This window comes from Cibotium barometz, chromosome 12, assembly GCF_041138505.1.
Source record: "Cibotium barometz isolate CiBa-2024 chromosome 12, ASM4113850v1, whole genome shotgun sequence".
Lineage (NCBI taxonomy): Eukaryota > Viridiplantae > Streptophyta > Polypodiopsida > Cyatheales > Cibotiaceae > Cibotium > Cibotium barometz.
Window position 1 is genome coordinate 29,274,453 of NC_141057.1, and position 72,089 is coordinate 29,346,541.

Below are 72,089 nucleotides of genomic sequence, written 5' to 3' on the forward strand. Positions count from 1 at the left end.
CTGGGGGATAGGCCCCACACTTACACCACTGGCATGGTTGGTGAGATCTTGGGTGATATGCGGCCAGTGGGATGACAAGCTGTTTGACAGCCATTCTAGAGACTGGCATAGTTATAGCGCGAGCTCATTTAGTCGGGTTCACACTATAGAGAACCCGTGTATGTATTTGGTTGAGTATCTTTCATATAGTGTGTACTCTTATTCTTGTATATTGTGTGTTGAGTGTTGAGTAGAGAAGAAGAAGATTTTCAGCCTCTCACCTTGTGTGTTCTCTATTAGGGTTTTGTGAGTGTGTGTGTGTGCTTGCAAGAGCTCAAGCTCTCCTCCCCCCTGCATCTTTTCAAAAAGAGGGTTCGAGTTTGAGAATAAGCTTCCTAAACCTAGAGTAGACTAAAGAGGGATAGAGTTTTTGCAGCAATGGAGAGGGAGGGAGCTTGAGAGAGAGAGAGAGAGAGGGAGATTGAGAGGGAGAGGGAGGGAGCTTGAGAAGGAGGGAGAGCTTGAGAGGGATGGAGTTTCTGCAGTAATGGAGAGCTTAGAAAGAGGAAGAAAGAGGTTCAAAATGAGCTTTCCAAACTTAGAGTATGTTGGGGGAAAGTTTGAGAGGGAAAACACACTTTTGGGAAAAAATTAAAAATTATCAATTTTTCGGGTTTTTAATCTGCGCGATTCTAGGTGGGAGGGACCTCTAAGTTTGGGCCCAAGAGGTAGGGGGACAAGAGTAGTAATTAGGCCCCATTAGCAAACCAAAGCCTAGGCCCCCAAACTAGGGTCAAAGAAGTCAAAAATGTGCACCGAGCCCTCTTCCTATTGGTCCATTCCTAATCAAAAGTTAAGCCAAGAGGCCCTCTTTGGGTCCAAAAAATTCCTAATGGAGAGATTAATCTCTTTAAGCTTACCCTTCAATATACAATCTATAGTTCTACTTAATTGACCCAACTTATTTTTAAAAAAAGAGACATTAACCTCCTTAAACTTAAGGACTAAAGCATACTATAAGAGTAATTCTTAGGCTATCATTACCCTAATCTCATGTTGGAAAGAGATAGGGTAAGCTCCCATCAACTAATTCTCTCTCCTTCAAAAAAGGAGGAACTCAAGATCCAATACTTATTTGAAAACAATTATGACTAAGCTTCTTAATTTTAATGGTTTATGAAAACTTTTAAACAAAGGAGGCCTAGGTGAGCTTTACCCTAGTCTAGAGACAAGGTAGGCTCCACTATTTGGCATGCTTTCTTATTTGAAAACGATATCACTAAGCTTTCTGAGTTTAATGGTTTATGAAAACTCTCAAACAAGGGAGGCCTAGGTTAGCTTTACCCTAGTGTCATGGAAAAGAGAAAAGGTAGGCTCCCCTATTTGGTAACCTTTCTTATTTTGAAAATTTTTACCATAACTTAGTTATACTATGCCATATTATCTTTTAAAAAAGAGTGAACTTTCATTACTTAAACTATAAAAAGAAGGGATAGGAATCCCTTGATTAGAGAGAGAAGAATTTCTAAATTTCCTTAAAAAGTAAGATTAAACAGCTACCTATCTTTTTTAAAGAATTAATCAAATAACTCATTAACTACCATGACATGCTTAAGAACTAGAATCATTTTTACCTCCCTAGAGTGAGGAAGAATATAATGAGAGTTTTTGGAAGAGTAACGGTCTCCTTTGGGAAATGATATATTTTGCTTTACCGTTCCCTTTGTTTTATAGATCAGGAGGGATCCCCCTTTGGAGGAACTAGATAAGACTTTTACTTTGGTAAAAAATTGACAAGAAAAGGGAACCAAAATGGCCAGTTTGTGGTCCAATTGGCTCACATGCTTAGAACTTTACAAATATCCCATAATTTAAGCCACTTCTTATTTTTTAAATGCAAAAAAGTTATAAAATACTCCTTCTTTCAGATGCTCTCTTTTTGGGCTCTCCCCCTCCTATTTTTTTACTATTATTTAATTCCCTTGGTCAACCCTTATGTCAAATCAGGTGTCATAAGAGCCATTTTTAAGTAATTTATTGGTGTATTTTGTACCAAAACTTATTTATATTCACGGGGGTTGAATTATCCATTGGGAGCCTTGAAATGGATGGTCTTTGCATAGGGGGTAGCACCCCTCTAGCTTTTCTTGCCCGATGGATTTTTCATTTGAATTCTGACTGGACACTTAAGTTCTTAAGATCAAGAAGAATAATCTTTCTTAGGCGTAGTGCGAAAACTAAAATTCTCTCCCTAGAATATATTTCTCTCTCTAGATTTTTTATAAGGTAATACAATATTTGCTGGCGAGAAGGCTTCAAACATTTCTTAATTACATTGGTAAAGAGTGTAATAACTTAGAAAACTTTAAAAGGGATTTCAAAGTAGTCTAATAAAAAAACCCCACTCCTTATAGGCGGTACTACAGAACACACTCTTCAAGATTTTATTAATTCAGTTCAAATGTGGATTTTGATGCTTTTTATTCAAATAGGATGTAGGATGCTTTAATAAAACGTATGCTTCTGTTGTCAATTGTTCTTTGACTACCTATTCGCTTACTAGTCATCTTTTTTCTTAGAAGGCAAATCAGGTATATTTTGTCCTGTAAGGGAGACTTATCTGTATTATCGCTTAATATTTGTTCTTTGCCAACTAACTGTTCAAATAATTACCATATAAGGATTTCTAACGTGCCGCAACTGTTCAATAAGACGCATGGGAAAATCCATTTCAATTGTGTGGATTGGGGTATTTGTTTTCCGTTGAGGGAAAGGTTGGTGATTACTACATGTAATACTTATTCTGTGCTGACACCTAGTATTTGTTCTAAGCTGAGTTTTGCACAAATTTTTTACGTAATTGATGCGCATAATTACGGGAGATCCGAGAGCCGTGGGGCCACTAGTAGTTGTGCTAAGCCGAGTTTTGCACAGAAGTTTTACTTAATTCATGCACATGATCCCAGAGCCTGGGCGTTACTATAGTAGTCACGTATGGCTCTTACTGAGATCGTTGTTTTCCCATGCTCTAGCTATTTGTCTCCCTAGACTCTTCACCCTACGTGTAGTTACGCAACATAATTTTATATTCTGGAGGAAAGGTAGAGGACTAGAATTTTCCTTCCTTTAGCATATTGTGACCTTCATTAAAGATGCCACCATGCCTTTATTCATTTCGACATGTCGTGAACAAAACGAACCCTATACCTTTATTCATTTCGACATGCCTTGTGAGCAAAACGAACCCTATAGTGAACCCTATATTGGGACTCATCATTAACTTATGTTCTTCCTAGCACTACACATACTCCGATCTTTACGCCCCTACAGTCACTTCTTGGGCTCGTAGACTCCAGTTTACCATTTACCCACCACAAAGCTTAAGGGGCCAACAGGTCGTGACAAGTGGACGGACTTGCATCGCTTACGCCGCACTCCCGCTGCTGTTATGGTCACTGAGACGAGTCTCACACTTGAAGGTAAAGCCTACAAGTGGTGGATGAGTCTACCTATTGAAACTCGCCCTAAGACTTGGGAGGAGTTTGCGGCAGCTTTTAAAAAGGAGTTCTTATCGCAAAATGAGAAAGCTCGGAGTTGGACAGCCTGGGACAAGTGCAAGATGGAAGGTCTTACACTTAATCAGTATGTGTCCAAATACCGTGAAGTCATTCTCAAGCTAGACGGTTTGGACGACTTTCAAAAGGTTCGTGGGTTTGTTAGAGGCCTTGATAAAGAATATCAGGCAAAGGTTAAAACCCAGTATCCTAAAACTTTGGAAGCGGCTATCCAAAGTGCCCTTATCTTTGATGACACCATGGATAAGAAGGGCATGGATAGATCGGCCAAATTCAATGGCTCGCAATTTAATGCTAATAAGCGTAAACTTGCCAGCAATTCTACTGAAAACACAAAGAAGTCTAAAGGGTCAAGTGGTCCGTTGTCTCCACAAGACTATGAACGGGCCAAGAAGGAGAAACTATGTTATCATTGCTTAGGTAGTGATCATGAGAAGAAAAATTGTCCACAGTTGCCTCGCAAGAATAAGGATAAGGTCAAGGAGAAGGCTGTACACATGGTGCAAACGCTTCCCTTGGATGCTGATCCTAAGTATTCTGCGGTAGAGGTTTCGCACACTACCGAGTTGCATGAGTGTAATCTCACTGCATCTATGTGGCAAGAGACAGTTGGACCACACGATTTGGTCCGTATGCATGGCTCCATTTATGGTCATCGAGTACGTATTCTCATTGATGATGGTGCCACGCACAATTTCTTGAACTATGCATTAGTTAAGAAATTAAAGTTGCCAGAGACAAAGAGTTCTCATCGTTATGTGGTGTCCACCATTCAGGGGGATGATCACGATGTGTGGGATACTCTAGTACGGCAAGTGCCTGTGTTTGTGCAAGAACACACTATGGTTCTTGACTTCCAAGTGATGAATATGTCTCGTGCGGATGTCATCTTAGGACGGGAGTGGTTGTATGGGTTAGGGTCATCACTCAAAAGGAGTTATGAACATAATACGTTTACGTTTGAGGCCAATGGTAAGCATGTTTTACTTATTGGGGAACGTGATGTACCCCCAACACCACTCATATGTAATGCCGAACTCTCTTTTTTGGAGCATAGTAATCAAATAGAAGAAGTCTATTTTTGTTATTGTGTGTCTCAAACTAGTGGGTTTGATGTGCTTGATGTTTCTTCTTCAAATGAATCTTCCTCAGCGATGCCTTCTTTCTCTTTACCTTCTTCTAAAATCTCTTTAAATAATCTTAAGCAACCAGTTAATGCTTTGTCTTTGCAACAACTGTTACAAGAATTTGATTTACCAGAGGGTTTGCCACCCGAACGAGCTTTGCCTCATCGCATTGATGTCGTTCCGGGCACCAAACCAATTAGTAAGCCGTCGTACAGGCTTAGTGCGACTGAAGCAGCTGAGGTGGAACGTCAGCTTGCTGATTACCTTAGTAAGGGCTTCATTCGCCATAGTTCTTCACCATGGGCATCGCCCATTCTTTTGGTGAAGAAAAAGGATGGATCCATGCGCATGTGCATGGATTATCGCTCCTTGAATGCGGTAACAATTAAGAACAAATACCCGCTACCTAGGATAGATGAGTTGTTTGATCAACTCAAAGGTGCGAAGTATTTTTCTAAAATTGATTTACGTTCAGGATATCATCAAGTGCGTATTAATGCTGATGATATAACCAAGACTGCGTTCCGGACTCACTTTGGACACTATGAGTTTTTGGTTATGCCGTTTGGGCTTACTAATGCCCCGGCAATGTTTATGACGCTTATGGATAGCGTACTAAGGCCGTACTTAGGCAAATTTGTCATTGTCTTTCTTGATGACATTTTGGTCTATAGTTCGACTTTAGAAGAGCATTTGGAACACTTACGAAAAGTTTTTCAGTTACTACGCGAGAATGCACTTTACGCGAAAGAAAGTAAGTGCGAATTTCTCAAGGATAGCATACAATACCTAGATCATGTAATTTCTGCAGACGGAATTGCTATGGATGCTAGTAAGGTTGATGCTATTATGCGATGGCCAACACCTCGAAGTAAGGAAGAACTTCAAATCTTCTTGGGAATGGCAGGATTTTATCGCAAATATGTGAACGGTTATGCAAAGATTGCCGCTCCCATGACTGATTAATTGAAAGGTGCGGCAATTACCTTTCAATGGTGTGAGGAGCAACAACGTAGCTTTGATAAGCTTAAAGTTGCTTTGGCTACAGCTCCCATCTTGGCAATTGTGGATCCTCAAAAACCATTTGTGATTGAAACGGATGCCAGTGCGAAGGCAGTGGGTGCGGTTCTCATTCAAGATGGTCATCCTGTTGCCTATGAGAGCAAGAAGCTCAATCGTGCTCAACAAAACTACTCAGCTTACGAGCGTGAGCTCTTTGCCATCATATATGCCTTACAAAAATGGCGACATTACTTATATGGTGCGCAATTCGAGATTGTTTTTGATCACGAAAGCATAAAGTGGTTTATGAACCAAACAGATTTGCAGGGTCGAAAGGCAAGATGGGCTGAGATCCTTCAGGAGTATGATTGCAAGCTACGCTATCGCAAAGGACGTTACAATATTGTAGCTGATGCTTTGAGTCGTATGCCAGAGATTAATTCGCTGTTATTCACAGAGTTGAAAAGCGAATTGTTAGAATCGTTACGAGGCAAATGCAAGCAGGATTCAACATACTCAAAGGTGTGGAATCATGTTCAAATGAGGGGTCCCTCTCACTCAAACGGTAGTGTTCCCAGTTCTTCCACACATGGTTCTTCTTTATCACAAGATGAACTACAGCGATGGAAAAACTTTTCCATCGATGATGGATACTTACTCCACAAGGGGAGAGTTTGTGTTCCATTGGACTTAGACACTAGGCGCCAAATTCTTTTTGAGTGTCATGATAGTCCAAGTGCAGGTCATGCAGGAATTCGCAAAACGCATGCTCTCGTAAGAAAGCATTTCTATTGGCCTGGACTTCACAAGGATGTTACTGACTATGTTCTGCAGTGTCAGAAGTGTCAAGTGAACAAAGCAGAACGTCTTAAAGCTGGCGGGTTACTGCATCCATTAGAGATTCCTGACGGAAAGTGGGAAAGTATCTCTATGGATTTTATAACGGGCTTGCCCACAACGAATCGTGGACATGATGCCATTTGGGTAATCGTGGATCGATTAACCAAGCTTTGTCGGTTTGTGCCTACTAAGAAAACAATTACAACTCCAGAATTGGGACGCCTTTTCGTGGAGAATGTTTACCGACTTTATGGCTTACCATCCAATATTGTCAGTGATCGCGATCGCAAGTTTAACAGCCATTTTTGGCGAGCAGTATTCAGTAAGCTAGGTACTATGTTGAATCTTAGTATAGCTGATCATCCGCAGACAGATGGTCAGACTGAACGGGTTAATCAAGTGCTGGAAGATATGCTTAGGGCATATGTCAGCAAAAAACAATCTGATTGGGAGTCTTATTTGCCTATTCTTGAGTTTGCTTACAATAGTGCAAAGCATGTCTCGACAGGCTTTAGCCCTTTCATGTTGATGTATGGTTTTCAGCCACGTTCACCAGTGTCGGTGGGACTGGCGAATGAGAAAATCAGTCAGGTTAAGGATTTTATCCAAGACCATATGGATATGTTGCGCCTTGCATGATTAAATGTTCGTCAAGCGCAAGATCGTTACAAGAAGTTTGCGGACCAGAAACGTAGGCCACTTCACTTTCATGAAGGTGATTGGGTGTTTCTGAAGGTACCAAAAAACTCCACCAGTTTAAAAACGGGTCTCGTACCAAAATTGTCGCCCGATTTTGTGGACCGTTTAAGATACTCAAGAAGGTGGGCCCAGTAGCCTATAAACTTGAGTTACCAGCACATTCCAAGGTTCATCCCATCTTTCATGTAAGCCGTTTGAGGAAACGCCTTATGGGTCATGAAAGGCCGGTGGATGATTCTTTCTTGGTAGAATATGTGGAACCCCCAATACTGCTTCATGAACCAGAAAGAGTATTGGATTACCACATGTTACGTACTCGCCACCAAGTTCGGAAACAAGCTCTTATCAAGTGGAAGGACCGTCCAGAGGAAGGCTCCACTTGGGAAAACATTAGTGTGATGAGGAAACGTTTCCCCACTTTTGTTTTCGAGGACGAAAACTCTTTTCGAAGGGCGGAGTAATGTCAGGACTATGGTCCTACGGAAGTCGAACCCTAGCATAAGTTAATAGCTTTCGGAGTCTCGAGAGTATTATTAGTGCTAGTGGGGTTCAGGGGTTAATGGGCGTTAGGGTTTGGTCGATGTGTGTACACTTCTAAGTTAGCACGGCTCTTAAGTAAGATGGGCAGCCAGGCTAGGAGGTGTGGACACAGGCCAGGGTTTTGGTATAAAACCCAACGAGAAACCCTAACTCGTCATTATATGGTTGGGAGGTGAACCGACTTCCACCCTCTCTTCTTCTCCACGCCTAGGCTATGGTGGCTTGAGGAAGACACAGCCGTAGCGGAGGCGTTACACACACAGTTGGCTGATTTAAGTTTTAAATTAGTTCTTACTATTGGCGAGTGATTTCTAGATTCTTAGAGGATTTAGTAGAAGGTATTTCTATTTGAAGACGATGTAAGACATATACCAACGGAGTATGCCAAGTTCTTAAGCTCTAGAAGTATATTCGTTATCCCTAGTGGTAGCTACCTCTTAGGTATGGGCTAGGTGCTATGATAAACAAAAATTTACGAAACACATACCCTAAAAAATATATAGAAGTGACTTGAGACATGACGTGTCTACGGCCATGTGGAATGCTTGGTAGGACCTTGGGTTGTTTTAGCACCTTGGGGCCGATGCCTTGGTTTCCATGGGGTGTACACTGATGTCTAAAAAATTAAGAAGAAGACCTACAAGGACTCTATCACCTTGATAGATGCTGGTAGGACTCTTGGGTACATTATGGGCCCTCGAGACCGATGCCCTCATCTTCATGGGGTACTCCTTATGTCAAAAAGAAAGAAAAGGGTCTGTCGCCCTTGAGATACTTAGCGGCCTTTAGATTCTCTTGGCGAAGGTCTCTTCGCCATTGCTTGGGTCTCATTGGGATGGAACATTCCTCTTTATCAAGCTAAAAATAATAATTCTCTATAATCTTCTGCTCTTTACACCAAAAAAGAAAGAAAGAAAGAAAGAAAGAAAAAAAAGAAAGGTCCAATCACCATGGCTTATATTTAGGAGTAGGTTTGCCACTTAGGAATAACTTAAAAACTTGTAGGACATTGAGACTGCGGTCATAAAACCTGTGGTGTACAAACACACTTGCCTTTGCATAGCACTATCTACCACTTAGTCTCACTTTGACTAGTCTTTACTCGCTTCTTTTAGCACTCTTTAAAACTCTAATCGGCCTTTCAATTGCATGCTCACTTGTGAGATTGTCATTGCTATTTTTTTTCAATAAAAGGCTTTACTTGTCTTCCATTGTTTGTTGCAGCTTTTGTTTCTACCACGCCCGAGGACGTGCGCGATTTAGGAAGGGGAGAATGTTCCACGGGAACACTCACGAGAACACGGATTATGGAAGGAAGCCGGAAGCAATTAGTGCGAGAGCGGGATTATAGCCATGGGAACATAAAGACGCACATAATTTTTCTATATTTTTGTGCCGAAGTGCAATGTAAATCGTTTTAGGCCAATGTGGGTTCTAAATGAGAGTTCTAAGTGTATTAAGCAAGGCTCACTTATGGGGTTGTCTGCCCATGTGTGAAAGAGGCCTAGGGTTAGGGTTAGTGACATCTCTATAAAAGAGATGTTAGCTAAAGAAAAGGGACGTTTTTGGCCATTCTCATAAGCTATTAATTGAGTGAAGCTCTTGAGCTCTCAAGCTATGGCAACTCTCTAACTCTCTCTCTATTGTACTCTAATGAGCATCAAGCTTCAATGAGTATAGCTCCACTTCTCTCTCTCTTAATCTATTTTAGCATCATTGAAGTAGATTAATCTATGATTAGTTGAATGCTTCTTTCTTTGTCTTTTGTATGCATGCTTGTAGTGTGTGTGTGTGTAGTCTCCATTGATGCAAGCTCTTGCCCACTTCATTGGCAATGAGTTATTCATGGATAGACTCTCTCTATGAGCTTGTGGGTTAGTAGATGCACGCTTATGGGTTTGCTGGCATTAGGGAAAGATAAGATTTAATCAATGTTTAAATGGGATTAAGAGATTGCTATGCATTGCTTGTTCTCTTGATTAGTGTAGTGGATTTAAGGGATTGAGAGATTGATTGAGGTGTTGAATGGTTGAATCGTCAAGTGGTGGTTCGTGTATGTGAGCTCTCCCTCAAGGGATAAGCCTTCATGTACTAATCGGGTCGAGTCCTCGGATTGACATTGTGTTTCTTAACACATTTGTTGATCGGTAGTACTCTATGAGCACTATATTGCACGGTAGAGAGAACCGCTCTACAATCTTTGGTGTGATGGATCAATCTATCCTATCAACCCTACAAGTGCTTCCCATCCTCCCTTCTCTAATCCCACAACTCTATTACGTTTTACAAGAGATGGAGTCAATGGATTGCTAGGATACTGTCAATCCATTGCTGCCTATCCAAATAGTAAAAGGCAATACTCTCAATACCAAGCAGCTCAACTTCTTCATTCAAGAGAAGAATGCAAGGCACTAAAATTGAGAATGGAGGAAAATGATATTGAACTTGCAAGACTACAGAAACAGTTTAGGCAAAAGGAAACAAGCGTTGGACTACGACAAAGGAAGAGAAGGCTCAAGAACTTTGAGAACCTAAAGCCTGGCTCACGTGGGCTAAAGAAAAGAATCCAAGCAATAAGGTAAAAGATGTATTTAAAGCTTTGTTTATTTTGTGTTCTTGATGTTAGAACTTATCATTAGGTGGCTTAAAGAAAAGAATCCAAGCAATAAGTTATGATTGTGTTAGAAATTATCATTGACTGTGTTCTTAATGTCAAAAAATATCATTGTTGTAACTACACGATTGTACTATGTCCTGACAAGAAAAATATGAATCCGAATATCCATCCAGCAAAGCAATTTAAACCTTTTCCTACATCAAGAATGGCAAAGGAAATGTTGCAGGAAAAGAAGTTCAAGGTGGTTAAAAGAGATATAATAGAACAATTTGTCATTAGTAATGCAATCTTCACAACGGAAATACAGGAAGCTATGGACACAGTAATGGAGTTAGTCAAAGAGGTTACAATGCTATTCAGAAGTCACTATCTTCAATTCTTGATTCCAAGGGAATCAAAAGCAAACTATTTCCAACTCCTACAGATGTCTGGAGATTTTAAGACAAGTTGAATGCAGAGGTATTGCAATACATTGGTAAACCCTACCACATTGAAGAGGAGTTCAATGGAGAAAGTGGCAGCATTCAATAGAGTCAACCAACAATATATTCCTAGATACGAAGCTTTTGCAAAAGAGAATGGTAGAGTTCTATGACATCACTTACGAGGAGACAGGGGCTGCCCTTCAAATCACGCTTGATGAATGTGAGATTATCAAAGAGAAAAAGATAAAAAGAGTGACAATAACACTAATGAATAGAGCACTTAATAAATGCATGAAAGATGATAATCCAAAATATTTCAGCGTGCAATCTGAAACAAATATATGGTGGCTAGGATCATTTGAGGTAAATCATATTGCATTTATCTACAGACTTGTTTTTCTCTTGTTTAGGAAGAAAGTTGACATCATCTATTTATCTGTACAGGTCAAGAAAGAAGATCATGAAACATTGTTTTGGGTGTTTCATCATACACCCATTCCTAAATTGATCAGCAAAACAGATGAAGGGAAACAAAATCATTAACGTCGACAACAAGGGAGCCTTTCCAAGTTCAGTGGCATCTTGCAGGTGACCTCAAGACTCTCAAGTGCTTATTCAATTGTAGCAAGGGAGCTAATGCAAGCGCACCCTGTCTTTATTGCATGGATTCCGTAAAAGAACTAGACTCTAAGTGGTGGAGAAGACCACTAAACCAAAATTTAATTGATGAGAACTTGCGCCCTCTATTTGTCTTTATTGCATGGATTCCGTAAAAGAGCTAGACTCTAAGTGGTGGAGAAGACCACTAAACCAAAATTTGATTGATGAGAACTTGCGCCCTCTATTTTAGATTCCTCTCATCAATGTACATATTTGTACCCTTCATGCATTGTGCCGTATCATTAAGAAATTGGTGTTTCTCTACATTAGCTTTGCTTGGAAGATAAAGAAGGTGCCAGAGAGAAAAGAAGCCCTTTGCTCATTGGAAAACGTGTTGTCTGAGATTGGACTACATGGAGGGAATGTTCATATTCTGAAAGACACTAAGAAGTCAACTAATGAGAAGGATGTACCAATGAAACCATCAATTGGAGGTGTTAAACCAAGAAGATTTCTATCAAAACCCCTCCACAGCCAAAAACACAAAACACCAAGATGACAGGAAAAGTATATAAATCTAACTACATTAGCAGAATCAAGTACAAACAATGGAAAAATCTCCATAATGCAGTGAAAGATCAAGAGAGTGAATCAAGGCATGCCAAGGCAGAGGTTGGCGATCAATTGATGTTCTTTTCAGAATGTGTGACAAAGTTAACTAGACACAACAAGATAAAAAGAGATTTCAAGACAACCTGCAAACTTTCAAATTATAATGAAGATAGCTTGGACAAATTCCAACATAACACACTACATGGTAAGGTTCATGATTATGTTCTTTTGGTTGATATGCACAATTGATTATCTCTTTGTTGATATGTAGCATATTCTCTACAACCATATGCCATTCTGTATTCAAAAATATGGAAACCCTAGTATTTGGAACACTCGAGGGATGGAAATGTCACACTATAAGGTGCGAAATGCATATTTCAGGCATACACAACATGGTGGAGGAAGGAGAAAAAAAAACAACATGCATGAAGTATTCGAATGGTTCTACCAGAATACTCCAACAACTACACATGAAATAAACCTTAAAGTCATCTAAGATGCTTCAGACACTTAGAGATATAGAAAAGAGAAAACAGAAAAGATCTGAAGCTTTTAAAAACTCAAGTGCTATCCAAGCACAAAAAAATGGATAAAAAAAAGATTTATGTAAATCACCGTTGCATTAATAGAATGTAATGATACAAGAAATTTTTGAATACAATCTCAGGATTCTTTGTCCTTGAGTAATTTATTGCTAACATGGTGTGTTGGTTGCTTGAATCTAAGTAGAAAATGTTTTCTATACTTATCTAACTCCTCAGGATTCTCTATACCTAAGGATAGAGCATTAGCAGTGTATGTAAGAAAGTAAGCTCTCCTAGAAGCTCTTAAGCCAGGGTAGTATCCAAAAATATCTACTACACTTATTTTCTCTATACAAGAATTATCTTATCGTATGTTTTGGGTACTATTGTATTGCCAAGAAAGCGAGAGAGTGTCTTGAACAAGAAATTTTATAAGACACCCTGTTGGCTCATAGAATTATGGTAGATCAAAATCTTTGCAGTTAATCTTTGCAGGTAGTGGTAAGATAATGGAGCATCTCTACCAGGGTAGCTCCGACGAATGTGCCTCTGTAGAAATTGATGTGGCTCTTCCATAAAGGCTTGCAATAAATTTGAATACCATAGAAATATGAGAGAGAGAGAGAGAGAGAGAGAGAGAGAGATTCCAGTACCTGAGTTCTTTCATCTGCTACAAATGCATTGATGATCTAGAGATCTATTGAGCTCTCTTTTGCCGGCATCCTCTTGTCCACCCAGTCTTGTGTAGAGTCCTCCAGCTTATCAAAACCATTATCCTCCTAAAACTTTTTGAAAGACTGATCGTCCGGGACTAGTCCATCCTCCCTATACTGTCTTGCATTATTGAAGCACTTCCTTATACAGTCTTTGCCATCAAAATTCAACTCAAGGGTCTCATAGTTACTAGAGTCCTTTGAAACAAATCCCTCCTCTCCATTTTAAAAACTTGTTATGGCAAATAGAGTGTAGTCTTCACGTATCCTAAATGTATTCTGAATGTCACTCAAAAGGAGATACACCTTTCCACCAATATCAAACTCCGGGAGTACAAGCAGGATCAGATGGATGCCTTCTACATTGAACTCCTCTAGATCATCTGGCATCTTCAAACCTTGACTCTTGAGTCCTACTGAAAGATCCCTTCCCCCTTCGCGCAATGAATTTCGAGGGTGCTAGCAACGGAAGTAGCACCTCTTGTGTAGGAAAGAACCTCTCACTCGAGGCCTCGCCCACGGATATCCGGACAAGAGACTAATCCCTCGGTTCTTCCAAAATCAAACCCGAAAAAACTTCTCTCACCCAGCACACATAGGCAATTCCTCCACGATAATTTTATTCTAACGTAGTCAAGGTCATCACTATAACCAAATTGATCCAACTGAACCCGTAAGTCTCATGGTCAGATCAAGGAAAAGACTTGCACTCGGATTATAGAGTCAACACTTTTTTCCTCATCAAGAGGCACAGCCGTTGATTCTTTTCCATAGAAGAAGGGTTATCCGAGATTTACTTCAACTATCGTAACTTAACAGAATTGAGTCTCATTTTAGGGATCCATTGGTCCATTCTAACCCCATCCATTCCCATGGGTTAGCCAACCACCCAACCACTCTAGTGATAGGATCCATTTAGGAATTTGGTTATGTTTTGCCCCGAGTACCAGGGAAAAGAGTTCCTAGGTCCCCTAGCGGGGGCTTCAAGCAAACTTCAAGATAGTCACACCACTTACACACCCAATATGAAATTGCATGTTTCACAGATTCAGTTATGTTTAAAACAATCTTTTAATAAAACCATAGTATCACTGATCATAATCCTTCAAAATATCCGATTGAATTCTAATTTCCAATCATTCCTTCATCGGTGTACCTATGGCATCATTGGCAACCAGAACGCTCACCACCTGTTCACTCAGGGGCCTTTTCAATAGTTCCTAGCTCATAGTACCCGAAAATATAATCACATAAGAAAATCCAGATGGACTCTCCGTTGAAGATCAGCAAGATCAACCAAAAAATCCATATAAAATATTCATGGGATCATCCATTGAGGACCAGCAAGGACATTTAACCAGATCCATGCCCGAGTTTAGAAAATAACTCTAACACCTTGTTCCATTTTCTTCCTCAACACACGCGTGGGTATCTTCGGCGATCTAGAGCCCGAGCACCGTATGGTCAGCACCCTCTAGGATCCTTCGCAAGTCACCTAGCGCTTCACTCATAGGCCGCTTCCTTGGTCCCTCATCCATCGTACCACCGGAAGCTCACCATTTAAATTGAGACCTCGGTCAACCTTGCTACACGAGATGTCCTCCATTGACTCTCCATCAGCTGTTGCAACTTTATCAATTAGGTCTCCACGACCTCATTCACAAGATGGTCAAAATGCTTTCCCAACATTCTTGACATAAAACACTCATTTAAAAACAGGTCATAAATATAGTTTCTAACAAACTCTCATCTTTCCACATTGTTCCACATCATTTCTCATTATTCCACATTCTTGTACATCAATTCACATTGCTTATTCCACATCGAGTCATATGTATTCCCATCGTCATCATTAATCACATCATATTACATCTCATCACATCTATCCTCATCACATCTCATCCATTCACATCTATCCATATCCACATCACAACCATTCACATCACATCTCATCCATTCACATCTACCTAGATCCACATCACATCACATTCATCCATCTTACATCCATCCATTCACATTACATCATATTCATTTATATTCATTCAGATCCACATCTCATCCATTCACATCTCATCACATTCACTCGCATCCATCACACCCATCACATTCATTGCATCCACATCACATCACATTCATTCCACCCACATTACATCACATCCACATCTCATTCTCATCCATTTACATCACATCACATCCTTTCACATATCATCACATCTCAATCTCATCTCATCACATTCACATCCACATCTATTTACATCTCATCACATCCCATCCACATCTCTTCACATCCACATCCACATCCATTTACATCACATCACATCTTTTCACATATCATCTCATCTCATCGCATTCACATCCACGTCCATTTACATCACATCCCATCCCATCCCCATCTCTTCACATCCACATCCACATCCATTTACATCACATCACATCCCACCCACATCTCATCACATCCTATCACATCTCATCACATCCACTCACACCTTATCACATCACATTTACATTTTATCACATCCACTCACATCTTATCACATCGCATTCACATCTTATCGCATCGTATTCATATCTTATCACATTGTATTCACATCTATTCATATTTTATAACATTTTCTACTTTCGATACCAATGATGGGACTTTTCTAAATTTCTGCCAATTGCTTGGCCTAGTTAAAGGTACTGTTTTTCGATGGATATTTTCATATTCTTTCTCAAATTTCTCAAGTGAAATATATTCAATATTCTTCTTTTGAGTAAAAGATTCATGGGGTTTACAAAAATCGATTCTATCCATATTTCCTAATAAAATTAATAATGCTCAAAATTTTACTTTTGAAAAATACTCATAATTTGAATTCTGCTGAAAATTCCTCTTTTCCCATTTAATTTCTTGGATCTCAATTATCATGGGAATTTCTCTTTTTATATAAAAATAAATGTATCAAAATTTTCTCTTTTTTCATTTAATTAGTTGATTCTTAAATATCATGGAAATTTCTCTTTTTGCATAAAAAAAAAATTTACCAAAAATTCTTCTTTTTCCATTTAATTACTTGATTCTCAAATATCACAAGAATTTCTCTTTTTGCATAAAAATAAATTTACCAAAAATTTATCTTTTTTTATTTAATTACTTGATTCTCAAATATCATGGGAATTCCTCTTTTTGCATAAAAATAAATTTACCAAAAATTACTCTTTTCTCTTAATCAACTAATGAAGCATAATTAGTTGATTATAAAAAAAATATCATGGAAATTCCTGTTTTTACATAGGATGTCCAATCCTAGAATATGGTAGAAGTCCTCTTTTAGCAATATGCATAAAAATAAGATATGTGTTAATTTCTAAAAAATTTACCATAGCTTCGCTGCTATTACATATAATTTTTGGATTAATCCTATTGACCCATAAGAACCTTAATTGGACCCCATAATCTAGAAATTTTAGAAAATGTAGACCCTTAGGCTAAGGTCCTTTATACACATTTTCAATTAATTCCAAATACACTTTGGAAAGTTTCTTTTGAATTTTGTTTTAAGGGAATCCATTTTAGACACTAGGAGGATTTTTATATCCAAAGATATTTTAATTTTGGATTATCTCTCTCTAGACATTTTCTCTCTCTAGGCCAAAATAGGATAAAACAAGATCTTTCTTTTATTTCAGAGGGAAATAATTACAAGAACAGAAGGAGAAGGGTATGACCAACATGATATGAACCAATGGTTTGTAGCCATTATTTAAAAAATATAACAGAACTTAAATATTAGAGTAGAAGGATGAAGGAAAGCAGTGTGTAGCTAGGAGAATGAAGAGAGCAAAACGAGAAGAAGAATACATGCAAAGGTAGTTCACTTTAAAATTTCCCTTCTCAACAAGAAAAGACAAGATATCAAGGATGAAAAATTCTCCATCTGTACTTGGGCAAGCAAGTTCAATGTAATTTTTGTCAGATTCTCCAAAAAGTTATTTATTTAAGATGAATATGATTGTTTTTGGAATATACATAAAAACTTTTTAAGATTTTTTTAATGAATATAGCTAATTTTCAACATTACATTGCTTGCTTGCTCATTGGTTGGTGGCTATTTTCTCTCTCTTCTAAAAGGCCCTCCAAATGACCTCCGAAATGTTTTAATGCTACCACGGAGTTTGAGGGGCCAATGGGTCGTGATGTGCTCTTCGTACAACAAAACGACTTTAAAGTTGACTTCTTTGCGTGGAATTTCTGGAATGTGTACGAGACCCCATAAGGACCTAATAACACCTTTGTCTAAGTCTTTAGTTATGCAATCTTCTTGCCCTTTTGATTTCCTAGGATCAAAGGAAAACTTTCTATTCATACAGTTAAAAAACTAATTTTCTCTCTCTAAGTTATTACTCTCTCTACACAAAAATGAAATATATTAGAAGAGTTTATCCATACGATTTGAGCGGTCAGGGAAGGATCTTACATCCTCCACCGTAAAAGAAATTGAGATACTCTCATCTCGCAAAATAGAGGATAATCCCTTAGTATTTCTACTTCTTCTTCCTAGTAGGTGGCATCCTCTACTGGGAAAAATCTTCACTTTAAAAGGTATTCTCTTGGGATTTTGTTCCTAAGAGTCTTTTCACAAAGATCAAGAACTATTTTGGGTTGCAATTTCAACTATCCTTCAATTGGATAGATAAGTTGGTCATGTTTAAAATGTGATTGGGATTGGTGACATACCATTTTAGTAAGTTGATTGGACCTTCAAATGGGGGGAAAATCAACAACTCATGTGCTTGGTCGGGACCCTAATTTTATAGTGATGACATAGGGTCCACAATATTTGGGAGACATTTTCTTATACTTTCATAAGGAAATGGAACTCCTCTTAGGTTGTACATGAAGGAAGATCCTATCCTCTTTCAATATCTTCTTATACTTTCCTAAGGAAATGGAACTCCTCTTAGGTCATACATGAAGGAAGATCCTATCCTCTTTTAATAAGTTCTTGGTTAGAACTTTTTGGATCTACAAATTGCTTTTGTCTATCGTGGGCGGCTATGATATCTTTTTTAATGACTTGCATTTGGTTGCATATTTTGTCTAACATTTGCTTTCACACCTTTACCTTGATAATTGGGTTCAACCATTCTAATGGTGTAAGGCAATCATATTGATAGAGTACCTTAAATGGGCCCCAAAAATCAATCACCTTGATAATCGGGCTCGACCATTCCAATGGTGTAAGGAAATCATATTGATAGAGTACCTTAAATGGGCCCCAAAAATCAATCACTCCATTTAATCGAAGATTCTATACCATCTTGTTAGCCCCAAAAATCCATTGTTCCTTTAGAGATTTGGGTTCTAGATCACTTTATACATTTTTTAAGGGTTAGCATAAATCCCTTATTTTGAGAAAACAAATCCAAGTACTCCACTGTAAAGAAGGTGCACTTGCTTCTTTTGGGTCAAAGAGCTTATGTTTTTGTAGGATTTCTAGAACTTTCAGTATATGCATCTCATATAATAACATGCATTCTTTGAGTATACTAGGATGTCATCAAAGAAAACTAATACATAGTCATCCAGTTGTTCTTTGAAGACTTCTTGCATGAGACGGTTGGAAGTGGTAGGGAGTGGTAGGGAGTGGTAGGGGCATTCATCAACCCAAATGGCATTACCTTGATTTACTTCTTCTTGATCGTATATAGTCATCCAGTTGTTCTTTGAAGACTTCTTGCATGAGACGGTTGGAAGTGGTAGGGAGTGGTAGGGGCATTCATCAACCCAAATGGCATTACCTTGATTTACTTCTTCTTGATCGTGATTTGGTAGTATCTAGACTTTAAGTCAATCTTTTTGACAATCTAGACACCATAATAAAGTCAGTCTAGGAGTTCATCATGGGGTACTTGTTCTATATTGTTAGTTAGTTTTGACTTCTATAGTGAATACATAGTTTGAGTGTTCCATGTTTCTTTTTCTGAAAGAGAATATGTGCTTCCAATGGTGATACATTGAGATGAGAAAACCCTTGGCCAATCTTGTCACAGTAGAAACACTTTAACTTTGATTTATTTTTCTTCTTAGAAATCACTGAGATTGCCAGAGTGCTTCTCCTTGCATTTGTTTGTATTTGTGTCTAGAATGTAGTGTCACCTCACCACCACTTCTGGCTTTAAAATGCATCTTTTCCTCCACCAGCATTGTGCTCAACTCTTCAAATGTAATTAGCAAGTTCCATACTTATGTGTTTAGTGATGTCCCCAAAATATCATACTTCAAGGGTAAAACTCTGATGCACCTATGTGCCAATTCTTCAATGGTCTTGGTGATCATGATCCCCACTATGGTCATTTGGTCTTACAAAATTTTTATCCTATGATATAAATTTGGAGTAGCACATGGCTTTGCATTAAACCATGTTGCTATTTTCCACACTCATATGAAATAAAAAATTGACCTTACCTTGAACTCCTAGAATATAAACTTTCCCATCCAACTTTCCATCATCAGACTGTTGGTGGAGGGTGATTAGGAGCGACTGCTTTATTAGTAGGTTTGGGTCAAGTCTCTAAATCTTCCTTTAAATAGAAAACTACAAAAACAAGCTTTGCCTAGAGCCTAAGCTCTGACACCATGTAAGAAAACACAATAGTGTAAGAAAAATCTTCACAATACAAGGCCGCACTAAATTATAGATCTAAGTGGAGAGTAAACAATATTAATGCTTGCAAACTTTAATTATAAAGTGATGGTTATCCATCCACCCATGTGCTCTAGGTAAAGAGATTTGATGACAATCTAAATAGACTCTAGATGGAGGTGTCACAAGATTTTTTATACATAATGAACTCAATGAAAAAAAAAGGCTTCCAAACTAGTCTGTATATAGTGCCCAAGGTTGGCATGGGCATATATTGACCATGTCGGCCAACCCACAACTTGGTCCAAAAGGACTAACCGACCATCACATTAGACTACAACAAAGTCTCATTTAGGACTTACTATATCTCCCACTACAATCTTAGATCATCTAGAACCTCAAATGGGCCCTATAATTCAAGAACAATGTGTCCTCGATTTGATGTCCACATGCATGTTGAAATGTGCTGCGGTCACATAGCTCGCACAAGGGTGCACCTTACTTGGTAGAGTGCCAAGTCTACGTACACCATCTCCTAACCATTTGGCCACACTCATTGGTTCCCACCATCCAATGCCTAAACTGATAAATTTTACTCCTCATTATGGAGGGCCTTACAAAATAGAGCACATTCATCACTCACAGTAAACAACATGAGGGTGGAGCATTGCGTAATTATTTTCCAACAACAACCTGGTTAGTATGTATGAAAGTTGTGGTTTATGTGAAAATCACCCAAATTTGATTATGTGGTGACGATATTAGAATAATTGCTCACCTAAAAACATCATAAAATTTTACATCTTAAAAACTTGTGATAGAAAGAACCATAGTTTAAGGCCAAGAAATGAATATGCTAAATGTGGCTTGCCTACAAATTTTTAAATCACATGAAGTATTTTGGAAAGCTTTTCTTAAGAAATGTAATTGACTAGACAATATTCTATGCATATTTCCTTAGGACAAACTTCAGTGTACTGAACATGATCTTGTGCATGGTGTCCCTTCATGGAATGTCATGTCTTCTTACAAGTCAAAGAAAGAGTTCCATTAAAAAGAAGGGGGGGGTTGCAAAAAAGAATAATCTTCAAATGTGGAATTCTTGTAGGAAACTGATTAGTCCTATGTCGCTACATTCACATCCTTTAACAAAAATTTATTAAGAAAGATATACAATCATTTATTATCACTTGGAATACTATGCTATTCTATGCATATTTCATTACGAAGCACCACAGTGTATTGAACATGTTCTTGTGGAGGGTGTCCCTTAATGGAATGTTATATCTTCTTAGAAATTAAAGAAAGAGTTCAATATTAAAAAGGGGTGGGGGAGTTGATAAAAGGAATAATCTCCAAATGTAGATGATTAGTCCTATGTCATTGCATGAAGAGGCTTTACTAGAAAATTTTGATTAAGGAAGAGATACAACCATTTATTATCACTTGGAATACTATGCTAGTCACATTGAAACATGGAGACTTCCCTAGATTTATAGAACTTAGGTAGCTCTTTTTGATCGTCTTTGTATTTTTTTTCTTGCACAAGAGGGCCCTATGTAGTTCAATGCATATTGCAAGAGTCACTATTTTGGAACACCAAACTTTGTTGACTTGTTAAGTCAGACTGAGAAGTTACATATAATGCAACTCTTAACAAGATTTAAGGTCGAGGTGTATTCTTGTGTAATATGGTGATAACAAACTTTGGTGCACATGTGGAAAATGAGTATTTACTATTTAAAATAGATAAACATTTTTTGTCAACATTGGATAGTGTACAATATTGTGTTTGGGATTGAGCCACCAAAGTTAAGATAATAAAATCAAGAGAGAAGTTGTGGCTATTTAAGGTAGAAGGGGTGCCTAATTTTTAAGAGGAGGAGATCTATCTCCCTAAGAGAGAACCTAGAATTTGACAAGGGTATCTAATTTTTAAGAGGAGGGGATAGGTCTCTAAGATGGCATCTAAAATTTGATACCAACACATACAAGAGCTCTTATAGTAGCTTAGTGGAGAAGTTGCAGGATCTTGATGAGACAAAATAAAGTGAGCCTAAAGTAAAATGGGCATAGAAACTAATATGTGGTGCTTTGAGCCTCAATGTAGAAGTAATATATGGTTCCTTTGACTAGATGTAGGAATTTGTTTTTATATTGATGTATGAATAATCGAGGGAGAATTCCCTCCCTTGATATGATATTCTTTTATGTTACAATTGGTCAATATTTTCTTCATGTAAGTATTGATGTATGTATAATACCTTGCCTAGATGATGCATTGTTGTTTCTTTATGTTGTTTTTTCTAGACTACTCTTTAATCTCCTCTTCACAAATTTTATTGTTGATGCATCTACTTTCTACGTACTATTTTTTAACATTGTTTTCATTAACATATATGCATTTTTTTATGAGCTATCTAAAGGTTTGTTGAGTACTCCTTGTTTTTTCTAATGGTTTGATTTGATTTTGGCGATACATGCAATATTTCTAATGTGCTAGTAATTTCATCTATTGGTGTGTTTGCATGAAACCTATTTGTTGTTGTAAGTGTACACATTATGTCTATGAAACATATATGTTGTATGTGTATCCATTTAGATCTATGAAAACATGGTGTGGGGAGGTGTAATAGAACAAAAAACATAAATATATATACAATTATATGACTTATACAATCACCACAAGTTTTCTAGTGTATTCACAGACATCACTAATATATGACTTATACAATCACCATGGAGATCCTTCTTTAATATTAATGACTAAGTCACCATTTAAAATATCCAGTAGTTAATAAGATATACCACCATCATACATTTTTGTTCTTTAATAGCTTTTTGAACCACCCAATTGATTATTTTGGGTACCTCTAAAGGGTGGTATAATCTACAAAATGTAGATCAAATCAAACATCATACCCAGATGTCCATTCAAAATTATCAAAAAGAGACCATGCAAAGAAACATCTCACATCAACTTCTTCCCTATAATATTATATGCTTATACAATCACCACAAGTTTTCTAGAGTATTTACACACATAACCACTATATGACTTATACAATCACCATGGAGATCATTATCTCATCTTAATGACTAAGTCTAACTTTAAATACCCTGTAGAATCTCAAGTACTTTTAATAAGATACACCACCATCATACATTTTTTTTCTTAAATAGCATTTTAAACCACCCAACTGATTCTTTTGGGTACCTTTGAAGGGTGGTGTAATCTACAAAATGTAGACCAAACCGAACATCATACCCAGATGTCCATTCAAAATTATCGAGAAGAGACCAGGCAAAGAAGCCTCTCACATCAACTCCTTCCCTAAGGAAATAAATAGAAAATCTTGATAAACTTTGATATACAAAAAACTATAAGCATAAACCTTGATAATTTATTTTAAGACTATAAACATATTTTTTAAAAATTTGTATAACTTACTTTATTGCCAATGCTAGATATGTGGGATGGTCATGGTAGAAGTTTATTCTTATAGGGTCTTTTAATGCTTCATTTAGAGGTAGAGATGCATTACCTTTTTAATCAACACCTATGATCCCCCTCCCCCCCACCCCCCCCCCCACACACACACAAAGAAAAGGTTACAAAATATAAGAAGAATGAAAGATTTCAAATAGACCAAGACCAAATTACCAACATACCATTTTCTGTTATAAATATTAGAGGAATTGTGTTGTAGGTTTTCTTAATGTACTTTAAAAGATCATGAATCCCTCTTGGATAAATATAGAAACACTTTGATGCCACCTAAAAAACAAGTGAAAATATTATAACTTTTACAAAGCATGATTGAATCACAAGCTAACCTTTTGAAATATTTCTAACAAGCTAACATTTTTAACACTAGTTTTGTAATAGGAAAGAAAAGTGTCCATGGACCTCATTAATGACCAACTTTTTGGAATTATTTGGAACACATGGATAGTGAAAATCAAACTTTCACTTTTGTCATATCATCAGGTACATGGTGAAGGGAAATTGGATTTTTTGGGATCACATTGGTTACCTCTAGGATTTTCAATTTATAAGAATTCATAGGCTCAACTATAGTCATAATGTGGAGATATTTGGATCGAAGGCTTTAGCCAATTTTTGATTGCTTTCCAAAGTTTTTGGATATGCATTGATTCACAAACATATCTATGGTGTATTACAATCCATCTTAGGCTTAAAAATCAATTAAAAGTCCAAAATTTAGATCTTAATCAAAATTTCAAGGTATTTGGAAATTAAATATTACCTTTTAGGATTTTTAACCTAATCAAACAATCATAGACTAGGACCAAACCTTATACACATGTTCTGTATAATGTTATGCTTTGATGGTGCATTTTGTGAGAGCTAATCATATATACACCTATCCTTTTAGGCACTTTGATTTAGATGAAAGTTTACAAATTTTGAACCATATTCATTAAGTATAGAATAGGATACTCCTTCACGCATCGATGTGGTGCACTTTGTGTGAGCCAATCATATATACACCTATACTTTTAGGCACTTTGAACTAGATGAAAGTTTACAAATTTTGAACCATATTCATTAAGTATAGAATAAGAGACTCCGTCATGCATTTTTAAACATCTCATAAGGCTTTAGGTGGAATATGTGGTCATCTTATATAATAACAAACACTATTTTCATAAGTTTATCACTAGATGGTCAAAATATAAGTAAGGGTTCATATACATTGCTTTGTTATCAATGCAATTTTGAAAGTTAAGACGATCACCTTGTTATCTAACTAGATTCAAATGGTTAGATATAAATTCTTAACGTATTGATTCATTGAAGACATTGATTTATTAGTATAACTAAAGTAAATCACCATATATTCTCACAGTATTATCATATTTTGGGTGTCAAAGGCTCAATAACTGAAAAGACATTCTAAGAAGGAAATTTAATTCAATTAATATTAATTCAATAACTTTTTTGTCATGAAAAATCTATCTCTCATTCCTTAAATACTACGTAAGTATTCAGAGAAATTTATAATGAGTTGAGATCATTTTTTTCTTGCATGTATGAACCTACTTTTTAAACTCGTAACCTGATTAGATTATAATTCTAGATATACCTCTTTTTTTTGGTGATTTATCAATTATATTTAAGGTTATTTTTATCATTTTGATAATTTTCTAAGGTTGCCACATTAATGAAGACATGCCCTAGAAGAGAAATGCTAAAATCCCACTCCCAATCACAAGATATGATTTTTTAGCAAATTCTTGAAAAGACATATTTATGTCTTGCTTGCTAAGGTACCAAATTGTTGTTCAATAGTTCTTAAAAGCTAACATTTTTAAATAATTATTATAAGGATTGCTGAATTTCAAGAGCTCACATTTTTTAATTCTCTTACAAGCTAATATTTTTTAAATTCATGGACTAAATCTTTTGTTTTAATAAATCCTTTTACTAAATAAATTCAAAAATAAATACCTGTTGCCCAATCAAAACTCCATTGTGTTCACCTATTTAATGTTTAAAAAACACTTATAAGGAAAAATGAGAATGCCAACTCAAACATGAAACTTTGATAGTATATTTACTCTACAATTTTAGGAGTAACTAAGAAATCCCTTACGAAGGAAGAAGACAATGCAAACCCAACATGAAACTTTTGTAGTTTATTTACTCTACAATTTTAAGAGTAACTAAGAAAACCTCTTATGAGGAAGAAATCAAGTGGTATTACCTGGCTCTTTCTCCTTTTCTTATGCTCTGTACTCTACAATTTCAGGAGCATGTGAGAAACTCCTTATATTGACACAGGGAAGAAGTAAAGTGGTATCAAATGGCTCTTTCTCATTTTTTCATGCTACACTATAAAGAAAGCATAATTATTTGTAAATAATACCCTAGCATAATTATTTGTAAATAATACCCTTGGAAGAACACATTTGTTTTTTGCTATTTAGAATAAAGGTTAAGAAATATCATTATAGTGTTTAATATATTTACATAAAGACAATCCAAAGTCGCATGAAAAAGATACTAACATTCATTTCATAAAGTTATTTTAAATATATTCTCTCAACCTAATACACCTTTTAAAACATCATGATAAATATATTAATATCTATAATAAATATTTCGAATATATTTTCTCAACCTAAGACACCTTTGAAATTTTACAGATGAATATTCCATATTCATCCGTAAATGTATTATTATTCAACCTCATGTGTGGCTTGTTGATTAATAGGTTCCATACGAACCAAGACCAGATCCATGTGCCTTATGTTAATATCAGAGTATCTATTCCTCCCCACATAACCTCATCATGTATTACATCATGATGACCTCACCTTTTCAACTCTAAGGTAAACTAAAATCATGTCTTTGGAATACTCTTGACTATATCTATATTCCACAATAAGAACCCTTCTAGAAAAGAAGAAACATTTTTTTGTCTATGTCCCCAATAAAATGTGAAACTTTGTAAGGTTTGAGTAAAACCAAAAATAATAAGGTAAGGTCTAATTGGAAAATGTTAAAAGAAATTCTCAATTTTCCACCCTCATATTGTGACTATGGGCAATAGATGTGCTCTAATTTGACATCTTCTATATGAGGAGTAGCTATTGTGGTGAGCACTTGCTTGGGCACCACCCGATAGTTCCTAGGTTGGATACTCATTGGTGGCTAAATGTGGCCATCTAGTTAGGAGATGGCTTATGTTGTCTTTGAACTTTACCAAGGAGGATGCTACATGATTGCATTTATGAGGACAAGAAATAACAAACCAAGGACACATTATTCTTAGGTTTCACGTCCTAGTGCTAAGTCCCTACGAGACCTTGTTATAGTCTAATATTGTCCCAATCGGATGATATCGTTGGAATTATATCATGAGGTTATAAGTTATGTTATAAATTTAGAAACTACATGTGTATGAATGGATAAAACTTAAAACACACAACCACTTTGGAAACTAATTAACTGGGTTAATACAAAACAACTTTAAGAGCTAAACTTATATTTTAGAAGTTATATATGTATAAATGGAGGAAAATAAAAACACACAACCACTTTGGAAACCAATTAGCTTAACAACTTTAAGAACTAAAAGAATTTAAATAGATTTCATGAGTATTTACAAAAAAAGGGTCTTGGAGTACTCATCACTTATTGTATTTGTCATACTTTCTTGAAAAAAACTTGTTTCATTAGCATTGGGGTAAGAATGAACACTACTGACATAGTTTGTGGTGTAATAGTTAAGACCAAGAAAATCCAATAAGTTATGAAGCTTTTTCTTTTGTTGTGTTGTGAAAGTTGGTAGGCAACCACCCACAAGCTCATGCATAATAGTGGGATAATATCCATATAATAATGGACTTATATACCTAGAAATGAAAACATAATAGGTTACACTCATAGTTGCAAATTCCTAAAATGAAAAAGAGTATAGCATGTACCATTAAATTGTAAATGATGCGCTCAAATCATTTCCAAGAACAAGAGTAACACATACTATCCATTAAAAATAACATAGGGTAAAAAAATAATACAAGACAAAAAAGTAACACATACCATCCAAATGTAAAATCGAGTAATCTACTAACAGCTTTTACATCTTCACACTAGACTTGCTATAGGGGATGTACTAATTGGCAATTGTTGTTATACCAATTTTTCCATTTTGTTGTCTCTGGCATAATGATTTTGACAAAAAGAGTTATTCTATATTTGTAAAACATGAGGACCACATACAATTATTATGCAAAAACTATATCTCACTATTATTTGAACAAATTATCTCTTTACACACACACACACACACACAACATTGTGTACATGGATGCTTGTTATACAAGCATCCATGTGTGTGCACGCACACACACATGTACATGCACGCACGCGTGTGTGTACATGTATGCTTGTTACACCAGAATAAATATAAGGGCAATCTTTATTCACGATTTTCAAAGTCTAGCTTTAAGAAATCAAAGAGAAAATATGTGAGGTTAGAGGATACTAACTTGGAAGTTTTTCCGATATATATCAACTGTGGTTGAATGGGATAACAATACATTATGAGCCACAATACATGGCTCTATCATTGAATACCCCTTTGTATAATTTCCAACTCAATTTGAGCACCTTTGTGGTGGAAATGTTCCACTATTATAGCCATTCAAAATAAAAGATGTGAGCTCATTGAAGGTTATCCAATGCTTGACACAATCCCCAAAGTTTTGGAAGCATGTCTTTGCATAGTTTGCAAAATCCTCCATGTGAGTTTTATACGATGAAGGTTATCATTTAGCAATATTATGAAACTTAATCTCTTTAAATTTTAAAAAATGAAAATTTATGTTAAAGGAGAAAAAGTTTTGGCATGTATTGGAATGAGAGATATCTTACACAATGTTTGGACTAAGCCACCCTCCGTAAGAATCCTCAAGTTTCTGTGGCAAATCCCAATGGTATAAAGTCACATATGGTTGAATACCTGATCAAGGTTCAAAGGTTGGTTGGTAATTTTTGTCAACACAAAATAAATAAAATAATATTACCTAATTGTAATAACCTTAAACACGTTTGTTAGTTTTTGGAATACCTGATCTATTTCAGAAGGTTGGTTGTAATTTTATCAACACAAAATCAATCAAATCCTATTACTTCGTTGGTTGGTTGTAATTTTATCAACACAAAATCAATCAAATCCTATCACCTAGTAATAACCTTGTTAGTTTTAAGAACCTTGGAATGCATACACTACCTTTTGCAAGAAGACCATTGATAAGGTTGTTATAGTATGCAATTCCAACCTTCCCTTTTCGCATCATTTTCTTGCCGTTTGTAAAGTTTAAATTCTCTCTATGTTTTTCCTTCTTAAACGGACGTGGATTTGATCCTATGAGTGATACTCATGGCTACATTTTTTTTCCTAAAAATGCACTTGTAAAATACGCAATCTTACAGTACACGCTTCTCTATGTTATAAAAGATCAACTCGGATGGTGGGGCAAAAGACTAAGTCATCCCTACGTTATTGACTTTTTTTCCTCATGGTTGAAAAAAAACAAAGAAAGCCGACATGCACGTGGCCTTTTCAATATGAACGTTTTTTGTGTTGAGAAGGTGGATTACTCCATCGCCTCACACCAATTATCCCCATCGCGTAGCTCATTGGCATCAAACCCAGGCCCCCATAATGGGTTTAACTTTTGAAATTAGGTGTCTCTTTCGTAGCAATTAATGTTCAACACATGGTTCTTCCTCAATATTTTGATGATGATTGCCAGCTCGCTCTCCCCAACAATGTAACCTCTTCCACATTGCTTGAATAAACCCATATATTATTTAAATGCACCTTATGTATTAAATTATGTATACCTAATATCATATTTTGAACTCTTGTCTTAGCAAGTTTCAAAACCTTAATTGAAATGCTTGTCACTAGCTATGTTTATTACAATTGCTTGGTAGGAGATGCCTATCTCATGCATATCCATCCTTTTACCTTCCAATTTACCACATCTTTTTATTACTGATAATATCTCAAGTCATCTTAAGCATTTGGTAGTGTTCTTATTATTGTGGTTTAGGTATTGGTTAGAAATGTGAGTACATATGCATCATATTCATCACATGTCTCCTTGTATCCTACATTTCATAACTAGTCATCACTCATAAAGTCCCAATTCCAACTCCAAAGTCATCCAACTCTTGAATTAGTCTCATGGTTGCAATTAAACATCACATTCAAGAGAGGCAAAAAGACAAGTGCACGAGGCAAGAAAAAAGTGGTTTTCTAATTCTTTTTTTTTGCTAAGGTCAATACTCCGTTTATGTTAACCATTTAGGCAAGATTTTCAAGTATCATGTTATTCAAGTCCTTTAATAATCCAAGCTCTCTTAGTGTTCTTATGAATGATAAGTTTTTATCACAATTCCGCTATTGCTCAAAATAGTCAAGAATATAGTATGTTCTATCTATAGAACATATTATACTGTTCAGAATAGTCAAGATTATAGTATGTTCTTATAATGAATATGTTGTTATCACAATTCCACTATTGTTAAAAATAGTCAAGAATATAGTATGTTCTATCTATAGAAGTGGCAATATAACATTTTCAATAATTCAAATAAATGGGACCCACATTTTTTATCTTACATTTTATATTAGTTTCTATTACAACTCTATCATTATAATCAAGTCTATATTATGTTACATAAAAGTAACATTACAATGCCTTGTGCTCATTCAAATCAATGGGATACACATTATTGAGCCATCATTTCATAATACAATTTTGTCACATATATAAGTAATTGATGACATATAACACTATCTAAGTTCCTTGAATCTTTTTATTTCATAATATAACTACACATCAATAACTGTGTATTGTTGTTGTATCATATATCGAGGATATGACAATATAAATACTTTAAAAACTATTAATTATTACATTATATCATGTTCAATGGTAGATTGTGTAAGATATAAATGGTTTGAATAATAATTGTTAAATCAAAATAGTTATAAAAATTCTCTAGATAATCACAAGATAAGATTCATATTATATATACATATTTCAAGGCTTGAGTTTCATATTCACATAGTTATTTATTATATTTTTGAAGCATTATTACACTTTAAATTCATATGAATCACGATGAGTCAATTTTCATAACCTTGAGTATTTCTTTTTTATTCATTGATAATGTTTATTTTCTTGTATGTCTATATGCTTTTTTGATGTGTCTATGTCATTGTCTTTTCTCTTATAGGGAGAAAAAAAATTATTGTATTACTTTTATAAATTTCAAGCACATATGATCTCTTGTAACACCCACATATAGTAGTTCAATGAAATACCTCTCCTATAAACACTCCCTTCTTTATGTGTCATGTGTATAGGGTATTAAAAAGGTGGATGAACATGGGTGAAATGTGATGGGTTCTAAAGGGGAGGTTGTGAATGTTTAACTATGACATAGATATTTCATATGATAACTATTAGTTGGTGGTTTATCAACTTCAACCTCCTCATCTTTCGATGTCTCACATCTTGAAATATTATCCAGAGAAAACTAGTGCCTCTTACATTGTAAATATACATGAACCTTTATTATGGTGTATCAATTTGCATAACTCTAAATGTCGCTCTTTTCAATATGTATCTATATTACTTTAGGAATATATAAAAGGTCGCATACAACCATATGGTACCAAGAAAATAAAGTTTAAGGTAGGAATGGTAAAGTACAAGGTTCGGGATAGTTACAACACGTATAACCATATAAAAATGGTAGTATACAACTAGCTAGTACCAAAAAGCAAACCAAGTTCAAGATAGCAATGGTATAGTACAAGGTTCAGGTCAGTTACAACCAATATAATCACATGTGACCAACCATGTATTTAAATACCCCTATTTGTAAAATTAAGGAATATGTATCTATATTACTCTAGGAATATATAAAAGGTTGCATACAACCAGATGGTACCAAGCAAACAAAGTTCAAGGTAGATATAGTATAGAACAAGGTTCCGGTTAGCTACAACATATATAACGATATTAAAATCCTCGTATACAACTAGCTAGTACCAAGCAAACATAGTTTAAGGTAGTGCTCAATGGTATAGTATAAGGTTTGGGTGAGTTACAACCCATATAATCACATGTGAGCAACCATGTATTTAAATACCCCTATTTTGTAAAGTTTCAAATTATCCATAAGTATCATGCTATGCTACAAATTCATAAGGTAAACACCCCCAGTGTCAAAGGTAATATTTGGATAAGGTACTACTGGTGGCACATGTGTTAAGCAAGGAAGCATACAATGGAAAAATGGGTGGCCACTATATTCATGATAGTGATGGGGGTGAGAGCGAGAGAGTTTTTTGGGGGGGGAGAGGGGGGTTGAAGGGGATTTTTTCACATATAATTTCTACCCTTTGATGATATCAACCTACACTCTCCTAGAGTGGGGGATTTTCATCCTGGAAACATAATTGTTTGTGTGTAAATTTTAAAATGTAAGAAGACTATGGTTTATAGTGAACTATAATATAAAATGAGATGTTTAGAGTGTCTTGAATTTAAATAATATAATTTTTAATCATTTTAAATATATTTCTCTTGATTTTTCACCATAAAATCCTATGTCTCTTTCTATTTTGCTATTTACACTCGCTTTTCACATAATTATCAACTAGTAAACTAGATTTATAGGTTACATCTTGCTTGAAATGATCTTGCATGCTACAACCTCATGTTTCTTTTGTTATTTACTTTAGATTTTCACAACCATGAATTACAAAACTAGATTTATAGGTTACATCTTACTTGAGGATATGGGATTTCATTTGAGCTCTCACATTATGTGTTTTGTTGTTTACTCTAGCTTCTCACGACTATGAATTGGCAAAATAGATATATAGGTTACATCTTGCTTGAGGAAATGGGATTACATTTGAGATCTCACATTATGTAGTTACACTAGAAAAGGTTAAGGTGCCTATTGATTTTTGAACTATGGGAAGTAAACTTGATGTGTTTAAATAATAGCATAAGATCTATTTTTACTGATTGACATTGGGATTGGGTTGTATACGGCCATTAGGGGAAGGTTGAGGTCTATGGGGGCCCTTTAAGCTGCCATGAGATTAAGGAGATGATTAGTGTGAAGGCCAATAGGAAAAATACATGTGTACAAAAACGTTGGGTTGATTAAGACCCTAAATCTTGTGGTCAAAGGTGGAATCTTGCCTTTTTCAGATCTGCCAGCAAAGAAAATCTTCAATATCTTTTTTTTAAATATTTTTTTAAAGGAAAAGTTTCAAAAAGTTACCCCCCCTCACTTCCCTCTTCCCTCCAAAAGTAGGGGCGTGTTTCTCTCTCCTCCCTTTTAGACTAACCCACTTTCCCCATCTACCACTCACTACACCCTCACTTGCAGCCCTATCTTCATCCCCAACTTGAGGAAAGCTCTTTGCTACCACCTACTCAGAGAAAGCTCTGTTATCAGCCTCTTTCTCTCTCTAGAGGAAGCTCTGTTATCAGACTCTATCTCTAGGTCTCTCTCTCTCTGTGTGCAAGCAGGCACCTAATGCAATCTCTCATTAGCTTTCTTTTGAGGAAAGCTCTTTGCTACCAGCTACTCAGAGGAAGCTCTGTTATCAGCCCTTCTCTCTCTCTCTAGAGGAAGCTCTGTTATCAGACTCTCTCTCTCTCTCTCTCTCTCTCTCTCTCTGTGCATGCAGGCACCTAATGCAATCTCTCATTTGCTTTCTTTTGAAGGTTTAGCTTTCTGTGTGTGTGTGCATGTGTGTGTGTGCATGTGTATTGTGTGTGTGTGTATGGATTTGCAGCAAACTTCTTTGAAGCTTTAGCTAGCTCTCTCTCTCTCTGTCTCTGAGCAGGTATTTGCTTTTTTGCCATATTCTTAACATTCACTTTCTTTTCATTTGGGCCATCTATGGCTCTTCAGTGTGTACGCAGGCCATCATCCACTATCGAGTCCATGGCTATTTCCACAGTACAGGATGATGAAGGTTATTGGATTCCTACCGTTTTTAAGCGGTTCATGTGGATAACAATGCAGCCCAGTTTGAGGGGTGCACAAAAGGTTCCTCGAAGGCACATGGCTTCCACAAGCCATCACTGGAAAGGAAGGATCTTAGAATTCAAAGTTTGCAACAAGGATGGAAAGCGGCTTGCAAAGGTGCAACATGTTTACACCTCAAGCCAAATACATCTTGAAGATGAGAACTCACCACGGTTCCCAACTAACTGTAAGTTTCAGTCCTTGTTTAATGTTTCTTTGTTTTGGAGAAATGCTTGCATGAAGACTATGTGAATATCAAGAACTCCAATGTATTCTATTGTATGCAGATGTTTTCCCTTCAACATGTGTGGAATGGCAGCCTCTAGAATGTTTTACAGGGACCTTCGAAGCATGTCATGTTGATCTAGGTAGGCTTATGTATGCTGGGGAAACAAGTTCCGAACTTGCAAATAGAGGAGTATTTTTCATTGCTGCAACATATGTTGTGCCACAGAGGGGAAGGTTTGGAGCACTTGAGCCAATTTCTCCTCCTGCACTAAATAGCCCGGAATGGCCCATTCCAGACCCCACTACAATGGAGAGCTTTCAGCGCAGGATTTTCCATGACATTCAGTCAAGCCTAAAGGCTGCATATGGATCCCACAGGATAAGTGTATCTCTTTTCATGCCTTTACATGTGTTTATTGCTATTTTCAAAGCAGGCAAGTTCCATCGCACCCCAACAATGTGGATAAGCAAAGATGGGGCCTTTGAAGCTCTAGATACATTTCTAAAAGGCGACTGGACCACCAAGGTGGCAGAACATAAGGGCGATGTAATAAAGTGCTCAGCGGTAATGTCAATGGTAAGATGCAGGTATCAGATAGGCAAGCAAAATCTAACTATGGTGTACCCTATTAGAAGGTGGAAATGCTCGCATGGTGAATGGGAGGCTTTGGACTCTGATCTCTATGCTAGGGAGGAGGTAGAACTTCATATTGAAGTTCACCCAGGAGAGGAGCATACAGTGGTAGTTAATGATGATTGGAATTTTGCTCAGTTGAGAGATCGTATTGTCATGTCCTTTAATGTAAGGAACCAATTCAAGTTTGTTGTTTCTAATCGACCCATGCGTCAAAGGTCAGAGAAACATACACTCTGTGTGTCATTGGAGCCCCCTAGGGTCCTTAGCTTGAAAGACTGTTAAGTTGCAGACTTAGGTAACATTTTGAGTGATTTTGGGCGATAATTTGTAGCGGTGTACTTCTGAATACAAAATTATTGATTGCACCATAGTCCCAATGTCCTCTGTATTTCACTGCAACTTGGATTTTAATTTTGTTAAATTTAAAATTTTTAAGTATGTTCTATAAATTTATTAAACTTTATAGTGGAATGCTTTATAAGAATAGGTTTTGCTCTATAAAGCTCATTTCATTCTTAAGATCTTGCAGTTTCTATTTCCCTTCAATATCCCGCCATGGCTTCAAGCTCTAACTCGCTACGCGCAAAACTTGAGAAAATTGGGCTCTCAGCAGGTGCAGGTGAGAACATCGCCATTTTTGAGGGGGTGATCGATATGCAAAAAACTATAGACCTTCATGCAGAGGCTTTTCAAGAGCAGGTCCAGTACATGAATGATGTAGTGGCACAATATGTCGTGCAATTGCCTGAATCCACCACTAAATGGGTTCCAGTGGACTTAATCAGGCATCTGTACCATGGTGACAAGTCGTTCCGATTCAGGCTCAACCGATTTTTGAAAGGGCTTACATCTAGCAATTATAGGGTCGAAGATGATGACACCATTTATGAATTGCAGGTTGGTAATGTAGGCACCACCTTCCTTTCATGGGATATGACGTTAGCACTGTTTTTGCAAGAAGCCAGGGATACAGAAAAAAAGAAGGGAAAGGCAGTGAAAAAGGAAGCAGCTCTTGTGAAGGAATCCAAAGGTGAGGTGGAAGAGGTTTTCTCAGAAGAAGCTGAAGCGTCCATGGCCTTGGTGCTTCTCCAACAAGGGTCAACTGAGGATGAAGAGCCTCATCGTGACCTCGAAGGGGATGAAATTGTGGAAGAGATCCCTGAGTTGGATGTAACCACTTTGAATCCCATCATCATGGATAACAAGGAATTTCTTTTCCTTGATGACATTTGTAAATCCTTGGGGTTAAGGGAGGATGAGGCCTTAAGCATATTAGCAATTGGGTCTGGTTTCTGCAAAGAAGACACACTTGAGCAACAGCCTGCAGGTGTACAGATTGATTTTGATGACCATGATCTTACCAAAGCGCTAGCATTCCAAGGTTATGATACAGAACGTACAATTGAGGCAACTGTTTCCAATGCTCTTGTTGCTATAGAAAGTGTAGCAGCAGAGTATGAAAGTGTCCCTCAAGAAGCATTTCAACCACATAAGCGCTTGCATGTAGATACATCAGTTGAGCAGCGTGGAAGCAGTATAGACATATGCAACCCACGCATTAGCCAATGTGATGATGACATTGAGGTGGGTTTAAATCAAAGTTGTGCCTTCATATTTATAAGTGAGTTATTACTAACACCTGATTTTTTTCTCTTGTAGAAAGCTTATATTTTTGACAAGTTTGCTGCACGTGGAGGTGGAGTTCGTGTGCAATCCGATGGACGAGACACCTCCCTGATTCATTACCTTCCTAGCCTCTCTCCATCATTTATTCGAGTAATCCATTTAGAGTACTCTGAGGAGGCACAAGCAGAGCTCATCAAGTGTAAAGCTCTAAGTGGGGTTCTCACCGAAGATGGGCTAGCAAATAATGCAAACAAATGTATACTTATTAGCAGGGAGGCAGCCATGTACACATTTGCAGGCAACTACACCGGCCACGTGCTAAGCCACTGTGCCACTTCAATCTCCAAAGGTGTAACCAATCCTATTATTATAGCTAATAGCCTAGGTGAGAAAACCACACAGAGTGACGAAGCTAAAGAAGCTCTCAGAAATCTTCTCAGGAACTTGTAATTTTCTTTCTACGAAATCAATACAAAATGTATACTTTTTTAATTGTAATGTTTCTAAGAAGTCTGAACCATTTCTCTTGTTTATTTGATGTGTCAACACTGTGCCCTCTAAACTTTTGGCAGGCATGTGAATGTGTAAGAAATTTCATTGATAATGATCAAATATTTGTTCTTTGAATGTCACTTAACATCCAGCCGAAATCTGGCAGTACAAAATCTGAACAATTTTTAAAAAATCAGAATTTTTTATGTTTTTTGATATTTGTAAGCATATTTTTCATCAAAAAAGTGCACATACTCTTGGATAGAGTCAAAAAATAAAAAAAAAATGGCTGTGCGCTACGGCGCGAATTTCAGCCTTTCAAAATGCAGGGCAGGCTTAAATTCGCGCCGTAGCGCACAGCCCTTTTTTTGATCATTTTTTCACAAAAAAATGCATTGTGTGCACTTTATTTTGATGATTACTCTGCCTAGAACCATAAAAAAAAAGAAAACTGTTGCTTTTATAAAAAATGTTCTATCTAATGCCAGACTTCACCAGGTGATTTAGAGCACCAAATAACTTTTTTTTTGTCCCTGAGCTTTTCTAAGGCCTTATTGAGCTTTAAGCCTTTTTTTCGGACCGAAAATAAATTCAATATAATTTTGTTTCTGCACTATGTAAGGATCCTCTGTTCAGTGCCAACAACAATGCCACGTATAACAAGATAATGTTTCACAATCACCTTATCAGTAATATAAATTTTGTTCCTGTTTAACTAAGGCTCTTAATACATGATCAACAGTTTCTCTCATTCAAACAACAGTACAAGAAATGAAATGTCTGCTTTTATAACAGTTGAAACAAATGAATACGTTGGTTAACGAGTCATTGACAATATCTTATAGATTCAAAAAAATGTATTACAATGTCGAGATTACAAAAGGCACAAAGGCCGTCGCCTAAAAGCTTAATCCTATCCTATAAAGCCTTCCTTATGGAGCGCTTTATCCTGACGTAAACGTAGTGCAAGTGCCATGTCAATAGGCTTTAGGGTCACCCTTTTGGCGTGAGCATGGCACAGCACCGAATCTTGAAACAGAGAGACCAAAATTGTTTCTGACGCCTCTTGGAGGGCCTCCAGTGCCGTACTCTGTACCCGAGTGACCCTGTCACTGTACTTGTCGATGACTTCTTTTACAACTCTTGCAAAGGGGGCCTTCGCCATGATGGGGTCTGTGCTCTTTTGGTACTTTCTGATTTCTCGCAGAGCCACGGTCCCTGGTTTCCATCTTCTCTTCTTGTTGGCTACGGGGGGTGGTGGTGGATGCGACCTCTCTTCCCATGGTTGTCTATCATTTCTAAATTTTTTTCGCCTTTCTTGCTCGGCTGGAGATATAATGTGCTGCAACAAAGATCATATCAGAATTTTACTATTTGGCGATTAATATCAGTAAATAGATAGAAAGGTAAATACCATATAGTGGGTGATATGTGTTTCTCCCCATGCATCAACCATTTGCTGAGTAAATGTATGTATTGCAGTCTTCAAGTTTGCAATCTCCTCGGCAACAAGTGGAGCCTTTTCTAGCAATTGAATCATTTTGTCAAGTGACTCCCACAGCCTTGCCCGCTTGAGACCAAGCTCTGCATTATTCCCACGATAAGTGGTGCATTCACAAATGGCCTTCCATAATTCATATTTTGTGTGACTATTGTACCCCTCGTAATTTGAGAGAAGGTGTCTTGCTTTGGACCCACCCATGCATATTTTGTTTGGATTATCCTGACCCGGTCCTAACTTTTTAGTATCCTTAGTCAGCTTTACAGCACCACCATGAAGCCCCACACTTGAAAGGACATCTTCCAGCTTACTGATGCATTCGTTGCGAAGATGTTCAGGCTCCATATTCCATGCATAATTGATATGTAACTTCAGTAATTTGTCCATTATGCGTAACCTAGCATGAAGCGTGCAAATATGAACACGGGAAAGTGGAATCTCTAATATAGGGCTCCATGAGATATCTTCTTGATCACGATTACGCGGACAGTTGGTATTACAATTCATGATGCCATTAACCCATTGCATAGGTTTCTTTGGATCTTTGTTTTGCGTTGCACTCATTGAAGTTGGTTGTACATTTTTCTTGCCCTTTGCATGAGATTTGGTAGTCTTGGTGGCTGCAACCTTGCCTGAAGCTTTGCCGCGATCAATATACTCTGATTTTGAATGGCAGCAATAAATACATGGAAAAAAAGTATTTGCTCCTAGCTTGCATCCCAGCATACACTTCAATGTCTTTAAATCACCTGCCATGTGCCACTCAACTGTAAATGTTCCTGCATCTTCCACATGCAAAGTTTCTCCTTTTGATTGCAATGATATGACATTTGGGATGCCTGTTCGGGTAAGGTACCATCGCAATGTATCATTCGTCTCCTGTGGAAGCTCAAATGCTGCCAACCACCATATATTCTTTTCTGATTGCACTCCATAGTAATCTTTTCCCTGAGATTGACTTCCCTTGTTGGAATTTGAGGCTTGTGCACTACAGTCAAGAAGATTATCATCCTGTTCCAGATTTCCTTTCATAGCCCTGTTCATAAGTGTTAGGCTGACTCTTTCTAATTTTCGTCCTTTTACAATTTGACACTCATCAAGCTTTAACACAAACACAGCCTGACCTTGGCACTCCTCAATGCTTAGACCATAATAAGAAATCATAGCTCTTTGAAGGGTCCTTAAATCAATAAAGACATTGTTGTACTTGTTGTATTCAAATACCTTTGTAGTACATACAGGCAGAGCATCCTCCACATGACGGTAGCCACCTAACATGGTCGCAATTTCTGAGTTTGCACTTTTTCTTGCCATGGTTACACTGTATGGAGTTGGTAGCATGGGTCGAAGAAAACCTTTAGCACGATGACCTAGTGTAAACACCCTGTAGATGGCTTCATATCCCTTCCTACTGACACCAGCACTATCACATGCATCCATAATCTGTATGGGGCTTACCATATTTTGCAGCTCTCCAGAAATTCTGTTTCGGATTTGCTTAGATATTTTGCATGTGGGATCTTCTAGCAGCTTATATATGTCTGATAACTTAACAACATGTTTCAATATGCCTGCTCTACATTCCTCAGCACCACCTTCATATCCCATCATATCCCCAGCAATATCTCTACATGGAACATAAATACAAAATAACATCAATATGTTTCACAAAACAGAAAGGCCTGCAAAACAATGGCAAGAATAGAAGTTACCTTGTTGCTCGTACACGTCGTTTTCTTGCTCCACTTAGGATTGCCAAGGTTTCTAGGGACTGACGCTTTCTTTTCCGTTGTCGAAAGCCTACTGGAAGCTTCTTCAGGCTTGCAAGATGTCGTTGCTTGTTTCGTGCATCCTGTTTGGCTGCATTCACCTTGTCCCGTTCATTATCAAAGGCCTGCTTAAGCAAAAAGTTGTTTTGCTGGAGCTCCTGATTCTGAGTTTTCAAGTTGTTCACCACTTCTTCAAGCCTATCAATGTCCTTCTTGTGTTGCTTCTGCAACTCAAGCCATAAGCCTCGGAAATGCAGTCTTGAATGCGATTCCTGAGCTGCAACAAAAGAAAGCCTCCTACAGTAGCCAAATAGACCATTAGCTCCATCACCTACATAACTAAGAAATGTAGTGATATTAACAAAATGAGGTGGAGCATTGGTGAGCGGGTCAATAGGGTATATGAATCCATTCGTCCAGAGGTCAATACATTTTCGCCCTTGTGATCGAAGAGTACCCAATGGCACATCGGTCACACCACTTGATTTTGTGCTGCGGATTGTAGCATACTCAGCAGCCAAATCTACATGTAACCTGAACTTTGGGGCTCTGTTAGATATATCTTCAAGTGGCATTTTCTTTAGGGTTAGGCAATGCTGAAAAGACCTTCTAGTAGAACACAATGCAAGAGTGAGGATAGGGTATTCTGAGGAGAGTGCAATGAAGTTTTGCTGTAAAAAATATTAGAAGGCCATAGATCTTCTGATTAGGTAATAGGAGAAAGGACAAGGAAGATGGCAAGAGGCATAGAAAATGGTAGATTGAGGTTTTGCAGCATAATGCAGTAGAGAGAGAGAGAGAGAGATGTAGATTGCAGACAGAAGTAGGGGATATGTATGGTAAACAATGCAAGAATGGAAAATGGTAAGCTTTGAAGCTATGGAGGTTGACAGAGGGATTTTCTGCACTTCAATGGGGGAAAGACATGAGAGAGAGAGAGAGAGAGAGAGAGAGAGAGCAGAAAATGATAAAAAAATGAGGCATGGAGGATGAGAGAGTGTGAGATATCTGCATTTGGAAGTTCAGAGGTTATGGAAGCTTACTAATCAGAGATGCAGAGCCATGGCACACCCAAATGTGAGAAAGGGGAAGAGAGAGAGTGGTAGAGAAACGAGGGCATCTTAGAGAGAGAATGTAGAGAGAGAAAGTGGGGGGGGAGCTAAACGTGGAGGGAAGAGAGGAGGGAAGGCTTTCCAGCCATTTTGAATTTGGGGAAACCAAAAAGTTACCCCCATTTTAGCTCAAGCAAATATATATTTGAAAAAATAGAAATTCAAATAATGAATGCATAAAGATCCCCTTGTCAGGCCTAGTCAAAGTATGCTTAGAGTCCTTAAGCAAAAGTACTTAAAAACATAATATGGCAGCTTAAAGGGCCCCCATAGACCTCAACCTTCCCCTAATGTTAGATCTTACTTGACTTTGAATTTTTTTCTCATATTGTGTCATTAGAGTGGAAGAAAGTATGTCATTATATCATTAGCTTGCCATAGTTTGGTATGAGAAGCACATGGAAAGAAAATAAAAAACTAGTTTGTGAGGAAATGATCACAAAGAGTAAAGAAAATATAAAGAGTGACAATATGCATAAATTCAAACTAGTTATAAGGAAGTATGTACATATATTTTGTTTATAGATATAGATTTTTAATTCGCAAGAAAAACTTTGTACTTTCTATTTTTCAAGGTAGTTAAAGTTACAAGACAAGGCAAAAAGTTGATGCCAAGTTTTTTAATTAGAATGTTTTATAATAGACTTATAAAAAGTAAATTGTAGAGCCTAGGCCCCATCTAGAGCTGCAAGGAAACTATACTAGAGTATAAAACACTATTTATCAATAATTTTAGAAATTCTATAATTTAAAAAAGAATAAGGTATAATAAACAATTTGTAATAGCATAATGTGAAAAATATTAACATAAAGTCAATATTAGGTAATTTGGAAAGAATCTCATATTTTGGGAATCAATTACTCCATATAGTTTTGGACTTATCTTAAACATACCAACTCCAAATTTTTTGGAGGTCATAGATTTAGATTCTACTCTTCAAGATCTTTCCAATGATATGTCACATGAGGGGGTTTTGAGCTCGGGAGGGTCACTATATGTAAATCCTCTATATCACGTGCGTTCAAGGCCTATTTAAAAAGTCCCTTATCTGTGAATTTTTTAGTGAATATAATGTATCCTTTCCTATTCAAATCTGTAAATTTTTTTTAAAAATACAATAAATAAATCCCCTTTATAAATATATTTCTGTAAGTTTTAAATATTTAAAATGTCCTTCTGTTGAACCCACGTGATACTTACATATTTATACGAGTGACCCCCCCGAGGTTTTGAGACAAACTTTTAGACAAGTTCACCATGATCCCATTTTGCAAACAGGAACGGGGTTTTTTCCAAATTATCTAATATGGTGGTCATATTAAAAAACAAGAAAACTTAATATAATTAACTAATTCTTCATATAGGCATTTTTTTGCTTGGTTGGTGCACAAATGTCTTTATTTTTCACAAGGATTATTTTTTACTTGGTTGATGCACAAATATCTTTCGTGGGGTTTGTAATTTCACTAAGCTTGCTAGGTGGGTGGCTACATTATTGTGATGAGATAGATAAGACCTAAGGCCTAAGGTATCCCACTAGGGTCGACACATAGAAGAGAGTGCTACATTATTATGATGAGCTAGATAAGGCCTAAGGTAAAGTGAGCACAAGACATAAGAAGCACATTAGAAGATCACGTCAATCACCATACAAAATTGAGACACTAACAATATCTGCATTAAACAAGACCAACCAAAACAAAATTACCAATCATGGCTCGCAAGCAAACACAAACACTTTGTGTTGCATTGTCCACTACATACACCAAAACAAATCAAGTTGTTTCACACTCATCGTCTATAAAAACATAACGAGCGTGACGTCGATCTGCATGGTCCTTCTCCAAAACGTGCGTCTCCAGCCATGGTTCTTGCCATTGCTTCGGCATACTCTGGCAAAACACTTTGGATAGAAAATAAAGAATAAAATTGTTTAGTTTTTACAAATTCACATGTTTAATTATATATGTGTATTGTAGATCAAACTTGAATGTTTCAGTCTTAAAACATATGCATGAAGAAGGCAAACAAAATAACAAACTTGGATCCTCACGCATTGACCTAATGTAAAACACGGTTAAATCTATATCAAAATAGAGTGACAGTAGTCCCAAGTGCATCAACAAACAAACCCAAATAAATAGTCATCAATGTAGCACTAAATAAGGTCTAGATGCTCACTAATCATATGGATTCTATCCCACATTCTCATCGATATCATCATCCCAATCATGTGAACTACTAGGCTGCCCCATGCCTCCTTTCCTGCTAGAGGTAGAAGCAATGGCTGTACGTATGAAGATAGAAGACCCTTGTCAGAGACAACCTAAACCCTCATTGGTTTTGGCTCTTTTAACACTTGAAAAAACTGCCCAAAAATAGGCCATGCCGGTGCGTCCTATTTGTGGGCTTTTTTTAAATCTTTGTGATGTCCAAGACCAATTGATCAAAGATTTGGACTCAAGATCTTGTAAACATGTAGACTACATATACATCATCACTTAATTTAAACACATCACCATCCAATGTGCCCATTGACTTTGTCTTTGGCTCTTTCAAAGATTAAAACAATGCCTAGAAACAGGCCATACTGACATGGAAGGCATTTTTTAAATCTTTGATAATGAAGGTATTTAGCTCTTCAACATGAGATTCAATATTTGTTAGTCTCTGAAAACTGAGAGCTTAACTCTGCAACAAGAATTTAAACCTTGAAATAAGCTCTTTAATGGCTTTGGATCTATCTAAAAATTTTAAAAAATATGCCCAAAAATAGGCCATGCTGGTGCGACATGCTTTTGTACTTTTTTTCCCTCTTTGAAGATGGAAGGACATCCAGCCATGAAGACGTGATGCTTTGGTAAAATATTTTTTCCTCTTTGAATATGCTAGGCTTTGGCTCTTTGAAGATGCTAAGCCCAAACATCCAGCCATGAAGAGCTTTAAAGCTTTATACACATAAAAAAAATATGCCCAAAAAGTGCGACTTGTTTCTAGGCTTTTTTTAAATTGTGTTGAAAGAGATAGGCTTTGGCTCTTTGAAGATTCTAAGCCCAAACATCTAGCCATGAAGAGCTTCAATTCTTTAAACATCCAGCTGTGGTGAAGAGCTTCAATTATTTCAATACATAAAAATAATATGCCCAAAAATAGGTCATGTCGTGTGGCCTATTTCTGAGTTTTCTTTTTCCTCTCGAAGATGAAGAAGGAGGCTAGGGTGAAGAAATCAAATTAGAAAAAATCCTACCTTGGCGTTGGTGGCTTCTGGAGGTGCATGCTGGTGTTTGAGATGTCCATCGATCTTCTCTTCCTCCCGTGACTTCCTCAACAGCCCTAAACTTCCTTTCACAAACCCTAGTTAAGAAAAATAATATCTTTAAAATTATAAATATAGTTTTTATGTTCTAAAAGTGTTTATGACCTAAATATTTTTTACTTCGAAATATTGCTAGGTGTCCTCCCTTGTAAATTTATCATTTGTAATTTTTATGATTTCACGTCCCTAAAAAGAGAAATAAAATATTAACCATGTTTCACGTCCCTAAAAAGAGAAATAAAATATTAACCGTGTTTCACGTCCCTAAAAAGATTTTTTAGACATCAATGCTCAAGTTAAGGTTCACTAACCATGTTTCACGTCCGTAAAAAGAGCAATATTAAAGTATTTTTTAGACATCAATGCTCAAGTTAAGGTTCATCACTCAGTACTTAAATAGCTAGGTGAGCTACAAGCGTATGTATACATAAATACAAGCCTATGCAAAACATGACCCTTCTAGTTCTCCTTTTTTTGTCATGGGGTTTACCTTGATGAGACCATTAGAATGGATTGATTGGCATTTTAGTTTGTATTAGTATGAGAAAGAAGTTGAACACAACAATGAAAGTAGACATTCAAATACATTTTTAAAGTTATAAGTTTTAAAAATGTATAAGGTTAAAAATTCAATTCATGGGGAGAGGGGGTGATCTTTGATATGCTTGGACACATTATGATATAAGTCACATCTCCCAAGACAACATGAACCCAATGCAAATATCGAGGCCATGAAGAGCAAGACAATATACTAGCTAGCCAACTACTAGCTACTGACTCTACTCCCTTTAGTGTTAAATGAGAAATAAATGGTCCCCGTAAAGCAAATATAAAGTGTCTTCAGAGCCATCATAATCATTAATGGTGACTACTTTCAAGGCAACACTAGGTGTTCATAAATTAAAGAATATTTAGAAATTTTTTGGAATCAATTGTTTGGAAAAAGAATGGATATTTTATTAAAAACCATTATTTGCTAGTAGTGGTACCACAAGGAGAGAATCGGCCTAGTTCAAAAATCTAGGAACCGGAAGGTTGAAAGTACATAGAGTTGAGCTTCTTTAAGTCTACTGTGTGCCATTTTCTCCCACTATTTGGTGAAACTTTGAAGGATACAATGAGCAGGAATATTATTGTGTATGGATCCAGTCCAAGACAAAAACTATGCGTGGTCTCTAATGAGATTGTTTGAGCTAAAATTATCTATAGTCTGTGATTATTTTGATCTTGCTAGACTTCCAATTGCATTGAAGCGCCTTTCTCTAAGCTCTTAGAATTTTAAACTAGACCCCGTTTGGCTGAACACAGGTGAAATGGGTTTTGAGCTTGATGTAGATATGTTTCAATTTATAAGCTTCTTCTTGAAATGGATAAAACTAATGCTCCAAAATTAAATGTTTTGAGTGTGTTAGATGCTATTAGGGCACTCCCTCTCAATAGCACTTTGCATGTTACATTACATATTGCCTCAATATAGATAGAGCGGATAAGTTACCCCTGTCATATGATGGATAAGTTGTTTATCAGCTACCGCCATCATGTGGGAGTGCTTCTACAATGTATAGTATGGAATATAGGCATGATGATCACTCATGGGTTGAGTACGTGACAAACAGTTCTAGTTGTTTACACGGTGCTATTCAATTTAGTAAATACTCATGCCATTTATGATGTGTGAATGTAGATTGTCCTTAATATGCTAGGATGCACTTGCATAATGAGACACAATGGAAAGGTTGATTGAAAAGAAGTTGTCCAAAGGGAATGGTTTGTTCAAAGTTTGATAATATTTCTTGCAAACATTGTGATCAAATTTCCAAATGTGTGAAAACATGCCCAGTTGTTATCTATTACTGTCTAGCAAGAGATTATCATAATACAAGTAGATGTGTTATATGTATATGGGTAGTCATGAGCATCCTCACAAAGAAGGCATAAGTACATGCATTGGTAAAAATTTGGAAGAGAAGGTAAATAGTAGGGTCGCCCTTAATCCTTTCACTATAGCAAAGTAATTGCACACAACAGTGGCCCAAGATGTTATATTCAACATGCTAATGAAGGATGATGCACATGGTTACTCAGATATTGGGGATGATGAGTTTGCACAAATGTTGGAGTATGATCCTCCTTTGTCTAGTAAGAAACACATTGAGAGGTGTTTGGAATATGACAAGCAAGATAAAAAATATTTCAGCTACTGGTCTTGAGGCAGTGCTTGAACTTAAGAACAAGTATCGATACCCTTTTCTTCAAAGTGTGATCTGTCCAATTAGGGACCAAACATCAACCCCAAACATTTGTGGCAATTTGGATGTCATTTGTAGAAATTTGGATGTTCAAAATCTAAATTGGCACAAAACTCAACCTAGAGTGATATAAAAGTCAGGACAACCATTATATGTGACATAAAAGAACAAGATCTTAGGGTTAGGACAAATTGGATGCTCCACATCCAAATGGTTACAAATAGGTTGGTATGATAGTTTACATTTTTTCTCCAGGCTAGATGTTGGAAGGTGGACATCCAAATGATGTAGTAATGGATGTTGGACATCCGAATGGAAACAAAATGGATGTTGGACATTCAAATTGAAACATAATGGTTGTTGGACATCCAAATGATGTAGGACTGGATCCAAATGGAAACAAAATGGATGTTGGACATCCAAATTGAAACATAATGGATTTTGGAAATCTAAATGGAAACAAAATGGATATTCGACATCCAAATTAAAACATAATGGATGTTCGATGTCCAAATCAAAATGGATGTTGGAAATCTAAATTGAAACATAATGGATGTTGGACATCCAAGTTGAAACATAATGGATGTTGGACACTCCAAGTACTAGTCTATTGGTACTTGAAGATGTGGATGTTTTAGTTTATGACTTTACTCTCACAAAAGCTGGTTACTTATTTAGGAAGTCTACAATATCAATTCTCAAGAAAAAAATTCCTTCTTTGAATGTTGGGGAGCATGCAAACACTTCATCACCAAATGTATTTCTTACACAACAAAGTAGTGGAGTTCTTCATCCAGGAGTTCACTTAGAGGAGGGAAATGTACTTGTGGATAGTGAGGAGGAGTATGCATCATCAACTCCCTCAGGGGATGAGACTACCACTAGTGATAGTGGAGGACTCAGTAGTAGTAGCGAAGAATAAGTAGTGTGGGAATTGCACTGAGAAAAGTACGGTTTTTTATTGACATTCCAATCGTTAATGTAAGACTCCAAATCATGGCATGAGCTTGTACTTTTATTCGAGAAGTTGTCTACTTTTTAAGTAACATTTTGTAAAAAGATCTCAAATTTTTAGTTTATTTGTCGTTTTGTATTATGTCAAATTTGTACATAGTGTCCAAAATTTTATCATTTTTTGGACATGCTTTACTGTGATGAGTACAATGTTTTAAAAAAAACCCTTAAAAAGGTCTTTTTTTTGGAAGGAATCTTTGAAAGATGCCAATTGTTTCTTTTTTGAGAAAATATTATCTATTTTACTCGCAAACGTGTTCAATGATTCAGGTGCTTATTCTTCTGATAGTAGAGGTGGCTATTCCTCTAGAGGTATAGAAGAAGTAGAACTTCCCATTACTATTAAAAATATGGACATTCTGATAAATATTGCAAGAAAAAGCAAGCTGATCTAAAAGGGAAATCAGTCAGTTATGCTAAAGGTGTGGAAGATCTCAAAGCTTCACAAATGCTAACAATTTTGTCTCTATCCAAGAGATCACAGAGGCCAATCATTGATAGAGGAGCAAGCTCACATGACTTCTTATGCTGAATAATTTTTTAAGTTGGATTCTACTCATGATGGTTTGCTTTATATTGCAGTTGGTTTACTCCTAATTCTATCATAGGTAAAGGATAAGTTTCCCTTGATCTAAACATATGGGAAAGGAAGTAGCTTGGAGGTGTCCTCTTGGTGCCGTCACTCACCAAGAAACTCCTCTCAATTGGAGCCATGGTGGATAAAGGCTTCAAAGTGAAATTTGAAGGTCAACCTTATTTTTCAGAGATCCTAAGTTGTCGAAAGAGGTTAGAAGCAAGGAAAACTCTTCAAGTTGAGTGGATCAATATAAAACCTATCAACAACAATGCAAGCTGATAGGTCATCCTGCTTACCTCCATCAGAATTATGGCATAAAAGTATGGTCACTTGAATTTCAATAGCATGTGTTGACTGGAATCAAAAGGCATGGTTTTGGGCATCATACCATCTCTGCAAAAAGTTAATAAAATCTGTGAAGCCTGTTGCATTGGCAAGTAGGTCGTCTAGAGCACCATTTTTTAGAAGTACCAGAGTTATAGAAGTAGGAGGAGTCCTTGACCTCATTTACATAGATGTTTGTAAGTCAGCCCACACTCCTTCACTGTGGTGGTAATACATACTATGTTTCCTTCATATATTTGGGTTTTTTCCATGAAATCCAAAGCTGAAGTATTTGGATTTTTCAAAGAATTTCATGTTATGATTCAAAATATGAGAGGTAGAAGCATCAAGGTCCTCAAGTCATACAATCGAGGTTAATACCTCTCAAAATACTTCAGTAAATACCTTCTTGAGCATGGCATTAGAAGGCAACTAACCTACAACTATACACCTCAATAAAATGGACTTATTGAGAGGAAGAACAGAGTCCTGTTTGAGCCAGCTAGGTGTATGCTAAAGGAGAAGAACCTCTCCAACACTTAGTGGGCTGAAGCTATCAGCACAACATGCTACTTGATGAACAGATCCCCAAATGAAGTACTCTCGGGAATCACCCCATATGAAGCCTTTCATGGAGTCATGCCTCACGTACATCATCTCATAATATTTGGCTGCTTAGGCATATTCCAAATGAAAATAGGAAGAAGCTTGATGACAAGTCCAAGAAGTGTGTGTTTGTTGGATACAATAGTGAGCATAAGGCTTAAAAACTCTATGATCCAGTTAAGAAGGAGACATTTGTGTCAAGGGATGTGATAGTTGATGAGCCTACAAGCTGGCCATCACATGATCCATCATATGCAGACACCCCTTCTTCATCAGCTACCCTTAAAGGGGAGATAGAACCTTTGGAAGTCTCCATTGAAGAATTAGAGGAAGAAGATGATTCCCACCAAGTAGCCCTCTCTAGAGGTCTACTAGAGAGAGAAAGTAGCCCCAAAGTTTAACATATCACAAGGGTAACAATTTAGACTTTGAACAAATAAATTATACTCCATTAACATCAGTGATGCAACATGATGAGCCCCTCTTCTATGAGGATGCCTATGATAAGAGAGAATGGACAAATGCAATAGAAAAAAAGATGATTGCATTGCACAAGAATCACACTTTGGATCTCTGTTAGATTTCACTCAACAAGAAAGCCATAGGATGCAAATGGATTTACAAGTTTAAGTACAACAAGGAAGGAAAGATAGATAGGTACAAAGCAAGACTTGTTGTAGCTAAAGGTTGTACTAAGAAACAGGGGGTTGATTATGAAGAGACCTTTGAACTAGTAGCAAAGATGAATTCCATTAGGTTAGTCCTTTCTTTAGACTCTCTTCATAACTGGAAATTATGAAAAATGGATGTAAACAATGTGTTCCTCAATGGCCAAATTGAGAAAGAAGTCTACATGAAATAGCCTATAGGTTATGTCAAAGAAAGAACATAGCATCTTATTTGTAAGCTATTGAAGAGCTTGTATGGTTTCGAAACAAGCTCCAACAGCCTGGTATGGAAGAATTGATGAGCATCTCAAAGATCAAGGGGTCCAAAAGAGTAATGCAGGTGTCCAAGATCTTTCATTTTAAGCTCAGCTTAACAGTTTGGATTTGACAGCTATAACCATGGCTGCATTGCTTCCTATCAAAATCAAATCATCAACTTACAGAAGAACAAGAACAATGTCCTTCCCTTTCACCATGTACTCTTTTTTTTATTTTGTGCTCTTTATGTTAGAACTTATCATTAGGTGGCTTAAAGAAAAGAATCCAAGCAATAAGGTATCAATGTGTTAGAAATTATCATTTACTGTATTCTTAATGTCACATATTATCTTTGTTAACTATAGGGTTGTACTACATCCTGACAAGAAAAATATTAATCTGAATATGCTTCCAGCAAAGCAATTTAAACCTCTACTGCTTACATCAATAATGGCAAAGGAAATGTTGCAGGAAAAGAAGTTCGAGGTGGTTAAAGGAGATATAATAGAAAAATTTCAGTAGTAATGCAATCTCCACAACAGAAATATAGGATGTTATGGATAGTAATGGAGTCAGTCGAAGAGGTTACAGTGCTATTCAGAAGTCACTATGTTCAGTTTTTGATGCCAAGGGAATCAAAGGGAAACTACTTCCAACTCCTATAGATGTCTCGAGATTTCGGGACAAGCTGAATGCAGAGGTATTGCAATACATCGGTAAACCCTACCACATTGAAGAGGAATTCACAATGGAGAAAGTGGCAGCATTCAATGGAGAAAGTGGCATCATTCAATACAATTAATTCAATAATATATTCCTAGATATGGAGCTTTTGCAAAAGAGAATGGTAGAGTTCTATGACATCACTTATGAGGAGACAAGGGGTGTGCTTTAATTTGTCATCAGCTTGATGAATGTGAGATTATCAAAATGAAAAAGGTAGAAAGAGTGACAATAACACTAATGAATAGAGCACTCAATAAATGCATGAAGGATGATAATCCGTAATATTTCAGCGTGCAATTTGAAACAAATATATGGTCGCTAGGATCATTTGAGGTAAATCATATTGCATTTATCTACAGACTTGTTTTTCTCTTATTTAGGAAGAAATTTGACATTATCTATTTATACAGGTCAAGAAAGAAGATCATGAAACATTGTTTTGGTTGTTTCATCATACATCCATTCCTAAATCGATTAGCAAACAGACGAAGGAAAACATAATCATTAGCGTCGACAAACAAGGGACTTCTAAGTTCAGTGGCATCTTGCAGGTGACCTCAAGACACTCAAGTGCTTATTCAATTGCAACAAGGGAGCTAACGCAAGATCACCCTGTCTTTATTGCTTGGATTCCGCAAAAGAGCTAGACTCTAAGTGGTGGAGAAGACCACCAAACCAAAATTTGACTGATGAGAACTTTTGCCCTGTATTTGAGATTCCTCTCATCAATGTACATATTTGTACCTTTCATGCATTGTGCCGTATCATTGAGAAATTGGTGTTTCTATACATTGGATTTGCTTGGAAGATAAAGAAGGTGCCAAAGAGAAAAGAAGCCCTTTGCTCATTTGAAAAGGTGTTATCTGAGATTGGACTACATGGAGGGAATGTTCGTATTCTGAAAGACACTAAGAAGTCAACCAATGAGAAGGATGTACCAATGAAACCATCAATTGGAGGTGTTAAAGCAAGAAGATTTCTATTAGAACCCCTCCACAGTCAAAAACACAAAAGCACCAAGACAGGAAAAGTATATAAATCAAACTACATTAGAAGAATCTAGTACGAATAATGGAAAAGTCTCCATAATGCAGTGAAAGATTAAGAGAGTGAATCAAGGCATGAAAAGGCAGAGGTTTGGCGATCAATTGATGTTCTTTTCAGAATGTGTGACAAAGTTAACTAGACACAACAAGATAAAAAGAGCTTTCAAGACAACCTGCAAACTTTCAAAAGAGTCATGAAGATAGCTTGGACAGATTCCAACATAACACACTACATGGTAAGGTTCATGATTATGTTCTTTTAGTTGACATCATGCACAACTGATTGATGCACATTTGATTCTCTCATTGTTGATATGCAGCATATTCTCTACAACAATGTGCCATTTTTTATCCAAAAATATGGAAACCCTAGTACTTCAAACACTCAAGGGATAGAAAAGTCACACTATATGGCACGAAATGCATATTTCAGGCATACACAACATGGTGGAGGAAGGAGAAAAGCAAACAGCATGCATGAAGTATTCCAATGATTCTACCACAAAATACTCCAACAACTACACAGAAAAGAAACCTTAAAGTCGTCTAAGATGCTTCAAACACTTAGAGATATAGAAAACAGAAAACAGAAAAGACCTAAAGCTTTTAAAAACTCAAGTGCTATCCAAGCACAAAACAAATGGAGAGAAAAAAAGATTTATGTAAATCATGCTGGATTAATAGAATGTAGTGATACAAGAAAATTTTTAATACAATTTCAGGATTCTCTGTCCCTGAGTAATTTATTGCTAACACGGTGTGCTGGTTGCTTGAATCTAAGTAGAAAATGTTTTCCATACTCATCTAACTTCTCAGGATTCTCTATACCTAAGGATAAAGCACTAGAGCAGTGTATGTAAGAAAGTAAGCTCTCCTAGAAGCTCTTAAGCCAAGGTAGTATCCAAAAATATCTACTGCACTTACTTTCTCTACAAGAATTATCTTATCGTATGTTTTGGGTATTATTGTACTGCCAAGAAAGCGAGAGAGTGTCTTGAACAAGAAATTTGCTAAGACACCCTGTTGGCTCATAGAATTATGGTAGATCAAAATCTTTGCAGTTGATAATCTCTTCAGGTAGTAAGAGAATGCAGCATCTCTACCACGGTAGCTCCGATTGTGCCTCTGCAAGAAATTTGAATACCACAAAAATATGAGAGAGAGAGAGAGAGAGAGAGAGAGACAGATTCCAGTACTTGAGTGCTTTCATTTGCCAAATGCGTTGTTGATCCAGAGATCAATTGATCTCTCTTTTATCGGCATCTTCTTGTCCACCACCCAACCTCGTGTAGAGTCGTCCAGCTTATCAAAACCGTGATCCTCTTGAAACTTTTTGAAAGACTGATCGTCCGGGACTAATCCATCATCCCTATACTGCCTTGCTTTATTGAAACACTTCCTTTTAGACAGTCTTTGACATCAAAATTCAACTCGAGGGCCTCTTGGTCACTAGAGTCCTCTGAAACAAATCCCTCCTCTCCATCATGAAAATTGGCTATGGCACAGATAGAGCGTAGTCTTCACGTATCCTAAATGTATTCTGTATGTCACTCATCAAAAGGAGATACACCTTCCCATAAATTTTGAACTCCGGGAGTGCAAGCAGAATTAGCTTCTCGCGGTCTACAACATTGAACTCTAGATTATCTGGCATCTTTAAACCTTGACTTTGAGAAGAACCAAGTCTAGGGTCTTTGCTTCTTCTGCCTCCTGTTCAAGTTGAGCCTCATTAACAACTGCTATCTCTTCGTCTCATTAGGCCAGCTGGTCTCATCTGCAAGCACATCCTCATCAACAGTCTCCTCATATAGAACACCTCTTCCCCTAATGAAGGGAGAATAGTGTATAGACAATGAAGGAAACATAGGAATCCAATCGATTCCTCCAACAACCTATAGTGCATGGGGTGTATGGAGCATGTCGCTTTGCGGTGAGAAGGAAATTGAAGATACCTTTTTTAGAGAAGATTGAGGTACTTGGAACTTGGAGAGCAATCCATTAAATGTACATAAGCTCTCCCCACAAATAGGAACTTTCCCATTCCTAAAAGAATCTTCAAAATCAGCCCTCTCCTTTGATAGAAAATCTGCATGATGCTTCTCTAAAATTAATGAAATTTCAAGTGGCCTATTGAAAACATCAGCCAATATATGATGATACTGCTCACTAGCCCCAGAAGCGTAGACGAAATCAAACAATTTTTCATCAAATAATAGTGTGACTGATCTTTCAAAATTCGTGTTACAACCTCTTGCTCCTTACGAGTTCCTATAGAGAAATCAACATCCCTTTTTACTGACTTCCTTGCCACCGACAAGAATCAAGGACAAGTTTGGCATATCCTTATCAACTTCTACCATAGAATCTAAGCTATCGGCGCGCTACTGTCATAATCCTGCTGGCCTTAGTTTGTTCCTCAGAATCGGGATCCTCTACTTTAAAGGCACAAATCTTTGGAACAACACTGGAAGACCTGCTTAATTCTGCAAACTCACTATAAAGTACAAGACCTGCAAAACTTGACATGCCCGTAATCAAATACGGAAGACATTGCTGCAATTGGTTGAGCAGATTCACGTACTTCACTCTGCACTATAAGAGGAGCGTCACTTGCAGAAACAACTGAACCTGATGAAAAATTGATCAACCTGTTCTTTGAAATCTTTGATTCCCTTGGTTGCTTATCCAGTACATCTTTTTGTCCTCTAAAGCTATACTCTGCATCCATTTCAGAAGACTTTCTTTTAAATCCCTTTGACCTTGCATTATAAGAAATAGATATATGATTAATTTATAAAAATTGATTGCAAAATAGCTATGTGTCGATCTGCGTGTGTGTGTGTGTGTTGTGTGTGTGTGTGTGAGAGAGAGAGAGAGAGAGAGAGAGAGAGAGAGAGAGAGAATACAAGTAGCCATTTGATGTGAAGATACAAAAATAAGAGCTTTGAAATTAGAATATTGCATCTTTTGACTATCAAAAGCAAACTTGAATATAGTTTACGTGCACATGCAAAATCTCATAGAGGCATATCTATGTATATATACAAATTTACAATTACAAAGATATACCAATATACAGACACACACATAGAAAAATATATCTACACATATAAAAACATATAGACATGCACACACACACACACACACACGTATATATATACACACACACACACACATATATATACACACAAATATATATATATATATATATATATACATATAAATATATATATACATACATACATACATATATATATATATATGTATGTATGTATGTATGTATATGTATATGTATTATTTATATATGTATATGTATATGTATATATATATGTATATGTATATATATATTTATATGTATATATATATACATATATATATTTGCAGTATATACTTAAGGATATCTATATGTGTGTGTGTTTGTTTGTGTGTGTATTTGTGTATGTAGCCATTTGACGCGAAAACAAAAAAGTAAGAGATTTCAAAATAGAATATTGCGTCTTTTGGCTATCAAAACCGAATTTGTTTTGGGAAGCAAAATGATGAGGTATTTCATCTTGAAATATCCAAGATTAGCCTATTCGGTCATATGGCTACTACATGCAGGGATTCCTTGAGATCTTTAAGCATCTAAAGATTTTAAAATGATTTCTTTAAAGAAGGCACGTGAAAATGCGTAATACACCTACCTGCTCTAGAATATATATTTTGATTGATGTCTGCTTCCATTTTGGCACGCTTTTCCTCCATTCTAATAGCTAAAATAACTGTACTCAAAGCGCAGTTTAAGTCATTATTTTCATCGGAAGGAAGGGACAGCTAGATTCTCGCCAACTGGGGTGTAGAAACTCGAACTCTTTTATAATCTAGACTTTTCAAGAAACCTTAGAGATATTCAGGGCAAAAAACTATCCATTTCCATGAGTTTGTGTGAGAATAGTTTATTGGGCCGTGCTATTTAAGTCCAAACGTGACCGTATGACATCAATCGCAGCGCGACACGTGGAGTGCTTCGATATTTGTGTCAAACGATCAATATGCATGCAATGAATAAAACAATGACATGTGGCAAAAAGTACTCTCTATACGTGTCACATTTAAAGCGCACTTTTCCATTATTTAATGTCATTTTATTTCTTGCAATCCGTGAACGCGTGTTTGCTTTTTTTTCTCAAAAGCCGACTTAAGCTGACGACCAACACTCCAGCTCAGCCTCCAATGCTCTAGCTCATGAACCCTGCTCCAGCTGCCTCACGTCAATACTTCATGTGCCTCACGACCAATGCTTCAGCTCAACGAAATCTCTTACCAGTTACCTATTCCAGATCACATTACCATCACAAAAACAGTATTAAATATACCTTTTAAAAACGAGAATGCATTGGAAGCGCATTTGTTTCCTTATTTCTTAAGGGTAACACCTATCGAGTGAAAAAGTCATTGTTTATGCTTGTTTCTTTAAAAATTTGACAATACAATCATCCTTGTACATAAAAATATATGTATGTTTACTACATACATATATGGACAACGACAATTGTATCGTCATACTTGTAAAGAAATATACTTAAATATATTTTAACATGCAACACAATATACCAAAATCTTTATGATAGTCGAAAGACACGATATTCCATTTCCAATCTTCTTATTTTTTTTGATTCGCGTTAAATGGCTACTAGATGCATATATTCTAGCTACTCTAAGCAAACAGTCGAAATTAAAAGATCCTTAATTAGTAGCTACTCAAAGTGAATATCACGTTTTTTTGATTATATGCACCATATTTCTATACGATTCTACTTGTGAATTTAGTTGTGTATGTGTATATAGGGACACACACCCACACACACACGAGAACTTGGTCATGATAGCCGAAAGACGCGATACCTGATTTTCATATTCGCGTCAAATGGCTATGAAGGTGCAAGCATAGGTATATATATGCACACACATATATATATATATACGCACACACACACACACATATATATATATATGTGCCTATATATACATATCTATTTATATTCATGTTAAATGGCTACTAGATGCCTATGTTCTAGCTACTCTAAGCAAATAGTCGAAATTAAAAGATCCTAAATTAGTAACTAGGCAAAGTGAATATCGCATCTTTCGGCTATATGCACCATATTTCTATATGATTCTACCTGCAAATATAGTTGTGTATGTGTATATAGAGACACACACCCACACACACGAGAATTTAGCCATAATAGCCGAAAGACGCGATATCTCATTTGCAAACCTCTTAGATTTGCATATTTGCTACCGTCAAATGCTTACGAAGGCGCAAGCATAAGTATATATACGTACACACACACACACACACACACATATATATGTACATCTCATGTACATATATATATATGTATCTATATATATACATATACATACACATATATATATATATATATTTCTATTTCTATTTCTATTTCTATTTCTATTTCTATTTATACTTATATACATGTATGTTCATGCTTGCACCTTCATAGCCATTTGATGCGCATATGAAAATCTAAGAGGTTTGCAAACGGGATATTGTGTCTTTAGGCTATCATGACCAATTTCTCATATGCTTATACCTGCATTTATATAGAAATGTAAAGCATATATGTGGATGCATATGTGTGTGTGTGTGTGTGTGTGTGTGTGTGTGTTTGTATAAAGCGTATATGAGAGAGAGAGAGAGAGAGATATGCATATGGATATGTTTTGAAATGTGCAATTTTTTATCGGGCGATGACTAAGAGAACTGCCTGTATAGGCAAGGCAAGGGTCCCGATGTTGGTACGAAAGGTGCTGCTAAAACAGAGGAGAAAGGAAAAGCCTATGCAAGGCAAGGGTCCTGATGTTGGTACAAAAGAAATTGCTAAACAGAGGAGAAAGGAAAAGCCTATGCAAGGCAAGGGTCCCGATGTTGGTATGAAAGAAGTTGCTAAACAGAGGAGAAAGGAAAAGCCTATGCATATTTTGAAACGGGCCAGGTGTAGTAGATTTTCTCAAAGGGTAACTATTTTAAGGGAGATTAGGAAAGCTCAAAAATGTATTGAGCTCTGTATTCCTAAGGCTCCTTTCCAGAGGTTAGTGAGATCAGTTTGTGATCAATGGTCTATTAAGATGAGGTGGAAGAGAACATGCTTGCTTTGTGTTCAGGAGGCAGCCAAAGATTTTATTCTAGAATATTTTAATAATATGTGTATAGTTGCTACACACGCACATAGAATCACCATCATGGTTAAAGATTCGGAGAGTCTAAAGAGAGTTAGATGGAGATTCAAGAAGCTTCTGTTTTCTGCCGAAATAACTGATCGTCGTAAAATGAGAGATATTCTTATGATACCCCCTATTAGGAAGCAGAGTGATGACATAAAGATCACAGAGGTTACACATAAAGTTAATATAAGAGCCATGGTTGAACAGGAGGCTAGGTGGGTGTTTGCAAGATGAGGGTACTCACTTTCGTTTACTCTCTCTAAAATTGGGACATCCACGCATCTCGGGCGGAGTACCTCGATCGTGATATCGCCATCAATTAAAACACGACACGTGCCTCCCAAGCCTAAAGTGACATATCTCAAACAAGATACCAACTAATGCCACGCTAGCACGTCCGGGTTTCCAGTCATCATCCATGTCACCAATACAGGTCATCGCCACCACACTATCTCAATCGAGATATTCATGCCACTCGGATCCACATCAATGCCACGGTGTATCCCCCTAGGCATATTTGACCCCAGCCCATCTCCACCGTCCACATATCTCGAACAAGATGTTGAAATAAAATCTCGACCATTCATTGAAATACCTCGTTCGAGGTATAGAGATGCAATTCCCACCGTCCACATATCTCGAAGGTGATATTGAAATAAAATCTCAACCATTGAAATACCTCGTTTGAGGTATAGAGATGCAATCTCCACCATCCACATATCTCCTTCGAGGTAGAGAGATGCAATCTCCACCATCCATTCACGCACATTGAAAGATGTGATCCCAGCCATTTAAATATCTCAATCGAGGTATTAAATGAATCTCGACCACCATCAAACATACCTCGATCGTGGTATTGACTTGAAATTTAAGCCGTCCATGTACCTCGAATGAGAAACTAATTCAAATCTCAGCCCCCGTCGATCCTTCACCAATCCTAAAATTAAGTGTGTATCTTGGCCGTTTGTCCATTAACCCTAAAATCCAAAGTGTACATCTTGCAAACCCTAAAGTGCATGATGCCACCGAACCTCATTCGAGGTTATAAAACCGGAAAACTTTTTTTTTTGCCTCATTTGTCAAAAGTCGTTTTCACTCTCCTTACTCTCTTGATTTGGATTAGCATTAGTGGGCCCATTAGCATTGTTTTATAGCTTCATTAGTGCTACTTAGCACTAATCATTGGATCTTTCACATTGGACCTTTGTGTCAGACTTAGGTTTTAGCATGGAGTCACATGAGGAGGGCCACGAGGAGGGCCGCTCGTCTATTGTAGACCTTATCACGGAGATAGACCGCGAGTTAGCGGCTATCCATAGGAGTGCTAGAGACACACCGTCTACATTACATACTGTGGCAGACTTGGAGGCGATGCTTTCGTCCCTTCGTAGCCTTCACGATATTGTTTATGTAGATGAGTGGATAGCCCACCATTGCACTGCTCCTATGTCACATGGCCTGACATATCATCAGGTTTGTGATCTTGGTCTGATTAGGAATGGAGCCTACTTAGATCTTTTCCTCGATAGTCGTGGGATGAGGCCTGGGGCAGGCAAGCCCCTTACTATTTCGCGGTGTTTGCATCCTCCTATGGCGGCACATATCTATAGTCGATATGTTGCCGCATATGGGAGGATGCTGAATAACCGCCAGATTTCCATATACTTCGCAAAGCAATTATATGCGGAGTTTGTCTTAGGGGAGGAGGTGGATTACACTAGCCATCGGCCGGGTGGTGGTGCTGGTGGCCGAGGCCGTCTCCACGACCAGGGTAGGCGGCCTCAACGAGCCCTTCGTGTACCTCCTACAGATCCTTCATTTGCGCCTATGTCGACAGTTGAGGCTCCTGGCCCCCAGGTTGGTAGCATCGATGTACGAAGTACCACGGAGAGCATCCAGCACGTGGTGCGCTTGTTCTCACGATCGACGACGACAGATGTCGAGGTATTTACATATTTATTACTTCTTAAGTTTTTTTAGTCATTTATTTACATGTTTATATGTACTTTTCTATATTTTTACATGAGCGGCATGGTTGATTGTGCCACGTAGGGTCCCACACCTACCACTGACAGACTCACTCAAGAGTTGGTAGAGGTGAGAGCGGAGATTGACCACCTTAGAGCTGCATTACAGACGGCAGAGGCAGCTACTGTAGAGGCACAACATGTGAGAGAGTCTGACATCCAGCATGTGAGATCCCCCTGTTCCCACCGAGCAATGGATTCGAGTACTAGCAGCGGAAGTAGCACTTCTCGCGCGGGACAGGGGTCCCACATTCGGGGCCTCGCCCACGGATATCCGGACAAGAGACTAATCCGTCGGTTTGTCCAAAACCGAAATCGGAAAAACTTCCTTTACCCGGAAAGCATGGGCGATTCCACCAGGATAACTCTTTACTCTAACGTAGTCAAGATCATTACGGATCAACTGATCTGACTGCACCTTTAACGGTACTTGGTCAAATCAAGGAAGAAACTTGCACTTGGATCATTGGGATCAACGCTTTTTTCCCCATCAAGAGGCACAGCCGTTGATTCCTATCCATAGAACAATTTCTATCCGGGATTTACTTTATCTATCGTAAAAACAAAGTTGAGTCTCGATTTATGGATCCATCAGTCCAGCCTAACCCCATCCGATCCCATGGGTTAGCCAACCGCCCAACCACTGTAGTGATGGGATCCAATTTGGAATTTGGTTAGGTTTTGTCCCGGGTACCAAGGAAAAGAGTTCCAAGGCCCCCTAGCCGGAAGTTCATGCAAACATAAAATTAGGCACACCACTTACACACCCAATATGAAATTGCCTTTTTCTTAGCATCAGCTAACTTTAAAACAATCCTTTAATGAAACCATAGTACCACTGATCACAGTCTTCCAAATTATCCGGTTGATTCTCAAATTTCCCATCATTCCTTCATCAGAGTATCTATGGCATCATTGGCAACTAGAACGCTCACCACCTGACCACTCACAGGGGCCGTTTCTATAGTTCCTAGCCCATAATACTCGGCAATATAATCACTTATCAAGATGGACTCTCGTTGAAGATCAGCAAGATCAACCAACAGATCCATATAAAAGAGCCATGGACTCATCCGTTGAGGACCAGTAAGGTCAGTCAACCAGATCCATGCCCGGTTTCACAAAACAACTCTTACTCCTTGTTAAAATATCTTCCTCGACGCACGCGTGGGTATCCTAGGCGACCCAGAGCCCGAGCACCGTATGGTCAGCACCCTCTAGGATCCTTCGCAGGTGACCTAGCGCTTCACTCATAGGCCGCTTCCTTGGTCCCTCATCCACCGTACCGGAAGCTCACCATTTTAATCGAACCGAGGCTGGTCAAGACCTCGGTCGACCTTGCTACGCGAGACGTCCTCCATTGACTCTCCGTCAGCAGTTGCAACTTTATCAGTTAGGTCTCCACGACCTTAATCACAAGACGGTCAAAATGCTTCCCCAGCATTCTTGACATAAAACAGCCATTTACAAACAGTATTTACAAACAGTTTACAAATACAGTTTCTATATTAACTCTCATTTTTCCACATTGTTCCTCATTAATCCACATTACTTATTCCACATTCCATTTATATGTGTACTCATCCAATCACCTCATTTTCCATCTCTTCACTTCAAATTCCTTCACATCACATATCATATATTCACATCCATATCCACATCCATACATCCACATCCATATCCACATTCACATCCATACATCCACATCTACATGCTTATCTCCATTTTCACATCTTCATTTATACATACACATCCCATATCCACATTCATACATACACATCCATATCCACATCCATACATCCACATCCACATCCACATTCACATCCATACATCCACATCTACCTGCTTACCTCCATTTTCACATCCTCATTTATACATCCACATCCCATATCCACATTCATACATACACATCCATACATCCACATCTACATCCACATACATACATACATCCACATCCACATTCACATTCACATACATCCACATCCACATTCTCATACATCCACATCTATACATCCACATTCCACATTCACATCTATACATCCACATCTACATTCACATTCACATACATCCACATCCCCATTCCCATTCACATCTATACATCCACATCTACATCCACATACATACATACATCCACATCCACATTCCACATTCACATCTATACATCCACATCTACATCCACATTCACATACATCCACATCCACATTCCCATTCACATCTATACATCCACATCCATTCACATCTATACATCCTCATCTACATCCACATACATACATACATCCACATCCACATTCACATTCACATACATCCACATCCACATTCACATTCACATCTATACATCCACATCTACATCCACATTCACATACATCCACATCCACATTCCCATTCACATCTATACATCCACATCCATTCACATCTATACATCCACATCTACATCCACATTCACATCTATGCATATATATCTTCATGCATATATCCATTTTCACGTTCATACATCCACACTCCCATCTCCACATCCACACATCCACATACATACATCCATTTCCACATTCCCATTTATATAACCCCATATACCTTCACATCTAATCTTTTACATCACATCCATTCTCGCCCTATCACAACCCATATACATCTTATCCTATCACATACACTTCTTACCTCATCCCCCCATACACATCTTAATTCATCTTATCACCTCCTAACTTATTTCATAAGCATCTTATCACCTCTTATCACACCTCTTATCACATCTCTCATCACCTCCTAACTTATTTCATAAGCATCTTATCACATCTCTTATCACATCCTATCACATCTCTTATCTATTTATAGAATACAAGAGAATTCTTACATTTGATATAAGATTTCTTTACACATTTATTTATGAAATAATTCTATTTAAGGAGATTAATACTTTCAAAGTAAAAATCAATCTTTTATGCATCTTCCTATGCATAAATTCATTTTTAATGAAAATGACACTTTTGAATTAAATTTTAATCTTTTATGCATTTTTCTATACATAAATTCAATTTAGATGAGAATGACACTTTTGAATTAAAAAATCAATCTTTTATGCATCTTCTTATGCATAAATTCAATTTGGTAGGAATTACACTTTTAGAATAAAAAAATTTCTCTTATGCATCTAAGTTAAGCATAAAATCCATTTATGAGGAAAATCACACTTTTAGTATAAAAAGAATATCTTTTATGCATACCTATATGCATGAAATTCAATTATGATAAAAGTCACACTTTTATAATAAAATAATCAACTTTTATGCATACCTCTATACATGAAATCCAATATGATAAAAGTAACACTTTTGATATAAAAATTTTTCCATTATGCATACTTCTATGCATGAAATAAAAATGGTAAAAATAACACTTTTGATATAAAAATTTATCCATTATGCATACTTCTATGCATGAAATAAAAATGGTAAAAATAACACTTTTGATATAAAAATTTATCCATTATGCCTAATATTAAAATTCAATTTCTCCATGATTGTAATGAAATTCTTTCAATTAATCTAGGATGATAATTCCTAGAATATGGTAGGAAGTCCTCTTTTTATGCTTTGAATGAGATTATTTTATGCATAATTTTTATAAAACTTTTGCCATAGCTCCGCTGCTATGACTGATAAATCTCAATTTTTCTAAGGGATAATGCTTATCATTAAGAAAATAATTAAAATAATCTCTAATTGGATTATCAATCCATAATGGATTGAATCATTAATATACATAAACTAAAAGCATAGAAAAAAGCCATTAATTTGGCCTCAAGCATAGCTTAATCTTGGGTTAAGGAAAAGCTTTATGAAAAGCTTGATTTGGATTGAGAACGGTTCATGAGTATGACCATTTCTTGAGTGAGAGAGAGAATTTACATAAAAATCATTAGAATTTAAACATAAAAATCATTAGAATTTAAACATAAATGAAAATTAACTTCAATAGCATTATGTAACTCTTCACTACTATTCAAACTTCAATAGCATTAAAAAAAAACCATACCAATTAAACTTCTCAAGCTTGAGAGGGGTTGAGAAGAGAGAAACATTGAGAAATTATAGAAAGATCAATATTCACTAATTACCTTACAACTTGCTTGATTCTTTGTTCACGGTAGAGGCCCCCAACCAATCAATTGGTTAAGTATGTTGATGGAGCCACTAATGGGGATTGAAGAAAGAGGGAAGCTCCAAAAACTAGTGAATTATTAAATGAATTCACAGTTTCTGGCTTAGGTGGAGTAGAGTAACGATGCATAAACACTATATATTTTTCAACAAGGGGGAGGCTTCTATTTATAGGAAAAATTGAGCTCCTAACCAAACAAACTGATTCTAGAATTTTCTAAATCAGTTTGGTCAATATTTGACCATTTTTAGGTCAGTTAAGCTAACTTTTTGGAACTAGACTTAAATGAGGAGAGAGGAGAGATGAAATATCTCAATTTTTATGAGTTTAAAACTCATTCAAGCATGTGAAATATGCACCTCCTTTAAAGAACTCCCTTTCCTTACATATGTCATATTTTTAATATTGCTCATAGTTTTTTACTAATAAACCTTGTACATTTTCAACTCTTCATCTTATGTGAAATATGCACCTCCTTTAAAGAAATCCCCTTCCTTACATATGTCATACTTTTAATATTGCTCATAATTTTTTTACTAATAAACCTTGTACATTTTCAACTCTTCATCTTATGTGAAATATACACCGCCTTTAAAGAACTCCCCTTCCTTACATATGTCATACTTTTAATATTGCTCATAATTTTTTTACTAATAAACCTTGTACATTTTCAACTCTTCATCTTATGTGAAATATGCACCTCCTTTAAAGAACTCCTCTTCCTTACATATGTCATACTTTTAATATTGCTCATAATTTTTTACTAATAAACCTTGTACATTTTCAACTCTTCATCTTATGTGAAATATGCACCCCCTTTAAAGAATTCCCCTTCCTTACATATGTCATATTTTTAATATTGCTCATAGTTTTTTACTAATAAACCTTGTACATTTTCAACTCTTCACCTCATGTGAGCATTTACTCATTTTTGGGTATTTTCTTTTTACAAGTTGGATTTATCTCCTCCCTACACATGGATTGATGCTATTGGTCCATAGGAACCTTAATTGGACCATAGTTTAAAGATTTCTGAAAATCTAGACCCTTCGGCTAAGGTTCTTTATAGCTATTTTCAATTAATTTCAATTGCACATTGGAAAATTCTTTTTGAATTTCTGTTTCAGGGGAACTCATCTGAATTAGAAGAGATATTTTTCTATCCAAAAATATTCAAAATCTGAATATTCTCTTTCTAGAATATTTTTCTCTCTCTAGGCTAAAACAGATAGAAACAAGGTCTTTATATTTCTAAAGAGGGATTGATTACAGGGAAAGATACTAGACATCAAAAAGGGGGTGGGGGAGGAATCTTACATTCTACCCCACTTAAAAAACGCGAGATGTCCTCATCTCGCAAACTGGGATAATTTCGCAAGATGCACGAATTATGAGACTTAGAGAAAAATTTAAATCAGGATTAACCACCAAGAAAAAGTCTCAAAGAGAGCAAGATTCAAGATAAGAACAAGATTTAAACTTTATTCATTCTCGGAACTTATACAGTAAAGATAGAAGAACTCTTTACACTTCCATAAGCCCGTCCATCATATGATCACAAAAGCAGCACTCACAAGCTGCACAAGTATAGGGTAACTCATCTATGGGAATGATTCTGCTGGTTATTGCCGCACCTATCTCAGTGGTATGAGGTGATCTAACAAAAGGACCTCTGAGAGGCAAGCCAAAAACGGGGTAAAGGCATATCTTCTCGTGAGGAAGAAAACACGCCAATAAGAAGACCCGCTCAGAAAACCCAGGATGCCTTGATCTCATGACGCAGTAGTATCGGGGACCCAAACCCAAGGCTTCAATAACCATGGCCAAGCGGACATTGTTGCGAAAGTGCTGCTGACCCCAGGGTGTTACCCTAGTTATGTCTTGATAGGTCCGCCATTTGGTCTGCGCTACAGAAGTTCCCAAGTGAGGGAAAAGTGAGCGCTCATACTGTTCTATAAAATCCTTCTTCACAGACTCACTTGCGTCTTGAAGGTGAGGAATCATTATGGATAAAACTAATTCTTGTTGCCAAGCCATGAAGGAGATTAGGAAGAAAGGAGATCGATGGGAGTAAGATTACTGTGAGCGACAAGTAAAAGTTACGACTTATATAAAGGAAGGAGCTAGCGTAACTTAGAAGCCAACGGTAGCTTGCCACTGAAGTTTTACCGTCTTTCCATGATTTGGGTTTGGCACAATTTTCTATAGAAGGCATTAAGAACTTTGAGATGAGGAGATAAAAGAAGTTCGTAAGTTAAATCACCTACTTTCTTTGGTCCACAATATCTGGGAGATAACTTCTTATACTTCCCAAGAGATAAAGAACTTCTTTTGGGTCGTACTCGAGACCAAAACCTTGATATCCAAAACATCGATTCTCACTTCTGAACTCGTTGTTCTGAATCCTTAAAACAGGTGGGACTCTTGAGAAGTATTCAGGAAAAAGGTTCTTCCTTTTTTAAACAGAATCTTTCTTTTATTTTAGAGAGGGAATAATTATAAGATCAAAAAGGGAGATTCTTACTCCTATATACCTCTAAGGCTGGGGGAGAATCTTACATTCTACCCCACTTGAAAAGTGCGAGATGTCCTCATCTCATAAAGTAGAGGACAACTCTTTTTCTTAAGATCCAATTTTATTCTGGGGTTCCTTATATTCTGGTCAACCCAACAGAATACTGGGATAAATATCCCTTAGAACTCATCATTAAATAACAATTCATTCAGATCATATCATTCATATCTTTAACATGATAAAGGTTCATTAGACCGAAAAATTTCCTTCTGAGCATTCCTCCACGGGAATTTCAGTCAAGTAAGTTCTCAATTTGTCATCCCTTAACTTGATCTAACGGTCAAGTGTTAACAGTAGCAATTTGACAGCACAATCCACTAATCTCATAGTGATTTGCTGAATCATTTTCATCATTTATCATTACAGGGACTCGTCCCAATCATCCACCTTGTGGTTTCGCTCAGCTTATTACATTTCAATCCATTTTCAGGGATCATCATTTTTCAATCAGAATCCAAATCAATTCATCGGTTTCCAAACAGAACTAAAAATCATATCAACCACATTCGAAATCATCATCTGGATAGCATTAACGCTTATAATTTCAAGTCTTAGATTTACTCGTATATACTGTCAGTAAAGAGCTGCAGTTATACTCTCGGTATATACGGTAGTCACGGCCCTTGGAATTATAAGGTAAATACCATCATGTCTAGGCCTCAAGCAAGTCAGGGATTCTATATAATTGCGGTACTTCCATCTGAAGACCCAATTACCAATTTACGAATTTCAGTTTGAATATCAAATTGTATGAATTATATCACACAATTACAACCTTTTTTGTGCTTCTTGATAAATTTTTGACATATTTGGTTTCTCAGTTGATCTTTATTAGCCAAATGCTCTGATACCAACTGTGAGATCCCCCTGTTCCCACCGAGCAACGGATTCGAGTACTAGCAGCGGAAGTAGCACTTCTCGCGCGGGACAGGGGTCCCACATTCGGGGCCTCGCCCACGGATATCCGGACAAGAGACTAATCCGTCGGTTTGTCCAAAACCGAAACCGGAAAAACTTCCTTTACCCGGAAAGCATGGGCGATTCCACCAGGATAACTCTTTACTCTAACGTAGTCAAGATCATTACGGATCAACTGATCTGACTGCACCTTTAACGGTACTTGGTCAAATCAAGGAAGAAACTTGCACTTGGATCATTGGGATCAACGCTTTTTTCCCCATCAAGAGGCACAGCCGTTGATTCCTATCCATAGAACAATTTCTATCCGGGATTTACTTTATCTATCGTAAAAACAAAGTTGAGTCTCGATTTATGGATCCATCAGTCCAGCCTAACCCCATCCGATCCCATGGGTTAGCCAACCGCCCAACCACTGTAGTGATGGGATCCAATTTGGAATTTGGTTAGGTTTTGTCCCGGGTACCAAGGAAAAGAGTTCCAAGGCCCCCTAGCCGGAAGTTCATGCAAACATAAAATTAGGCACACCACTTACACACCCAATATGAAATTGCCTTTTTCTTAGCATCAGCTAACTTTAAAACAATCCTTTAATGAAACCATAGTACCACTGATCACAGTCTTCCAAATTATCCGGTTGATTCTCAAATTTCCCATCATTCCTTCATCAGAGTATCTATGGCATCATTGGCAACTAGAACGCTCACCACCTGACCACTCACAGGGGCCGTTTCTATAGTTCCTAGCCCATAATACTCGGCAATATAATCACTTATCAAGATGGACTCTCGTTGAAGATCAGCAAGATCAACCAACAGATCCATATAAAAGAGCCATGGACTCATCCGTTGAGGACCAGTAAGGTCAGTCAACCAGATCCATGCCCGGTTTCACAAAACAACTCTTACTCCTTGTTACAATATCTTCCTCGACGCACGCGTGGGTATCCTAGGCGACCCAGAGCCCGAGCACCGTATGGTCAGCACCCTCTAGGATCCTTCGCAGGTGACCTAGCGCTTCACTCATAGGCCGCTTCCTTGGTCCCTCATCCACCGTACCGGAAGCTCACCATTTTAATCGAACCGAGGCTGGTCAAGACCTCGGTCGACCTTGCTACGCGAGACGTCCTCCATTGACTCTCCGTCAGCAGTTGCAACTTTATCAGTTAGGTCTCCACGACCTTAATCACAAGACGGTCAAAATGCTTCCCCAGCATTCTTGACATAAAACAGCCATTTACAAACAGTATTTACAAACAGTTTACAAATACAGTTTCTATATTAACTCTCATTTTTCCACATTGTTCCTCATTAATCCACATTACTTATTCCACATTCCATTTATATGTGTACTCATCCAATCACCTCATTTTCCATCTCTTCACTTCAAATTCCTTCACATCACATATCATATATTCACATCCATATCCACATCCATACATCCACATCCATATCCACATTCACATCCATACATCCACATCTACATGCTTATCTCCATTTTCACATCTTCATTTATACATACACATCCCATATCCACATTCATACATACACATCCATATCCACATCCATACATCCACATCCACATCCACATTCACATCCATACATCCACATCTACCTGCTTACCTCCATTTTCACATCCTCATTTATACATCCACATCCCATATCCACATTCATACATACACATCCATACATCCACATCTACATCCACATACATACATACATCCACATCCACATTCACATTCACATACATCCACATCCACATTCCCATACATCCACATCTATACATCCACATTCCACATTCACATCTATACATCCACATCTACATTCACATTCACATACATCCACATCCCCATTTCCATTCACATCTATACATCCACATCTACATCCACATACATACATACATCCACATCCACATTCCACATTCACATCTATACATCCACATCTACATCCACATTCACATACATCCACATCCACATTCCCATTCACATCTATACATCCACATCCATTCACATCTATACATCCTCATCTACATCCACATACATACATACATCCACATCCACATTCACATTCACATACATCCACATCCACATTCACATTCACATCTATACATCCACATCTACATCCACATTCACATACATCCACATCCACATTCCCATTCACATCTATACATCCACATCCATTCACATCTATACATCCACATCTACATCCACATTCACATCTATGCATATATATCTTCATGCATATATCCATTTTCACGTTCATACATCCACACTCCCATCTCCACATCCACACATCCACATACATACATCCATTTCCACATTCCCATTTATATAACCCCATATACCTTCACATCTAATCTTTTACATCACATCCATTCTCGCCCTATCACAACCCATATACATCTTATCCTATCACATACACTTCTTACCTCATCCCCCCATACACATCTTAATTCATCTTATCACCTCCTAACTTATTTCATAAGCATCTTATCACCTCTTATCACACCTCTTATCACATCTCTTATCACCTCCTAACTTATTTCATAAGCATCTTATCACATCTCTTATCACATCCTATCACATCTCTTATCTATTTATAGAATACAAGAGAATTCTTACATTTGATATAAGATTTCTTTACACATTTATTTATGAAATAATTCTATTTAAGGAGATTAATACTTTCAAAGTAAAAATCAATCTTTTATGCATCTTCCTATGCATAAATTCATTTTTAATGAAAATGACACTTTTGAATTAAATTTTAATCTTTTATGCATTTTTCTATACATAAATTCAATTTAGATGAGAATGACACTTTTGAATTAAAAAATCAATCTTTTATGCATCTTCTTATGCATAAATTCAATTTGGTAGGAATTACACTTTTAGAATAAAAAAATTTCTCTTATGCATCTAAGTTAAGCATAAAATCCATTTATGAGGAAAATCACACTTTTAGTATAAAAAGAATATCTTTTATGCATACCTATATGCATGAAATTCAATTATGATAAAAGTCACACTTTTATAATAAAATAATCAACTTTTATGCATACCTCTATACATGAAATCCAATATGATAAAAGTAACACTTTTGATATAAAAATTTTTCCATTATGCATACTTCTATGCATGAAATAAAAATGGTAAAAATAACACTTTTGATATAAAAATTTATCCATTATGCATACTTCTATGCATGAAATAAAAATGGTAAAAATAACACTTTTGATATAAAAATTTATCCATTATGCCTAATATTAAAATTCAATTTCTCCATGATTGTAATGAAATTCTTTCAATTAATCTAGGATGATAATTCCTAGAATATGGTAGGAAGTCCTCTTTTTATGCTTTGAATGAGATTATTTTATGCATAATTTTTATAAAAATTTTGCCATAGCTCCGCTGCTATGACTGATAAATCTCAATTTTTCTAAGGGATAATGCTTATCATTAAGAAAATAATTAAAATAATCTCTAATTGGATTATCAATCCATAATGGATTGAATCATTAATATACATAAACTAAAAGCATAGAAAAAAGCCATTAATTTGGCCTCAAGCATAGCTTAATCTTGAGTTAAGGAAAAGCTTTATGAAAAGCTTGATTTGGATTGAGAACGGTTCATGAGTATGACCATTTCTTGAGTGAGAGAGAGAATTTACATAAAAATCATTAGAATTTAAACATAAATGAAAATTAACTTCAATAGCATTATGTAACTCTTCACTACTATTCAAACTTCAATAGCATTAAAAAAAAACCATACCAATTAAACTTCTCAAGCTTGAGAGGGGTTGAGAAGAGAGAAACATTGAGAAATTATAGAAAGATCAATATTCACTAATTACCTTACAACTTGCTTGATTCTTTGTTCACGGTAGAGGCTCCCAACCAATCAATTGGTTAAGTATGTTGATGGAGCCACTAATGGGGATTGAAGAAAGAGGGAAGCTCCAAAAACTAGTGAATTATTAAATGAATTCACAGTTTCTGGCTTAGGTGGAGTAGAGTAACGATGCATAAACACTATATATTTTTCAACAAGGGGGAGGCTTCTATTTATAGGAAAAATTGAGCTCCTAACCAAACAAACTGATTCTAGAATTTTCTAAATCAGTTTGGTCAATATTTGACCATTTTTAGGTCAGTTAAGCTAACTTTTTGGAACTAGACTTAAATGAGGAGAGAGGAGAGATGAAATATCTCAATTTTTATGAGTTTAAAACTCATTCAAGCATGTGAAATATGCACCTCCTTTAAAGAACTCCCTTTCCTTACATATGTCATATTTTTAATATTGCTCATAGTTTTTTACTAATAAACCTTGTACATTTTCAACTCTTCATCTTATGTGAAATATGCACCTCCTTTAAAGAACTCCCCTTCCTTACATATGTCATACTTTTAATATTGCTCATAATTTTTTTACTAATAAACCTTGTACATTTTCAACTCTTCATCTTACGTGAAATATGCACCTCCTTTAAAGAACTCCCCTTCCTTACATATGTCATACTTTTAATATTG

At 36.8% G+C, this 72,089-nt stretch overlaps 1 pseudogene; it reads right to left on the reverse strand.

Annotated features, from left to right (window-relative positions):
* Positions 1–23,041: 23,041 nt before the first annotated feature.
* Positions 23,042–54,372, reverse strand: LOC147633264 (uncharacterized; annotated as a pseudogene).
* Positions 54,373–72,089: the final 17,717 nt, after the last annotated feature.